The sequence below is a fragment of the Euleptes europaea genome, chromosome 7 (assembly GCF_029931775.1).
Source record: "Euleptes europaea isolate rEulEur1 chromosome 7, rEulEur1.hap1, whole genome shotgun sequence".
NCBI classification, from domain to species: domain Eukaryota; kingdom Metazoa; phylum Chordata; class Lepidosauria; order Squamata; family Sphaerodactylidae; genus Euleptes; species Euleptes europaea.
Window position 1 is genome coordinate 34244282 of NC_079318.1, and position 72089 is coordinate 34316370.

Sequence of the window (72089 nt, forward strand, 5' to 3'; positions counted from 1 at the left end):
GGGGGGGAAGGCCCTTAATCCCAGGAAACACCCCCAACCCATGGCCCTCTTTTCATGGGTCTCATAGATGGGGGAGATGATTGCAACACAAAACCAGGCTAAATGGCTGCCTAAGGGCATATTTGTACGAAAAGGGGTTGGGCACGGCTGGCTCCATAAGGCCAACACAGCACAAAGCAGATTGTCTCAGATTCCTGAGGGCTAGAGGTGCACTGAACGTGGGGTTATTTTGGATACCTACCTGAACACATTTAGAGGGGAAACACATGGCCCTGTTGAAAATGGTAGAATTGGCATTGTGCAAACTGTCCACACAATGTTCCAAGATATTTGCTATAGCAAGGCTGCCATTCACAAGCTGATTATATCAAATTCAGCGAATCAGCGCTGACTCATAAACTACCCGTTATTCCTTAATTCAAAGGTGAGAATAAATAGCCAAAGACACAACCCGCTGAAATGATCTCCTACTCAAGACTCTCTGTGTACTGAGTTTAGAAATGTCCTAGCATTTACTGAAGGGGAAAAAAGAATATAATCCAGGGAAGGAGGGGGACTGAGCTGAGACCCTTTGCAGGTCTTGAAGTGCTTGTTTAAAAAGCTTGTGTTTGTAACAAATATAACGACGGGCACAAAGTACATTTTACAGCAGAATAGTAATCTAATAGTACAGACTATAGATAAAAAGAGCTTTTATGAACTGAATCAACTTCCTCTTTCTGATCTTATAAAACTCTTCCCCCTGGTCTGCACGAAATGTTGCCCGAGGTCTATTTTTATGGTTGAAAGTATATAAACATGTGAGCAAAAGGTTTCAAAAGGAACGTCTGACACTTGCGGATTGTGAGCGCAGCTCCCTTCCACAGGCATGCAAAGTGGAAATAGGCCGTGTCCCGACTGTCAAGTGTTCCTAAGGGCCTTCCAGACACTATAAAAACAACTAGGTCAGCAAACTTGGCTGGGTGTTTCTGTCAGAAGGGGAGGTGGGACCTTGCTGCCTTTCGTTTTCTTCGCAAAGTTATACGGGTAATATTGCACATTAGTAATGCAACAGGAAAGCATACATAAATAAACATTTCCTCCAAAACCTCAAAAGAACGTTTTTCAAAATGACACAGCAACAGGCTGAAGTGTATCACACCTGGGGCACAACCCTGCCAGTACCTGTGACACACAGTCACATTCACACAGTAGCTACCATCATAGTAGACATGATAATGTTCCCAATGACAAAACATTGCAGTCTGGTGGGGTGGGTTGGGGTTGAAGAAATACCCACTGAAAAATGATATTATAAACAGTAACTCAGTGTTGGTTCCTGAAAACAACCACAATTACCTTTAGGCTGTATAATGCACCAAATAAATGCCTGTGTCGGTTTCAGCATGACACCAGCGTGGTGTAGTGGTTAAGAGCGGTGGTTTGGATCGGTGGAGTCTGATCTGGAGAACTGGGTTTGATTCCCCAGTCCGCCACATGGATGGCGGAGGCTAATCTGGTGAACCGGGTTGGTTTCCATGCTCCTACCCATGAAGCCAGCTGGGTGACCTTGGGCTAGTCACAGCTCTCTCAGCCCTACCTACCTCATAGGGTGTCTGTTGAGGGGAGGGGAAGGGAAGGTGATTGTAAGCCAGTCTGAGTCTCCCTTAATTGGTAGAGAAAGTCAGCATATAAAAACCAGCTCTTCTTCTTACTCTTCTTCTTCTAATTCAGCATTACAACAGAGCATATCAACGAAATTAAAAAAAAAAAAACAACCAAAGAGACCCGTACAGTTGAATAATATAACCACTTCTCTGGCATGTTCAGATTGGGTCTGAGTAATAGGTAGGGTTGCCAACGGGCCTGGAACGAAATGTCCTGTCCCTTTAATGAAAGTTTAATGTGATATTATTTATGTGTTGGGATTACTGAAAGGCCACTGTGCAATTTCACTTTAATGCTTGTTAGGACTTGGGGCCTATTTCCTGTGCTTCCCGAGTTCAGCAGTTATTACTGCGAGTCCAGACTTCTGGCAGCTTTCTTAAATAATGGTAGTGATCTCCTTGTACAACAAATATAATGAAACCAGAGATCAGGGATCTCTAGCACAGTCATTTCTACAGTGTCCACCACACTGGATGAGATTGCGCAGTTTGCTACATAGAGCTGGAAGGAATCTTGGGAGGTCATGAATTCCAACCCAAGCGGCTTCAGGTTTCACTTCACAGGGAAGGGAGCCAGCGTGGTGTAGTGGTTAAGAATGGTGGTTTGGAGCTGTGGAGTCTGATCTGGAGAACCGGGTTTGATTCCCCACTCCTCCACATGAGTGGTGGAGGCTAACCTGGTGAACTGGGTTGGTTTCCCCGCTCCTCCACATGAAGCCAGCTGGGTGACCTTGGGCCAGTCACAGCTCTCTTAGAGCTCTCTCAGCCCAACCTTCCTCACAGGGTGTCCGTTTTGGGGAGGGGAAGGGAAGGTGATTGTAAGCTAGTCTGATTCTTCTTTAAGTGGTAGAGAAAGTCGGCATATAAAAACCAACTCTTCTTCTTCTGCCACTAAGATCTTTGGGCAGTTAAATGTTTATCTACTATTTAAAGTGACTCTATGTTGCCTTTCTGCCCGATAGCAGACCTCCAAGCTTGCTCACAATAAGAGAATGTTGAGTTACAGACAAATATAATAAGATTCCTGTTAAGGCAGCGGTGACTGTTATGAAGGCAGGGAGGGCAGGAGGGGCAAGGAAATAATATGTCCTCTTCCCAGTCCTCTTGCTCCACCTGCTGCTCTTTAAAGATGCTGTGATGGCCATGAGGGAAACAGTCCCTGGTCCACACACACACACACATTAGAAGACATTTCTTCTGGGAGGGGAGGGACTTTTGATGAAGAGTGTGTAGCTCCTGGCTTTTCCCAGCAGCAGTGATGAATGATGAAGGAACTGGGGGGGACAAGGACATGAACTGTCCACTCCTCAGTCCTTAGGCATTAAATTCACTCACCAACTCCCAGCCTCAGTGGTGAGATATCCTTCCAGAACACAAATGGAGGAAGCTTGAGACCAGTACCCATTGACAAAAGAGATTAAAGCCTACTGTTTCCGATACAGGGCTTGGTCTGGCCTTTTCCTAACCACACTTGCGATCTGACCATTTTTAATTGTGAAAATGTCAGATACATTGAACGGCGATATAGTAAATAGTGATTTCGGATATATTAAATGGTGATTTCGGGTGCTAATAAATCTGCAGTGTTGTTGCATTTCCGCATGTTTGGCTCATCCTTTCACATGTTCAATACAGTAATACATAGGTCAGAAAAAACGGCTTGATTTATTATGCTGGCAATTTCAGAATGGACCTGCGTCCCAAAATTATTTGACCATTGACGCCTCCTCCCCAATCAAATACTTTGTTTGTTTATTTAAAATACTTATACCCTGCTTCCCCACATGACAATAAAACCAAACAATAAAATGCCAATAAAAACTAATCATCAGCATCAAACATCCACACAACACAGATCTAAAGTAGAGACAGAATGCTCTGCCAGATGCTAGACTACTCTCTCTCTCTCTCTCTCTCTCTCTGGGGGTGCTTTTACACATGCCAATCAGTGCACTTTCAGTCCACTTTCAATGAACTTTGCAGCTGGATTTTACTGTGCGAAATGGCAAAATCCACTTACAAACCATTGTTAAAAGTGCATTGAAGTATGTGTGAAAGCACCCTGTATCTTAAAACTGGGAGTGATATGATAAAGATAATTCACCCCAGCCAATAAATGGGCAGCTGTTTGAAAGAGGCAGCAAATGCTTCCCCACCCCCCGCTCCCATTCACGGTCTGAACTGATCATATTTGGGACTGTGGAAGAACTTTTGCCCGGTTAAATTGATTATGGACTTCGTAGAAGACAGGGGGTCCCCAGTTGAGCATGCCCTGGGCACTTTTGGATTTGTGAAAAAGAGTAGTGGATGCCACTGCAAAAATGGCTGCGGTTAGGGATGGGGGCAACTGGGGATGGCTACTTTACCCTCCACCACCACCACCATACACACACACACACACACACACACACACACACACACAATCCAGTCTTCAAAGCCTTTCAGAGCATTCAAGTTTGTTCACGTAGCAGAATTATGAGGCGTTAAGGTGCTCTGGAGACACAAATGGCACAAAGACGTGCCTTGATTTCTGCAGTGCAGATTCATCTGTGGATGCATGAAGGGATGAATACCCAAAGCACGGGAACATACACATTTGCAGTGTTGGTTCTTCTGGATACTGTAGTTCCCTATGATGCCTTTATCCCCAGGACAGTGTCAGGATAGTAATGATCAAATAGATCCATTTTGGGGCTCGAGAGAGAAAACGTTGGGCAGCCAACGAAACCTTTCGCCTGCCAGCCTCTCGGTTCGGTTCCATCCCCCAGCCTTTCCTCTTTGGATCTTGCGGGGCGCACGTGCGTGAGCATCTGAAACGCGGCGAAGGGAAGGCGAGGGGAGGAGATGGCCAGAGGGTTTTCCAAGCAGGAGAGCACGCAATGCAAACTCTGCACGCAACAGGGAGGAGGTGACTTGCAGGGGGCTAGGGAACTTTTCCCAGCCTCCAGGGATAGAGGAAGCCGGCTTTCCCTTACCTCGAGCAGAGAGCAGGCAGCTGGGTTGCTGGGCGCTCAACTTTGTAGCGGGATAAGAAGCACCGTTTGGGATTCCGTTGATCCGCAGGCAGGCAAAAGAGAGAGAGCGATCCCTCGAGAGGAGGAGGCAGAGGATCCGGAGATGCAGCCCAAAGGGGGTACCAAAAGGAGCTGGGTCCAACGAACACCAACCGGGCATGGACTGAACAGCCTCCCCGAGGCGGTTTCCTTCGCTCGCTGAAGCGCTGCTCCGGATCTCTGGCGAGCACTGCAGGGACCGAAGAGGATGATCTAGCCGAGATTGCAGCACTGCGCTGGGGATCGGGGGCTGCAGCTGGCATCCGCTCACCCAGGTCCTGCCAAGAGACGGGTCACAAGAACTGGGGTCTTATCCACGGCTCTCCTCCTCCAATTCAGGGGTCACAACTGAAAGGCTGAGGAAGGGAGCTTGGACTCTGGAAAGCTTAGACCCCAAAACACTTGTTGGTCTCTAGGGCGCTACTGGACTGGAATCTAACTGAAAGGCTACAGTGCGTGGAGCTGGATATTTGGTTGGAGGCATCATGAGCCAGAGAATTGGGGGAGAAGCTTGGGCTACCAGGTCAGTCAGAAGTTTTCTTAGTAGTGTTTGTTTCATTCTTTTCTGTCTAGAATCCGTGTGTAAGTGGGTGGGTGAGTGCCCGATTATAGTGCTCTTGCGGATCTCCAGATCTCCTTGGCTAGCCAAGGTGCAGTTGGCTGGAGCAGTTAATCATCCAAGGCAACCACTGTGCTGCTACTCACACATCCCTTTCTCAAATTGTCTATTCCTGAAGAATTTACCAAAAGTAATTTTTGATACTCATCCTAATCCTAAAGGAACTGGTTGGAAATATATTTATTTTACATAGAACTTTCTTCTAGGAGAACATGTTTGGGATCGGAGCCAGATATTAAATGAACAAACAAAACTTTAATTTACCATGCATTCACACTGCTAGATGAACCAGATAAGGAATTTTCCAAGCCTCCTAAAATGCTACAGGAGGAATAGAATCACTAAAGGTTTGTTGTTTCTTAAACATGTTTTTGTTTACAGTGCTACAGAGAACATTTTTCACTCAATTCAGATTGTTTTCAGTGTGCAAAATGACAATTAGAAGCTAAGTTTTTGGATTAATTTCTTGTAGTTGCTGAATTCTTAAATCAGCTGGTGCGCACCCTCAAGACTATAATATCCCATATTTCCAACCTCAAGGAGTTTGTTCCATTTTCACACAATGACCCCAATACTGCCACAATTAATTGTGACTCTCACTGAAAACAATGTGACTTCCTGCACTGGCTTAAAAGCAAGAATCCTAGGACAAGCTTACTTTCAAACAAAAATACCTAGGCTTGGGATGTGCATCACAATTAACTTTAGCTGGATCAGACCAATGCACTTAGCCTCAGGATGCGAGACTGACTTTTCAAGTACAGTTACATGAAAGCAAATTCTGTTGGAAGCATTGGATTCACCCTTGCGAAAGAGTGCAGACCTATGTACACAAGGAAGCAAGTGCTGTTGAAGTATGTGATACTTCTGACTGTACCTGAGAAGCACTGAGCTGCACACATGGTTTTTATGGGGGGTGTTGTTGTTGAGAAGAACTGCAACATCTTTTCTTATTTGGGCAAGCATGTAATGGCTAGCAACAAAAAGGAGGCCCTTTTGATACAACTGGGTTCAAGGAAATCAATATTATTTTGTGATCCATTTCTGACAACCAGCAATCTTTCTGAGATGATGTCATGAATGTATGTTATTTGGGAACCATGTTTTTATTTACACTGCTCTGTGCCCAAAATGCCACATTCCCACCTCATGTAGTTCATGGAACTGATGTCTGTATGTGACAAATTCCCACATAATGGGGGGGATACACCCATCCGCCAAGAAGCCTTCTTCCAGGCTAAGGAGCCAACTTCCACAGAGAGTGGTCTAGAGCCCTTGGAAAGTGAAAGAAAGCTTCATGCTTTGTTCAGTAGTGCATTAGGACAAAGGCAGGATTTACCCCAACATTTTGCAGTTCAAATTTTTGTGCCAAATGGACACATCTCCCCCACTGAATTCCTGAGCCTTTAAACAGCTATATAACGGGCAGAAATTCTATAGGTCCAGCACCGTGTGGCACAAACACACAGTAAAGGTTCTACTCTTAATTTCTGCTGTGAAGCAAATGTCTATGGCAGCAGAGTGCTGCCAGAAAAAAGGGGGCAATCAAAATGATATCTTTTAAGAAACTAGAGTCAAAGGTAACTTCAGAAATGTCTGGAGAAAGATTGAGGAGTGTCATTTTTAAACTGTCAATTATATTGTCACTTTAAAAAACTTGGTTTAAAATGAATTCTGAATTTAATACATAAATTACTTTCTATTTCATATAAAGCTAATGTTCTACCCAGTAATTACTACCCTTGCTTCTGAAAAGTCCTGGATAAAGCCGGGTATGCTAGCTCTGGGTTAATTTTATGCTGGATTGTAGCAGTTGGTTTCTATTAAGTGATCTCGCTAATCTATCTTTGATTGTGAATAAAAAGACAAACAGAAACCTGCTAATTTTACAGGTCCTCCTCTGGCCGCTTGTACACATTATTAGAATATTCGAATGGTTTAGTGCGAAAGGAATGTGGATTTTGAATTACGCTCCTAGATAGCATAAAGGATTTATTTCACGCCAAGCCAGTACTTGAATAGTTCTAGCCACCAATCTGTTCAGGAAATGGGAAGTTTGAAGGACGACTAAGGTTGAATTTATTTAAAGTAATCCAACCTCGGTGCAAAGTGTTGCTCTGGTCACGCCTTAAGGCCAGTTAATACAGCCAACCAACAAAGTCTGTATAGGATACCAAAAAAGGAACGGTGAATGTCTTATATTCGACAATATTTTCATATATAACACTAACACTGTAACAATAATACAATAATAGCCAAGTAGTCCTAAGTACACAACTAGCAGACAGTGTCCAAAGATGATAAAACAAACACAATCAACTAAATAATAACAAGCTCCACCCTAGGAAGAATTTGGGGCAGATTCAGTTGATTGTGTTATCATCATTGGACACTGCCTGCTAGTTGTGTACTTAGTACTTGGCTATTATTGTATTTCTGTTACAGTGTTAAGTGTTATATATGAAAATATTGTCTAAATAGAAGACATTCACAGTTCTTTTTTGGCGTCCTATACTGACTTTGTTGGTTGGCTGTATTAACTGGCCTTAAGGCGTGACCAGAGCAACACTTTGAACCAAAGTTGGATTACTTTAAATAAATCCAACCTTAGTCGCCCTTCAGACTTCCCATATCCTGAACAGATTGGAGGCTAGAACTATTCAAGTACTGGCTTGGCATGAAACAAATCCTTTATGCTATGTAGGACAGCAATTCACAGATATTCACAGTTCCTTTTCTGGCGTCCTATACCAACTTTGTTGGTTTTATATTTAGTGTAGAGGTGTTCCTTCAGAATCAAGCGGTATAGCCTTTCCTGGGCTGTCCCACTCCAGCTCAGAAGTTTATGTTTGAATTCTTCCCCACAAGATTAAAAAGGGCCCCCCACATCCCTCACACCTAGGAAGGGACATGAAGGCACAACAGTATCCAATAGGGTTGCCAACCTCCAGGTACTTGCTGGCGATTCAAGCATGCCGGCACAACCAGGCAGTCAATCAATCGACCTTTATTGGCATATACTCAGAAACATGACGTAAGCAGTACGCAAAATTCACTGTCCATACATTTTCGATTTAAATATGGTTTAGACTTTAGTCCTTATGGTAGCCATTTATGCATGGGAGGTTTTGCCTTGGATTTGCTGCACTCTGGGGGCGGAAACACATGGTCGCTTTAGCCTCCTTTATTCCCTGTTTCGGCCAGGATTTAGCCAGGATCGAATGCATGTTCGGCGAAACACATGCGTTCGATCCTGGCTGAATCAGGGAGTAAAGGAGGCTAAAGCGACCATTCGTTTTTGCCCTAGAAACACATTTTCCCCATCCGAATTCTCACAACTCTGCATGGGGGCCGATTTGAGTTTTGAGAATTGGGATGGGGGAAACGTGCATCTAGAGAGCGGCAAAGCCAAAGCAAACCCTCCCGTGCACAAACGGTGATTGACAACTCCCATCCAACGTTCTGCCACCCTTAAAGTGACTTCAGGAACGGTAGTAGAAAAGGGCAAGAGTCCAGTAGCACCTTAAAGACTAACAAGGATATTTTCTGGCAGGGTAGGAGCTTTCGTGAGCCACAGCTCACTTCTTCAGATACAGCTAGAATGTGAATCCATCGGTCTTTTAAGTAGAGTGAATTCAGACAAGCATTAGTATGTAAATGTTAACGTGAATAGCAGGCGTGATGGGATGAGGTGTGGTATGCAGAAGAGTCAATGGGCGAAAACGCACGGTCGCTTTATCCTCCTTTAATCTCTGTTTCAGCCAGGATCGAACTCACATTAGGCGAAACGCGCGCGCTCGATCCAGGCTGAAACAGGGATTAAAGGGGGATAAAGCGACCGTGCATTTCCGCCCTGAGATGTCCAGGGGAGAGACGGGTGTGGAGCAACCAGCCTTGGTCATGAGCCATGAACGCCAGGTCTTGATTCAGCCCCGGTAAATGCACTGACTTTCGTTTCGAGCATCGACTGTCCTTCGGCCGTTTCTCAGGGCCGGTGCCCTCCAGCCGCCACCGGCCCTGCAGCGGATGCTCGGCTCCAGAAGGCCGCCCTCCTAACGCGCTCCTCCTTTCGCCCGCAGCCTGCTCCCCCGGGGGCTGGAGGAAGCGCTCCCCGCCGGCCTGCGCCCCGTGCCAGGCGCGCTGCTGCTGCTGCTCTGCCTGCTGGCCGCCGTCCACGCGGCGAAGCTCCTGGCGCGGGAAGGGCGCCGCCGCGGCGGGAGGCCGGAGCCGCCGGGCCCTTTCGCGTGGCCCCTGCTGGGCAACGCGGCGCAGCTGGGGCGCGCCCCGCACCTGGCCTTCGCCCGCCTGGCGGCCACGTACGGCGAGGTGTTCCGGCTGCGGCTGGGCCGCTGGCCGGCGGTGGTGCTGAGCGGCGAGCGCGCCATCCGGCAGGCCCTGGTGCGGCAGGGCGCCGCCTTCGCGGGCCGGCCGGCCTTCCCGTCCTTCGCGCTGGTGTCCGGCGGGCGCAGCCTGGCCTTCGGCGGCTACTCGGAGGCGTGGCGGCTGCGGCGGCGCGCGGCGCGCGGGGCGGTGCGGGGCTTCGCGGCGCGGCGCCGGCTGGAGCGGCCGCTGGTGGCCGAGGCGCGCGCGGCGGTGCGGGTGCTGGCGCGCGCCTCGGCGGGCGGCGCCTTCGTGGACCCGGCGCGCGCCCTGCTGGTGGCCGTGGCCAGCCTCATGAGCGCCCTGTGCTTCGGGCGCCGCTACAGCCACGCCGACCCCGAGTTCCGCCGCCTGGTGGGGCGCAACGAGCAGTTCGGGCGCGCGGTGGGCGCGGGCAGCCTGGTGGACGCGCTGCCCTGGCTGCGGCGCTTCCCCAACCCCGTGCGCTCCGCCTTCCGCGCCTTCCGCGCCCTCAACCACGACTTCCACGGCTTCGTGCGCCGCCAGTTCGCCGAGCACCAGCGCCGCCTGCGGCCGGGCGAGGCCCCCCGCGACCTCATGGACGCCTTCCTCCGCCTCCAGCAGGCCCAGCCCCGCCTGCAGCTGGAGCACGTGCCGGCCACCCTCACCGACCTCTTCGGCGCCAGCCAGGACACCCTCTCCACCGCCCTGCAGTGGCTCCTCCTCTTCCTCGTCAGGTGAGGGGAGGGGCGGGAGGCTGGTGGTACCTGGAAGGCGCGAAGCTGCTTGCTGCTGCCTTGGCCCATCCAAGTCAGTACTGGGGCAGCGGCTCTCCGGGGTCTCAGGCAGGGGTCTCTCACATCACCGACCTGCCTGGCCCCTTTAACCGGAGATGCCGGCACCTGGCACCTTCGGCATGCCAAGCAGAGGCTCTACCACTGAGCCACAATATATTAGTTGCACGGGTGTGTCAAGGAGCTCGGCCTAGGTAATCTGTCGCATGAACACATGGAGCTGCCCTATACTGAATCAGAGCCTTGGTCCATCAAAGTCAGTATTGTCTACTCAGACTGGCAGTGGCTCTCCAGGGTCTCAGGCAGGGAACTCTCACATCACCTACCTGCCTAGTGGCGCAGAGTGTTAAGCTGCAGTACTGCAGTCCAGGCTCTGCTCACCACCTGAGTTTGATCCCAACGGAAGTCGGTTTCACATAGCCGGCTCAAGGTTGACTCAGCCATCCTTCCGAGGTCGGTAAAATGCGTACCCAGCTTGCTGGGGGTAAAGAGAAGATGACTAGGGAAGGCACTGGCAAACCACCCCGTAAAAACAAAGTCTGCCTAGTAAACGTCAGGATGTGATGTCACCCCATGGGACAGTAATGACCCGGTGCTTGCCCAGGGGACCTTTACCTTTTACCTTACCTGCCTAGTCCCTTTAACTGGAGATGCCAGGGATTGAACCTGGGACCTTCTACATGCCAAGCAGATGCTCTACCACTGAGCTACAACCCCTCCCCCAATATATTAGCTGCATGGGTGTGTCAAGGAGCTCGGCCTACGTCAGGGGTCTCAAAACTGCGGCTCCAGAGCCGCATTCGGCTCTTTGGCATGTTGAGTGCGGCTCTCCGAACTTGGTTCGGAGCCCCTGCTCTTGCTCGCGCCGGCAGCCGGGCTGCGGAGCCAGCGTGCCTGAGAGCTGGCGTGCTGTCTCTCCCCCCCCCCCGCCGTGGAGAATGGCCGGGTACCCCTTTCCCTTGCCCTCAATGGTTGGGAGGCTAAAGCCTCCCCTCCCCTCTAGCCGCACAATTGCTGGGCGGGCGGCTTGACGGTTCCTCCCCCCCGCCTATTAGCTGTTGGGCGGGGCGGGCTTCCTTTGGTAGACCTGGCCTCCGGCTGAGTCCCATTGGGAGGCCATGTCTACCCACTGGCTTTCTTGGCGGTAGACCTGGACTCCGAGGAGGGGAAAAAGTCCCCCTTCAGAGTCCAGGTCTACCAATTGGCTTCTATGGGCCTCCGGAGGCCAGGTCTACTGCCAAGAAAGCCAATGGGTAGACCTGGCCTCCCAATGGGACTCAGCCGGAGGCCAGGTCTACCAATAGGCTTTTATGGCGGTAGACCAGGCCTCCAGACGAGGACTCCGGACGGGGAAATGGCAGGGACTTACAATTTAATTTTTATCAATAAATAAGATCACTATTAAGTATGATATCAAGTTTTATTCAGTGTACCTATAGTTTAATTAAGACTTAAAACTTTAATTAAAGTTTAAGTTAATAAACAGTGTACCTACCTATATAGTTTAAGTTTAAGAAATTTGGCTCTCAAAAGAAATCTCAATCGTTGTACTGTTGATATTTGGCTCTTTTGACTAATGAGTTTGCCGACGCCTGCCCTAGGTAATCCCACCGCACCACAGGGAGTAATACTGCCCACTTTGGGAACCATTGCAACCTATTCAGATGGTGTAATTATATTATAATACCATACATTGTGAAGCTGACTTGGTGACTATGTCAGTCATAGCCTAACCTACCTTCCTGGGTTTTTGTGAGGGTAAAATGTAATAGGTGAGAACTATGCATGCCACCTTGAACTCCTTAGAGAAAAGATGAAGTTTAAAAAACTGTAATAGATATAGCTTGCTTATTTATATCTCTTATTTATTTTCCCCCCGCAAGGTATCCTGAGGTGCAGGCTAAACTGCAAGAAGAAATAGACAAAGTGGTTGGCAGGGGCCGTTTGCCATGTGCTGAGGACCAGCCTCATTTGCCTTACGTCATGGCATTCCTTTATGAATCCATGCGTTTCAGCAGCTTTGTGCCAGTTACTATTCCACACGCCACCACAGTTGACACCACCTTGATGGGCTATCACATCCCCAAAAACACAGTGATCTTTGTCAATCAGTGGTCAGTGAACCATGACCCGGTGAAATGGCCTGCCCCAGAAGATTTCCATCCAGCAAGGTTCCTGGACGAGAACGGATTCCTCAACAAAGACCTCACCAGCAGCGTGATGATTTTTTCTGTGGGCAAACGTCGGTGCATCGGAGAAGAGTTGTCCAAGGTGCAGCTCTTTCTTTTCATTGCCATATTGGTGCACCAGTGCCATTTCACTGCTAATCCAAAGGAAGACTCTCACATGGATTTCACCTATGGCTTGACTATTAAACCGAAGCCATTTACTGTCAATGTTGTGCTTCGGGAAACTATGGATTTGCTGGATAGCGCTGTACAGTGACTGCAGGCAGAAAAAGACTGTGAAAACAGCCTGCCAAATATTAAGCTCTGAAGTTTGAACTCAATCTTTATATTTGAGTAAGGATTTTGTTCCATCCCTTCTCTTTATATTTAAGTAAAATGCATTGGAATAAAATGTATTCTAGCATGATATGAAGTAAAACGATACATTTTTTTTAAATCTAGATTTAGTTAGTCAGTTTATATATTCATTAATGTTAACAAGACGGAAACATCAAATACACTCAAGTAAAGGAAATATTTACATCTTTGCCTTTGTGGGTTCTACTTCTCATAGTAAGAAATGTGATGCTTTAACGTCACCTACCTGCAGAGGACAAAAGTTCTGTTTTGGGACTGTGACTATGAATGACAATTGTATTCCGGTGCCTTTAGTCATCAAAACTATCCCCATTCGAATTACAGATCATTGTTTTGAAGAGATTTTTGTAAATGTCTCTACAATGTAATTCCATTTTCTTTATATAAGCAAGCATTACGCATTACATGTTTGTTGTGTATCTTGATTCATTTAAATGTGTATATATGTTGTCTGCTTTGGTTATCAAATACCAGAGAGAGCATAATATTTTAATTGGATTATCAATAGAAAACACTCTGTAATTGACTGAACTAGTTACTGTTAGTTGAGAGCTTTGTCGGTGTCACCCATTGATATATGTGCAGATATAGAGGTGTCATTAGTTTAAAGAAATATATATATTTAATGCAGATTAAGTTGGTTCTTTATTAATTGGTCAGTTATGGTTGATTGTTATACTAAAAAAATTGAAAGTATTTATAAATACTGATGGAGCCAGCTGGAGAGTGGAGGTGGCCCAGTGCCACTCTGTATGTAGGTTATAGCCACATCTCACTACTCTAAATGGAGAATACTGTCCTCCACGCTTTTCAAAGGCAGTAGAGTTCTGTAGAGTTTATCATGGCAACCTAGCAAGTAACTGGGAACTCCTTCTATTACAGGATTATTATTTTGTTTTTGGCTGTAGTATTTCTCTTGAACACACATGAACACATGAAGCTGCCTTATGATGAATCAGACCCTTGGTCCAGCAAAGTCAGTATTGTCTACTCAGACCGGCAGCGGCTCTTCAGGGTCTCAGGTAGAGGTATTTCACATCACCTACTTGCCTAGTCCCTTTAACTGGAGATGCCGGGGATTGAACCTGGGACCTTCTGCATGCCAAGCAGATGCTGTACCACTGAGCCACAGCCCCTCCCCAACTTCTCACCAACACCTTAGTCCCTGCTGTTTACATACTTATTGTGTTTTTAGATGCCCCATTAGACCTCCCCCATCTTGTAGTACAGATTGTATTTTTCAAATATTAAATAAAATTAGTGGTGTACTACATCTGCTCTGTTTGTACCTGCTGAGAATTATACCTTCTTGAGTTTGTCTAGTGCTTTAACAAAGGACTTTTTTGTGATCATACTAGTACTGAGTACCGGTACCTTTTTCAGGGCTTTCCCAAGTCCTGAGGAGGGAACTGGTAAAAATCAGTGCAGCCTGATATGTGAGTACTGGCACCGTTTTTGGTTGTTGTTGAAACAAAAAAAGCAATTGAAACAATTGCCTTTAGGCCCATCATTCAGGAGACCACAAGGACCAAATTATGCCCAACCTTTAGCTAAGGTTTTTTGTTGTTGCTTTCTGTCTTTAAAAGTGAGCAGGAAAGTAGTAAAAATGTAATGTGTGAATGTTCTGCATCAGGTATCCCTGTATTTTTAGCATGTGCTGAAAAAAACTGTGAAGGAGGAGGCAGAAGCATAACAACAGGGGAGAGCGGAGAGATAAATCTGCCTTCTGTCAGTCTGTTTAAAACTGATCACTGCTTAATGTTCCACTTTTTCTCAAGCTGGTTGGCCAGCTTTACCCAATTTAACCCAGGTGGGAGCCTTAACATTGAGGGGAGAGTTTTAACAAGATCTGATGTATAGTTTCTGTACGTAAAATGCTGTGCTCTCCCTATTGTGAGCTGGTTTCAGTGTCCCTGGGAGATAAACAATGTGAAGTATCACAGAGACTGTAAAATGTTCAAGGTTTCTTTTGTTCAAGGTAATTTCAGTAACCTGATTTCCTTCCCAGGCTCTTTCTCTATGCTAGCATAAGCATGAGCAGATTTCCTTGACTCTGTTACTTTATTCTGTAAATTTACTTTGCACTGCATTTTGTTCTTCCAGTTTTACTATAATTTCTAAAATTAATTCTGGATTTGAACCACTATACATTGCCACAGTTATCAATTCCTTCATTCCATTTGTACCTCTCATCCCCATGATCTTACTAATATTCATGGAGGAACTAATGAAACACTGCAAAAAAGCAATTGATGAGGTTGCATGCATAATTGCATCACAATTCTTTTTATATGGTGTTACACCAATGCACACATACACTGCTAGGCATCAGTAAAAAAAAAACCCATGCAGAACAATTTTGATACAAATGCATATACAATCAAATTGTTATTGCTCTTTTGTAGTGTTTTACCACAATCTGCACATGTGTATTAGTAATGCAGAAGAGTAAAAATACACATGAACTTTAGGAGTTACTTTAATGATACTGTTCATATGGCCAATTTGGCCCTGAACAATGTCACACTGAGATCAAAATAAAGAGGGGGAGGGAAAGGAACTCTGAACTTTAGGAGAAGAGCAGCGAACTGCACGTGCACCATGCAAAAACTGAAAATATAAAGAACAATGGAGGTTCTACTTTAGAAACCAGACCAGAAATTTCAAAATCTGGAGAGAAATGCAGAGAAGAATAATTTTGGAAGCCTTCACACCTAGCTATTATGGCTGCCAAGTGATTGGGGGGACAATCAGCTTGGCCTGCTCTTTTACCTTTTAACAGCAAGCTGATCTGCAGACATGGAAGGAAACACACTGAGGGCCAAAATATACATTATTCTTTATATGGGACACGGGTGCCCAACCCAATGTCAAAGGACAAATGTTAGAGCGGGGGAAAGAGGGACTTCAGGCTTCCTTCCCATGAAATTTTTGCCAGTGGAAACGGCTGCGTGGGAGTGCTTGTTCTCCCCCTTTTCTGGGAATGCACATGCGGAACTACAGGAAGGGGCAAACAGAGGGGGTTACCGCACTTGTATTCCCAGCGATGTATTAAGAGTTTGAAAACGTTATAAAAAATACTGTTCATACTTTGTTTGGCCCCTTTAGCTGTGAAGACGTCTTCCAACCATTTATAAGCCGTGTTATCCAAAAACCCTTTTAAAGCGATATTTTTTATAACATTTTCAAACTCTTAATACATCGCTGGGAATACAAAGTGCAGTGACCCCCAGATTCCCCACCATGGTGGTTTCCCCTGGCAAAAACAGTGCAGGAATGAAGCAGGAAGCCTCTCTTTCTCCCACACGGGTTGAGAGGTTTGGGGCGAGGAAGACATTTTTAAAGGTTAGACCCCACAGGAACATTTCACTGTCAGTTGGGTGAGACACCCATGTCTTTAAAAGTGTCAAATGTAATGTGTATTTCAGCCCTGAGTGAAGTGTGTTGCAGCCAATGAAATATGATTGCAAGTATACTCGTGCGCAGATCTTTCTTGCTGTGAGACTTGGGGCGGGCTGCAGTGAAGAGGGGGAAACTGGTGAAATCTCCCCATTTTCCTCTTCCCCCAGCAGTGCTTCTCATGGCCCAAGAGGCTGCACATACCTCACAAGGGTGTCTGTTGTGGGGAGGGGAAGGGAAGGTGATTGTAAGCTGGTTTGATTCTTCCTTAAGTGGTAGAGAAAGTCGGCATATAAAAACCAACTCTTCTTCTAATGTCTGCAGATCAGCCATCTATTAAAGGCACTGCCATTTGCATTGTTTCAAAAGCTGAAAGCACTACCAGCTACATGGCTGTGAGCTGTAGCTCTGGTTTTTTTTAACGAAAATCCTCAAGTCAATGTGTTCTTGGTCAAAAATGCTATCTTTAAAAAGAATCTTTCCTGGTTTCTATTCTCTGGTCTTGCATAAAATAGCTTTACTTTTTAATACAAGTTCCTTTCTTAGTTGTTGCCTTTGGAATGACTGTCTCTGGCTGGCGATGACTGACTGGTTCAGTTGAAGCAAAACAGTATAACTGAAGATTAAATCTTTTTTTCTCTAGATAACCCCTGGAGTGAAAAGGAAGCTTTGAGGGATTTCTTTACAAGTATAGCAAGAATCTGCTTCCTTCCTCTTGCTGAGGTTCAGTTAAGTTGAATGGCTTAAGTGGGAAACCTGTGTCATGTTTCAGCTTGTTGCAAGACATGACTGCTGTTGGGCCTCTTCTGATTTTGGCAAAAGTGAGGAGGCAGAGGCTCATCTGCAGTCCAGGACAATATGTCCTGCGGGTAAACTCTGCCAGTGATGCAAGAAGAGGAGAGAAGTATTTTCCCCCGCTAGGTTCTTTCTGCGTAAAACGGTCTTTCGCTTGGGTGTCTCTTACTAACATCCTGTACATTGTTACCAAATGGTATCTTCTCTAAGTGCGTGACCAGTCAGTTTGGAACACTGAGCCAATTACAAATCATTTAATCCAGTTGGACAGGAGGGGAAAAGAACCCTCCAACAGAAAATAAGTCCTAGTAGAACTAAACAAGATGAAAAATGGAAAGAACCAACTGCAAAGACACTTTCTCTGTGTTTGATGGTGGTAAAGGGGGAAAGGAACGGCTTTTCTAGCCTACACTAAACATAAATGACAATCCTAATCTACATTCACTGGGAGGGCAGCCAACAATCCCATTGAACCATATTTAAGATAATGCAACACATCTCAGTGGTTTACTAGGGACAAATCAATGGCTTCTAGAAGTGCTTAACACGGCCAAGCTTGTGTCCTTAGCTTTTACAGTTTGTGCTGAAAAAGTACTTACCCAGGTTGCACTATTTTTGCAGATTCCTTATGCTACACAATTCTGGGTGTGTGTGTGTGTGTGTGTGTTAGTCCTGCTGCAGGGAGTCCTCTGTTAAAAACTGGTGTGTGTGTGTTTTAAAATAACATTGTTCCAGCATTATACAAGGGAAACATCCTGGAACTGAATTTAGAATAGGAAGAAGAAAGTACATGAATGGCAGGGCAGGAGGTGGTCTTGCCAGTGTTTTCTTCAATATAAAAAGAACCTGTAAGTGCTGGTGCAGAAATTATACAGAGTGATCTGAGTATACAAAAGTTTGTGTTTGCTTTTGTTTGCCTCGTTTGGGCAAGCCTTTCAGTTTCTGAAGGATGCCTTTTTTTCTCTAATAGCTTCCTTCACCTTACCTGTTAGCCATAGTGGTGACCTCTTGCACTTACCACCACCTTTCCTGACCTGCAGTATACAATGTAGCTGAGCCTGTAGTGTTATGGACTTGAGTAACCCCCAAGCCTTTTCCAGATTTAACCCTCCTAACTGTTCTTTTCAACTTCCCTTTTACCAGGTTTCTCATTTTAGAGAAGTTCCCTCTTTTAAAGTCAAATGTAATTGTGTGAGATTTCCCAGGCACTTTCCCACATACACATGCATTAAATTTGATGCCATTGTGTGGTCACTGTTGCCAGTTGGCTCAACCACATCCACATCCCTCGCTAAGTCACTGGCAGCAGCATAGAGTTTTAAGTCCAGGATCGCCTCCCCTCTTGTTAGTTTACTGATGATGGTATTGTATTGACATGGCTGATTGTGAGCTGCTCTGAACCCCGTTTTGGTGAGGGGATGGAGGGATAGGAATATAAATAAACAAACAGTACTTCAGCTTCACATAGGCATGGTGTACCCTTGCAGTAGAGACCAGGTGAATAGAAAGTGTTAAAATGGATCTTAGTAGACTTCAGAAGCCTATTAGTAGTTACAGTGTATTTCTTCCCCTGTAGTTGTCCCCTCTCTTTGATTTTCTCCTTGCTGCAGTTGTTTTAACCAGGAAGCCCACCTGCTCAAATCTTACCTCACCTCTGAACTTACAAAGAAGCATTATGCAAAGTGCTGCCTCCCGCCAGCAGTGGGATAATACTGACATACTTTACTGGGCTGTTATAAAGAGGTTGATACATGAAGGGTCTGGGAAACTTGAAATTTCTGTGTGATCGCTGAGCCTTATTATTGCTCTGATGTTAGGGAGGTGGGGAGAGATATGGTACAGTGTGGCCAGGGCATCCTTTTCCATCTTGAATGGTTTTAGACAGCTTTCAGGTGGTTTCGTACACATTTGATTCCTTTGCAATGTGTAATAGAGGGGACTGGCCAGCCTCAGCTGATCAATCAGGCTTCCCTTAGGCTGAAATGAGCCGGGCAAGTTGTTCATGACAAGCCCAGATGTTTCTGCTTTTCTGCAGTAATGAGAACCTCCTGTCCTGCTGGCCCATTTCTCCCTAGGATAACAGTGCCTGGGCAATCAACGGAGAAACATTAACCGCTTCACACAGGGAGCCAAACGCAGGCTTGACCCAGGAGCAGAGTTGCCAGGGAACAGCTACATCCCAATGTTCATCTGCGCCACAAGTACTGAAATCTTTCATACGTGAAAATAATTCCACAAGAAGAACTACTTTTTATGGTGCTTGGAACACGTCCACTTGGGAGCATTTAGTGCTTCCGTTATACTGCATTAGCAGAACAGTTTATCCTGAAAGCAATACCCCAGGGTGCTATTATTGCACAAATTTTTTAGAACCCTTTCTCACCTTTCCTATAGTGATGCTGTGGCAAGTCCATATGTCAATTTAGGGACAACTGGGGTATCAATGGGGAATAATATATGGGTGATAGGCTTGGGATTCAGTCAGAGCCGTTCCCCCACCTGGAGGAGCAATATGAGCAAAGTATTTCTTTTGAGCAACAACAAACAGGGCTGCTGAGAGGACTTTCTGGACTCCACACAGGGACAGCTACATGTTTTAGGAAGCTCTTGAGCAAGAGTGCCCCTCCCTGCCTGGGTGCACCTCACCACCGCCTAATTTACCCCCTCCAGCTGGGACAAATCTCCAATGCCACCCAGAGGGTAACCAGTGATAGCTGCACCAGGGGACGGCTCATCCAACAGCCAGGGTCTGGCATCAGCTGGGAAGAGGCTGGTTGCTAGGGACTGGCACTGTAGAGTCCGAGGAAGGAGTGCCTCTAGGCTGGTTGCTAGAGGCTGGTTGCTAGAGGCTGGCACTGTGGAGTCCAAGGAGGGAGTGCCTCTAGGCTGGTTGCTAGAGGCTGGTTGCTAGGGACTGGCGTTGCGGAGTCCAAGGAAGGAGTGCCTCTAGGTTGGAGGAGCTGACAAGCATGCAGAAGGTGGGGACTCTGGACTGACGGCTGTGGGTCCTAAGCTGGGGGAAGACTTAAGGGTGAACCCAGAGAGGAGTTGGGTGGCAACCCAGGGCACGAGCAACACACGAGAGACCAGGACGTGAAGGCGGGATGAGTGGCGCGAATAAGGCAGGGCTGAATAGGTGGCTGGGAAAGGGAGTAGTGTAACTACCCTGAAGTCCTTGGTTGGAAAGTACTTGAGCAAAAGAGTTAATGAAGTGCAACTGGCTTGGCATGCATACTTGTCCATGGGAGGTATGGGCAACTGACCTCGCTCCAGTCTGCTAAGGCCACTCATGGCAGGGTTACAGGTAACCCCTATAGGCACGGAATACAACCCCGAAGATGTATTCTGAAAATCCACTCCAATAAGGCATCTAGGGATCTGGATGGAAGAAGAAAATGTTTTAAGGAAGTGGAAAAAGACAGAGATGAGCCATCTGAACACATAAAGTTTGCTTAGATTATCAGTCAAGGTCCATGTGCAGGTCTTGAGTCTCAGGAAGAGGTCTTTGGAAGCAACTTGATGGTACTTGACGGGGAGGGGCCGTGGCTCAGTGGTAGAGCATCTGATTGGCATGCAGAAGGTCCCAGCTTCAATCCCCAGCATCTCCAGTTAAAGGGACGTAGGTGATGTGAAAGACCCCGGCCTGAGACCCCGGAGAGCCGCTGCCGGTCTGAGTAGACAATACTGACTTGAATGGACCGAGGGTCTGATTCAGTATAGGGCAGCTTCATGTGTTCATGTGTTTGACTAACATTGATCAAATACTTCAGTGTTTTTCTTTTTATTCCAATTTTATTCTTTTTTATTTCCAATGGGAAATGAAAAAGCGATTCAAAGCTAATATAAGGATGTTGAACGCTGCACATTTATACAGTGCAAGACATTCATGCAAAGGGATCCTATAGAAATTATATTCATTGGTATTTGAGAATTACCGTTTTCACAGACATTTTTCTTTCTCCCCATGGGGGTCCTTTCTCTCATGTGAAATTACTGACAGCAGTCACAGCTGAGTGGTCTCCCAGCCTTCCTGGCACAAATAATAATTACTAATCGCTAAAAACTTAGCTGGAAGGCTCCTTAGTTTAGGATTTCAGTCTGGCTTTCTCTTCTGCTTGGATACAAATACCATTTGGTTTGGCAAGAAAGCTGGACGAGATTCAATATACTTGAGTTGGTGGGTGGCTCAGTGGATAAAATCTCCAGATTATGTGCTCTTGAGGGAAGGAGTGGGGTGTAGATTGTATATGAAATGTGAACTAGTGAAATGGCAGAGGCTCGGTTTCTTCTTTAGATGTTTTTGTGGCAAAACCCCATCATGGCAAAGAAGCAAGAAGATCACTCGGAAGAGACAAAATGGATGCCAGAGGACTCCAGTATCAAAAAAGATTTTGTCTTGCAGTATGCTTCATGTTTTTCTATCCATTTTGGATAGCTTAAAGCAGGAGTTTCCCAACCTTTTTCAGCCCGTGGGCACCTTTGGAATCCTGACACAAGGCAGTGGACCCAATCCCAAAATGGCTGCCACAGGAGCTGGAGCCAATCACAAAATGTCAAGGAGTGAAGTTAAATATAACTCTAATACTAACTCTTTAACATTTCAGGCAAAAGCTCTGTTTAACATGACGCTTTTTTAATCTGGACAGCCAATCAGAAGCCTCACTAGCCCCATCAACTTTCTAAAAGCACTTGGTGGCTTTCTGTCCCTGGGGCTGGGTGCCTTTCCATTGCCGTGCATCCGAGACTGAAAAGGACTATTTGGAAGATCCAGCCAACGTTATCTGCCCCTATGACTTTTTTCAACCAAGGCCTGAAGATTCTCTCTCAAATGTTGAGACTCTCCCATTTTCTACATTCTGTATATGTTGAAATAATTGGATCTCCCCTTGTTATTTTAGCTGTTGATTTTTGCATTTTGTATTTCCTGTTTTATTTTGTGTACCATCATTTATTTCCTAGGTTGTTGTGACTAGATTTCTGTAGCTTATTGTTGTATTAGTTCTTGTTTTGCTTTGTAGTTAGATATTGCCGTTAGTTCTTTTTCGACAGTCGGGTGTAATTGGATAGCTTATTCCTTGCTGTATTTATCAATATATAGTCCCCTTTACTTACATTATGCATTTACTTGCCCTAAACAGTTTCCCAATTAACCATTTGTATTCCCTTTTTTGGTTTAATAAATAATTATTTTTTAAAAAATAAATAAAAGCACTTGGTGGATACCGGGAAAGGTGTCAGGCCCCATGTTGGGGATCCCTGGCTTAAAGGAATTGGGGTACAAATGGTCAACTATCAGTAAGCCTGTAGAGTTTTTTTTTTTTTTAAATTATTTTTATTATTTTCTACAATTCAACTAAAATAAACATATCTCAACAATATATTCAGTTGTAACTGCTTGTAACAAAAAAAGTTCATTGCTATTACTGAGAATATGTTATCTATAATATTCTATGCTATCTACTATATGTGACTTCCCCGCATCTTCTTCAGTCACTAATTCTACTGGTTAACACTTTTGCATTTCAAATTAATTTCTAATCCTTATTTTCTCTCATACAGACTTGCTTTAAGCTATCTATACTACTTCTATAAGCAATTTCAAGTCCTACCTAGTTATAATATTATCATCATTGTCTCTACATAACATTCTATTATTCTAAATTAAAGGGATTAGATCAATACATAAACAAATTTTCCCATTAAAAATTCATCAAAGTAAATCCACCGTGGCTCCCTTACACCCCAAAAATAAGCATCATTTTAGCCATTATCTTGTTTTGGGAGGGGATCTGCCAGTCCTTCTTTATTTCCCAATCCCCACCCCCCGTTTTTCAATATAGTAGCTGCAATTCTGGCCTCTGAAGATGTAAAAGAAGATCCCGGTGATTGTATCCATTGGCTTCTTGTTAAAATTTCCAGCATCTTCTTGGTAAAATCCTTCATCATGTCTCCCTCCATCGCTGGCTGCCAGGAAGTGTTTTCTTGGGATAATAATGCTCCTCCTGTCAGCAGTGACTCAGACAAGTAAATTGTAGAGGTATTGAGTTCTTTCATGTTGCTCTCTCTCCTTGCCAGCTGGTCACTTGCAGCTACCTCTTTAAAATCTTGGGTCTTCATATTGTGGATCTCCTCAATAATTGTGTCCAGTTTTCCATTAATTGATTTAAATAGGATATTCATCACCTCAGCTAGTTGAAATGCTTGATGTGAGAGCGCTTGTTGTTTTTCGAAGACTAAATCTTGTTGCACTGCAAACATGTCCATTTGTTTGAGTAACATCTCTTCCAACCTCTTGTTTGACATATCTGCTTGTATTCTTATATAGAAGCAGGCTTTGTAATTTTCAAGATATCCTCAATTATGCTTCAAAGCAGCACAGATAAAGAAAAGAAAGTAGACAGGAAACTGCAGTATCATAGACCCTGCGTCGTCTCCTCTCGGTGGTTAAGTAGTAGGAACGATTTGATGGTTACACCGGGGAGATTCACTTCAAGTCTTCCAATCTGCCCTGTCTTTTCGATGGTAACAAAGCCCTTCTTGTTATCTTCCGGTCTTAAGAGGCGACGTGGCTGGACATTGAATCAAAGAAGCCGGAAGTGGGGGGGGAAGGTTCTCGTCTCCCTCCCTCCCCTCAAAGCATTTAATTGGTAGTTGTAAAGTCATTCAGAAGTCCCTTTTATTGCGTCTACTCACTGATCAAGTTGATAAGGTCTTAGTCAGTTCATTTAATGGCATTTGTTTATTTTAAAAGTCTCGTTACGCTGGGCAGGGAGTCGCCGGTTTTCGTAGGTGTTTTTATCGTCATTCAGGTCTTCTCAATCAAGATAAAGGCAAAAAGTGTCTTTTTACTCACTCTGACTTCCAAAGGTGAGGCTTCTTGTTCTTTTCATAGATTATTTGATGTTAATGTATAGAGGAGGTCAAAGCCTATAATCCAAAGAGTCGTCCGTGGCAATGGTAGCCCCTATGCCGGCGGGGACAACTTCCAACTCAACGGGAGGCTTAAAAAAGCTCTCTCGGAGAATATGGGAGTCCAAACCGCTCTTGAAGGCTGCAGGGGAATTTCCTGCTTCCCGATCCACTATTTAGGACCGAGTTGGAGTGCTTTTTGCACTCCAAATCTAAACGACTCTTGGTGTTTCCTGGGAGCCCCCAGGAAACAATGGCGCTCGGACCAAACGCTCTACCAGTAAGCCTGTAGAGTTTTAAGTGAGAAGAGGAAGAATATGAGAAGCAGCTGATGGTTACCATTGTTTGCTTCAGTTCCCAAGCAGAATCCACTGAAAGAATAGATCTGACGATAACCGATGAATGAAGGGTAAACAAGGGGAAATAATGGGCTGGATCCCAAGGAACGTGCAAGAACTGCTGTACAAGCAGAAACACTATAAAAACATTTTAGCCCTAGAAGACGAACCACACAGTATATATTTCAGCATACACGCACCCTGGCAATGACCTTCTTAGATCATATCATATTGCACTTCCAAACAATCAGTACATGAGAGGGGTGTTTTTGTACACTGATGTGAAACGACACATCGGTGCTTGATCTTACAGTAGCTTGTGCAGTATCTTTTGCAAACAGGTGACCAGCCTTGCAACTAGGGGGGAAAAAAAAGAAAGTAACATCTAGGCAGGATAAAATCCCTGCAATCAATAGAAATCTGGCCGGGAAGAAGCACAGAGGTCCGAAGACACAAGCACACTGAGCCCCAGCATCAGCGAATGTTAAAATTGTTGATCCTACACTACTTTATTGAATTAGGAAACCCTTAGTTAATCTCACTTAACATGTAAGGAGCAATCCTAAGAAGGTCTACTCAAAAAAGTAAGTTTCATATTATCCAACAGGTCTCGCTCCAAGGAAAGTACCCTTAGGATTGCAACTGAAAACACACAGATGGTCCAGTGAGGATCAGAGAGCTGTCATGCAGGAGGAAAGGGACATTTATCTTTCCTGAAACATATATAACTCAGTAAAATATCTGCCTAAGAGCCCCGAGGTGCAGAGTGGCAAGCTGCAATACTGCAGTCCAAGCTCTGCTCACGACCTGAGTTCGATCCCGACGGAAGTTGGTTTCAGGTAGCCGGCTCAAGGTTGACTCAGCCTTCCATCCTTCCGAGGTCAGTAAAATGGGTACCCAGCTTGCTAGAGGTAAAGGGGAAGATGACTGGGGAAGGCACTGGCAAACCACCCCGTAAAACAAAGGCCTGCCTAGAAAGCGTCGCGATGTGGCATCACCCCATGAGTCAGGAATGACCAGGTGCTTGCACATGGGACCTTTACCGTTTAAAAATATCTGCCTACTGAACACCACGTTCTATGCTGGAAAATCTCAAATAAGTCTGTATTGTAGGATGAGAATGCAACAAATTCTCTGCTGTTCAAGTAAACAGAAAATCAGGAAAGGCAGAGGGGAAATACTTGCAGACAACAGAGGTTTTTCAGTCACTCATTGAAGTTTTCCAGATTGTTACATTGGCTGTGTCCTGGCTCTCTGTTTCCCCACAACATTTAAATTGGAACAGCTCTTCTCCAAAAGCAAGAGACTTATGAAAGTCATTTTGCCTCCCCCACACACTTGCAAAGATACCATCACAGCACACCATTTCATTAATCCCATTTAATGTTTTTTTGCTTTCAGATATTTCAAACAGAAGATATCATTCAAATGCCTCATTTATAAAATCTTCATATTCCTATTTAAAATCTGGAGATTAAAATACGAATAACCATTGCCAAGAATAATTTCCCTTTAATATATACTTTTGAAAAAGCAAAAGAGCAGACAGAGATAACGTACTTTCTTCCACGTCTGTGCAAATAGAAATATATTGCTACATACAGTTCTGTACAGGCATTAGAGATTAGCTTGCTAATCATTCCCAGAGCAAAAGCCTGTCACTCTTAGCAGCTACCAAGCCATCCATTGCCAGCAGTGGATTTCCGGCCAGGAGGTTCCCAGTGCAAATCTTAACATTTTACATTAGTAAAATAGTCATTATGAACCTAAAAAAGTATGGAATGGATGATGCCCATGTGCTAAGTTCCATGGCATTGCTTGTCTACAGGCCTTCATTCGTACCTTCTTTTATTCCAGACTAGTTCATTTAATGGAAAGGAACGTCCTGTCAGTGGGTGTCTTCTCCTTCTAAGACACTATGAGCAGACTCTGGCAAGGAGGGAAGTGACATTTCATCTAACTCCAGAGTTTGCTACGTTTTCTTGAGACCAAATCAAGGAGCAGATGAGTCAAATTTATTTGTGCAGTTGCCTCCAGTTCCCGACAAGACTTTCCTTTAAACTAGCACCCAGGAGAGAACTGGATTGCTTGCATGTCTCCACAAATCTATCTAAGCGGGGTTAGTAGTAGTATACAGAACAGACTTGTTCCTCTTATAGCACCCACTGCACCTGAACAAGTGTCAGGCACCAATTACTGGCTTGGAAATAAACTTGCCTGAGGGTTGTAAGCTTGCGTATCTCACCCCCCACATTTTTTTCATTGGAATAGCTTCAAGATTAATGATTGCTTAGGGATTGATTATGCCTAACATGGCTATAAATACCACTGAACTCAACAAGATTCACACGGACACTTTAGGAACTGAGACCAGGGTCTGCCCAGCTCCTCCGCGGTATCATTCAAGTACAGTAACTGAATGTGCACGGTTTATTTTCACAGCTTCAGAGAAAGAAGTAAAGCTTCTAAATCCTTCTCAGCCTCTTTGTCCTAAAACAGGAGAAATGAAAAAGACAATTTGTTTAATTACATATGGAAAGCTACCAAAGCCACTATACTTCATGCCAATTTCTGCATCAAAAACAACAGAATATTTTCAGTATTAACAGTCCAGGAAAAGATAACTTTCATTCTTCCCTTTAATCATTACATACAAGACAAGGGTATATGGCAGGACTAAAAATAAAATCCAACTCCAACCAACAATTTCCCCATTTTCTCCTGAAATTGTTCCTTGAAGATTTTATTACTCAAAATTCTAATGGATAGCATTCTCCAGCTACCTTTGAAGGAGTACCAATGAATTCACAGATCACTGTAGTCTGCAATTTACATTTTTGTCCATTTTCAGACCATGAAACACAGTTATTCGGAGGTAAGTGAAGTCCATTCCAGTAGCTGGAGCTGTTTGTATCTTGACCGATAACCCAAGCAAATCACTCTCCTTGAATGTCAAATGTATACCCAACTCCCTTGGTGTCCACTCAAAATGGAAACCTTGGGTGCCATGCATGTATGTCAAGATGACATGTGTGCAACCCACTGTGCTTGTTTAGTTGAACATGCTGGAGTTATGGGAGGAGACTGCTCCATGCAAGAAGCTTCTCTTTTAGAGCTGGGCCCAAGTGGTTGGATTTTAAGCAACTTCCCTCAAATCCAGATATGAACTTTATGACGTCCATTTCCCAAGTTCCAGGCCAACATGATCTGGCAGTTGGCTGGAAGTTGTAGGAAAGCACCAGATTAAGCTAAAGACATCCCTGCCCCCCGCCCCCGAAAAGCCTTAGAATCAGATTGACATTGAAACAGCACTTACTGAGGTTCGTTTCCTTGTGATTTTTAGATAAGTTTGTCGTATTCTATATTGATTTTAAAATGTAATTGAGCACGTTTTAACTTGTGATCTGCCTGGGGGAACCTTTAATGAAAAAAATAGTCTAAAAATGCTAAATAAACTAAACTGATTAGGTGGTGTTAAGCCAAGACACTGTTCTCTCACCCTCAGCCCCCGCCCCCATCTGTAAGGTGGGGGAAATGATACCATTCTAATTTATGAGGCAGGTGTATGGATTACTGCCAACATACATGAGATGTGCTTGAACACCGGAAGGATACAATATAAATGCAGAGTGTCATAGTCTTGGATGGTGAATATACACATGCTCCCTATACTCTTTGCTGAGCATTTTTAGAAAAGTGAATGGATCAAGGAGCCGTGGCTGTATACGTTACCTTGTTCTCAGTACACAGTATTATTGCTTATGTAATACCATTTACTGCTGAACATGTCACGTGTAATACTTATGCTTTGTTCAGATTTCTGCATTGAGATTACTGGAGTCCTAGTCCTGTTACACTGCTTATTAGATGTCTCATCCTATTGACTGCATCATGTAATGGTGAGAAAGGCAGACTATAAATAACATAAATAATAATAAATATACCTAATTTTCAACATGCCCCCACCTGTGAATACTTAAATCCAGAGACTGGGGCCACAGGCAGAGAAGAGAGATATTTTTACAAACCTGAGGAAAGCCCAGGTTTTTTCTTTGGGGGTGGGGGGACAAAAAGCTGAAATCTTAACCGATAAATATATGTGGGTTAATCCCCCCCAAATGGTAACATGAGTGCCTTAGTTTTAAGAAATTGATGCCCTCGGTGGCCACTACCAACCTTCAAGTCGTGGCTTCTGTCAGGAAGAGGCAGGGGGACTGGCTAGGGAACTTTCCAAGGCAGTTTTGACCTTTGAGGGAGGATTAATTGGGGCCAGTCGTGGCTGCAACCACCAGGTGACTTACTCCCGTGGGACTTGCAAAACTCACACAGGCTTGGCCACTTGCTACTATTCAACAGCAGGCACCTCACGAAAGCCAGTGTAGTGTAGAGGTTAAAAGTTTCAGAGCAGGATCTGTAAGACCAGAGTTTGAATCCCCACTCTACAGTGGAGGCTCACTGGGTGAATTTGGGCCAGTCAAACACCATCAGCCTAACCTACCTCACAAAACTGCTGCGAGGCTAAAACAAGCAAGAGAAAAATGATGTCACCTGCTCTGGGTCCCCAATGTGGAGAAAGGCGGGGTATAAATGAAGCAAATAAATAAATAAAGTGGAAGACGGAGGGGAAGATAAAAGGTAAGTTGGTTAGTGGGTGGAAAAGAGAGGAAAAGGGAGGGAAAGATGAGGGTGTGGGGGCTTGTCAGGAAACTGGAAAGAAAAGGAAGAGGAGGGAGAAGAGATGCCCCCCAAATTCTTTGCAGGTCCCCCACATGTAATAATAATAATTTAATGTCTCATACAAGGGGTCTAGTTTATGCCAATGTTTATTCTACACATTATCTTATTCTTACTTCATTGTTTTCTAATTTCCGTAGTCCGAATTTTCAGTTTCTTACATGCTATGTCTTATACTGTCTTGCTGAATACTCTTCTACATTTGTAATCCAATCTTATTATGCTGTTTACTTTATGTCCTGTACTGTTCCTATTGCATCGTTTTACATTTTGTAATCCTCCTTGAGTCTCAGCAAGAAAAGCAGGCCACAAAAAAAGTAGGTAAATAAATAAGCTGGGAAAACATTCCACAGTAAAGGAAAAGGGAAACCCATACGTGAGTACCCTGTAGTCCCATTGGGGTCCCTGGACAGTTTTGCATTGTGCCCCATGGGATCAAGTTGTAGAAAAATAGATTTAGGTTAAATATTAAAAAGGTAAAGGTCCCCAGGTCATTCCTGACCCATGGGGTGGTGTCACATCCTGATGTTTACTAGGCAGACTTTATTTATGGGGTGGTTTGCCAGTGCCTTCCCCAGTCATCTTCCCTTTACCCCCAGCAAGCTGGGTACTCATTTTACCGACCTTTGAAGGATGGAAGGCTGAGTCAACCTTGAGCCGGCTACCTGAAACCAACTTCTGTTGGGATCGAACTCAGATCCTGGGCAGAGCTTGGACTGCAGTACTGCAGCTTACCACACTGCACCACAGGTTAAATATTAGGAAAGGTTAAATATTAGGAAATGCTTTATAAAAGAGACTAGTTCCACAGCAGAATGAACTGTTTATGAAGGTTCTGAAAATTGTGTGTCTTCAAGGAAAAGCGACGCGGACAGCTGTCAAGCATCACCTTGGAGTGCTGGATTGGACTGGATGACAAGAGAAACCCATTCAGCTCTATAATTAACATGCCTGTTGAAAACTTTCACTCGATGGGTCTTACAGCAGTAATAAGCAGTTGTTAACTAACCAAGTAATCATCATGTATCCGTGCCTCAAAAGGCATTTATTGTACTTGTTGCGCATCTGTGCCAGAATACTGTCAGTAATGAGAAGAGATGTCAGATTAACTTCCTCTGCTTGGAAATGAAACTTCTTGCAGAGCGGCTCCCAAAGCTTCAACTAGATAATTGCCTATTTCAAAATGCTAGCAGAAGAAGATCTTCAGAAAGATAATTTTTTCAATCAAGCCTCTCCCCGCCCCCAAACTGTCTCTCAGTGTCGAGTGCATTTGTAGCCTGGGTACTATGGTGGGTCCCTGACCTTAGGCTTTGTAGCCCTAGACGCTATTGCAGGCCAAGTAATTATGAACTGCCCACGGTGATTTTAAAACACACAATTCCAGGGTAGACAGCAACCATTCTTGTGATCGGAATGACTAATTATATTGCACAATGTCCATACCTCATTTCTATATAAAAACGCAAAGGCGTTTTACTGTAAAATAAGAATCATCATCATGACAGTTGTCTTTTAAAACAATGTCCTAACCGTAGTTTTTAGTCTTTTTGCAATAACATATTGAAACACGTAATTAGCTGCCTTCTATTCTGACATGTGATTGCCCCCATTTCACAAAGCTGAGGATGTGGGACTTCCCTTTGAATTCTCTCTCCTCCTCTAGTTTTACGTTGTTCATGCATGGCTGTTTCCTTCACGGTCACCCCTTCAACGACTTCGGGACTTTGTTAATTAATTACTCTTTCTACCCCACAGACAGTACCCCTTGCTTTTGTAAGGAGAGTTTCTCTTTCCTTCCCCCCAGTAGAAACAGAAAGGCTTAGAGGCTGAATTTAAAAGTTGAATAAAAAGATGTTTGTTATTTACAGAAAAGGTTTTTATATTGTTGGTTATTCTTTCAGAGAGGCACAAAGCTTAGCTGGTTAAGGCGGCTAAGGGGAGACATGATAGAGGCCTATAAAATTATGCATGGTTTGGAGAGAGTGGACAGGGAGAAGTTTTTCTCCCTCTCCCATAATAATAGAAAGCGAGGTCATCTGTTGAAGCTGGAGGGTGACAGATTCAAAAGAGATAAAAGGAAGTATTTTTTCACACAACGCATAGTTAAATTGTGGAACTTCCTGCCCCAGGATGTGATGATGGCTGCCAACTTGGAAGGATTTAAGAGGGGAGTGGAAATATTCATGGAGGAAAGGGGTATTCACGGCTATTAGTTAAAATGGATACTAGTCATGCTGCATACCTATTCTCTCTAGTATCAGAGGAGCATGCCTATTATTTTGGGTGTGGTGGAACACAGGCAGGATGGTGCTGCTGCAGTCGTCTTGTTTGTGGCTTCCTAGAGGCACCTGGTTGGCCACTTTGTGAACAGACTGCTGGACTTGATGGGCCTTGATCTGATCCAGCAGGGCCTTTCTTATGTTCTTATGGTTACAGGCTGTTCAAAATCTTAGATGGTTTCAGGCACAGTTCTTAGTTCAAAGTTCAGTTTCTTCAAGATACTCAGTATACCTAGATGTTGTTCAGAATATTCTTAAGACTCAAATTATTTGGTGTGGACTCAAACTAACCTAGCACACAAAAATACCAGTGAGTGGAGATTCATCCACAGCCTTTCCCATTCCTTAGATTTGCCCACCTCCTGTGGAAACAAATTTCTCTTCCTCAAAACACTGATTCAGAAGTCTCCTTGTTTCAGAAGCTACCTCCCACCAAGTGACTGAAGAAAGGGCTATCACACACTGCCACATTCTTCCCCTTGTCACTACTCAGGTTTGGTTTTAAAACAAGCTAGGTAGTATCTGGGGGACGGAAGGCAGCATGGTATAGCCTAATCTCGTCAGATCTTGGAAGCTAAGCAGGGTCAGCCCTGGTTAGTATTTGGATGGGGGACCACCAAGGAATACCAGGGCTGATATGCAGAGGAAGGCACTGACAAACCACCTCTGTTAGTCTCTTGCCTTGAAAACCCCATAAGGGGTCGCCATAAGTCGGCTGCGACTTGAAGGCACTTTACACACACAAGTAGTATCTGAACAAGTCTTCACAGAGTCTCTCCACACCACCACACAGTTCAGGAGCTCAGAGCTAAAGAAGCCTATCAGCTTTCCAGACTCTGCCCACTGCTTGCTGGCATTGGCTGACAGTTACCAAGTTACACAGTTTAACCCTGTATCCGTCACAGCCCGCGTTTTCAAATTCGAGATAAAAACAGGCTCCTGAAAATACCAGCAAAACGCAGGGGGAGAGCGAGGCAACCGGAAATGGCATGCATAATCAAAACAAAGACCTGAAGTCCTCAGAAGGGTGATGGCAAAGGAAACAGCCATGCATAAAAAGCCATCGTCTTAATTCACCAGGAAGTTTTCTTGTTAATTTCAGTATTTGCCAGCACAAGAGCCATAAAACAGTAAAACTACGCAGCCACCCTAGATTGGTGCTACTAACATTAATGTGGGAAGCCTCTTAATGATCTGGGCCACCCACATGATCACAAAATCCATACATGATGGCTGGCTCCTAGGCCTCACTGGTAAAGGAGAAGATCTGAGGCAGCAGCCACTTTACAAAGGTAGCATGCAAGCAAGGCCTCCAACTCACCTCTTTGGTGGCAGACAGAACCGACAGGGCAGAATCACAGCACTTCAAGGCATCAGTCCTCTGGCCAAGTTCTTTGTAGCACTGAAGGTTGAAATTAAAAAAAAAAAGTCAGTACAATCAAACTGGGCATTCAGTTGAACAGGAATGTTTTAAAAAAGACTTTCCGTTACCTTTGCCAAATAGACATAATTGTATTTAGAATATCCAGGATGTATTTCTTCTGCCTGAACAAAAGACCAAATAATGATAAGCAGTGGCACGATGAGATGAATACAGTCAACAAAACATAGGGGAGAGGCTGCGGTTGAAGGGAAGCGCCTCTGCTTTGCATGCTTTCAATCCCTGGCATCGCCAGTTAAAAGGACCGAACAATAGGTGTTATAAACACTTCTGCCTGAGCCCCTGGAGAGCTGCTGCCAGTCTGAGCAGACAATACTGACTTTGATGGACCAATGCTCTGATTCACTATAAGGAAGCAGCATGTGTGCAACATTTCCACTGAAGCACACAGTGACTCCAAAAGGGAGAGATTCTGAAGTGACAAGAGAAGCAGCGTAACTAAGGACACTCTTGCAATTCCCTTCATGACAATTGTGACACTGCACAGTCACAGGGTAGAGTTTTCAATCAGTCAGAACTACGGTTTGGCAAAGACCATAAGCGGTCCAATTTTCACACGGTACAGTTTTCAAACAAGCAACTCTCTCCGTGAAACTCAAGACCCCATACATTTGAGTTAGCGCTAATTCTTACAAACACTGACATAGCAGGCAACTGAAACTGAGTTTATGCGGACAAGCGTAGTCTCTCTAACAAAGAAATCATTAAGGAACGTCTTTTGCTTTTAGAGGAGCTTTGCCTTTACAGCAGCTGAGTACAACTTGTTGAGCAAATCTCTTGATCGCCAGCCACTTGGTAGGTGGGCCATGAAAAAGAATTGTCAGGAAAAAACAGTCTACCTTAAGAAAATTCTGCAAAGCTTCATGTATTGTTGAAGTTGGCGGAGTCCCAAAAAGAGCAGTCGCAACTTTCTTCTCAATCCAAGACAACTGCGCTACCTTTGGAAACCCCAAAAAGAGAGAAAGCTATACTTTTCTGATATGAAATAAGTCTTGCAAGCTGTCACAATAATGTATCTTCCAACAAAACACTTTTAAAACACACACACACACACAAAGGGGCTGGTGTTTAATAGACTCTTACTGAATACATTTATCTTATTTAAACAGTCATACCCAGGATAACCCACCTATCTATTCTTCCTCCCAATAGAATCTCTTACACAATACAGAGTAAGTAATAACTCAAAACTCATAGTACTCCATTACTATTCTAAACGTCGTCAATCATCTTCTTATCTATGAGATTATATTGCTTAATCTTTAACTAATACCTATATTAATATTTCCATTTTGTAAAACTTGACCAACTAAAAATATAATGATCAAATAGGTTTGCTATAACTCTACTACTACTCATTTTTACCTCTAATAACATAACACTGACATATTTTATCAAGCAAATCTATCAAAAAAACAACTGCCATCTCTGCTTGTAGTCATCAATCTGATTTCTTCGAAGCAGATTTGTTAATCTCGACATGGTTGCATACTCGTGCATTTCTGTAATCCATTCTGATAGCTCTGATACTTTCTTAGCTTTCCAGTACGTCACAAACAAAATTCTCCTATTCTGCATTTTTGAAAACCACCTGGCAGCCTGGCCCTTAGAGCACTTAGCTAGCTTGGGGCCCTAAAGAAGTAACTGGGAATGTATGGCTATTTAGGAATTGGGATGTGAATGGAATGCTCCACCATGGCTTAGAAGAAACGTTAAGCATTCTTTTTGGCAGTTCAAACCACTTCTGGGTAGGCATCTTGCTCGCTTGAAACTGCAGGCGCATCTCTACATTAGCGCTGATCTCAGCTGACGCAGACGGGGAACATACAGATTGATAGAAGGGTAAAAAAATAGCTTACATAATATCCTTGTCGACCACCCAAAGTTTTAATGTATGCTCACACGCTGATACCACACAAGGTTTGACTATGATGTAATGGCACAGTGGCTTCCAGTTTTTCCACTGAAGAGTTTATAATTAGCTTCTCAAAATATGTGGCTTATACTTTGTCAAACATGAGATCTGTCTGGCATGATACATGTTTTGTTACTAGATTTAATAAGAACGGATGTAGTAAGGTTCCATTATGTGTTTTAGGTGGCTAAGGGTTTGGTTTGGACTGCTTCCCAAAACAGGAACCGTTTTACTTGGCCTTCATACTACTTAAGTTTTTTTAATCCACCAACCTAAAGTAGCACAAAGAATATTTATCGTGTTAGTTGTATATATGGCAGTAGCTACGGGATAGGTCTAGCAGACTATGAGCAGAATTCCATTTGCAAAAGAGGGCTGGTCAAACTCCCCCAGTCCTGCTGCATACCTTCAAAGGTTACAGAGACCCTTGGAAATGGTCTGGGATATGACTCAGAAGGACCAGCTGGGTAGGACGAGATGAGGGAAACGGGAGAAATGGCATACCCTTCCCTTGCAGAAGCAGAACAGCCTTCCACATTATAACTATTCAAGCTGACACTAACAACTTTCTTTTCATTGAAACAGTAAGCTGGAGGGATTTTTAAGAATAATTCTGCCCTGCCTCTTTAAATCACTGGAACAAAAAGAACACATATTGTGTACAGCTCAGATTATTGTATTTATTTGTCACATTTACTAGCCGCCTCTCCTCCAAGAAGGTCGTAGGGCAGCATGTGTGGCATTAACCCATTTTATCCCACAAGAATCCTGTGGGGCTGGTTTGGCTGAGGCTGAGTGGGCAAATTTCACCCTGTGAGCTTCAAGGGCATGCCTGTGAAACCTGCTGAATAATACAGAATAATAATTTTTCTATTCTTTTGAGGCAGATAGGTCAAGGGAAGAGATAATGGATCCCAACAGAGTTCTGCTTGTAGATCAGATTCTACCCATCTTCTGCAGTCTCCCATGCAACCAAAAAACATGCCCCTGAGGGCTGGGGGCACTCAGGAACAGTGTGGGTTGTAGCTTGGGTTGCCAACTGCCTGGAGAGAGACTGTCCTGTCCCATTAATAGAGGCTTAATGGGATGTTATTTACCAACTGATGTAATTTACCTCAGTGCCATGAAAAGATTCACCTACCCCTTTCCCCTCCTTAAGCTACTGCTAAAGAAATAGGACATTTTTCTCCAGGCATGTTGGCAACCCTAGTTGCAGTGCAGAGGCTCAGCTGGAAAAGGCATAATTTTCTGGATACTCCTTGGATCCAACCCCATACATTTCCCAAAGATAACAAAGGTGGCTGATTTTGAGCTTGGTCTCCAGGTATCCAACAGTGCCAATCTAAGCAGAGTTGACTTCAATGGACTTAGAAGGGTCTTCTGTGGTAAAGCCCATTTTATTGGTTACATTAAAATCCTGCTTTTCTTCCCATTTGCCTCAGTTAAGCGCAACCACCACCCTGTGAGACTGATGGATAGGGATTTTCCCAAAGATTTCCCCTGAATTTTAACAGTTCAGCAAGCATTTACACCTAGGGTTTGCTCACACCAAAACCATCTTTGTACCATAGCAGTTGAACAAAGGCACCCTACTTGCTACTGCTGCATCATACTATTTTCCCTCATGCAATTAACCTAACAGAATATAGCATTCTCCTTCCCTGAATTTTAACAGATCCTTGATTTTGTCCATTGCCTTGCTTTAGTGAGAACTTTCCCTCTCAAAATAATGTTGTATAGATTACTGATAAGACCAAGAATATGATCCTCTTTGTCCTTTGTACCTGTGATAAATAAGTCGCTTATTAGGCATATAGGAATTTAATACTGTTGCATTTGTAGCACTTGGTGGTATCTTAGATAAACTTTGAAAAACTTGAAACAAAGACACCACTAATAAGTATGGTCTTTAGTGTGAGAAGAAAAGTTTGACATTTTTTGTTTTGATTGCTAATGGTTTTCAGGCACAAAGGCATATTCAGTAGATTTTACTTCAAGTGACATCTCTTATGTCTAAATTACTTATTTTCCCAAAAGATAAGCAACAATTCAAGGGAAAAATTATGGATATCACATGAAATCCTATAGTTTACAGATTTACTAGAATCTAAGCTAGAGTATTAACATGGCTCCTGCTGTATTTAAAACAAAACAAAGGGGGTTACTGCACTTGTATTCCCAGCAATGTATTAAGAGTTTGAAAACATTATAAAAATACTGTTCACACTTTGTTTGGCCCCTTTAGCTGTGAAGACGTCTTCCAACCATTTATAAGCCGTGGCATCCAAAAACCCTTTTAAAGTGATGTTTTTAATAACATTTTCAAACTCTTGATACATTATATTGTCGAAGGCTTTCATTGCTGGGAATACATTGCTGGGAATACAAAGTGCGGTAACCCCCAAAATGTGAGATATAGCTTCTCATTTAAATAGAAGTACATTTTTTGTAACAGACGTGGATTTCAAGCAGTTTTCTTATTTAAGAGAAGCTATATGGGGGACTGTCTACACTACTTAGTTTCTACTTCTAGATTAACTAAGTTTGAGATGTTAATGGAGTAAAGTGATCTGTAAGCCACACACTGCTATTCAGATATCACAAGAAGTTGTCGCGTGTGCCCGCACCCCTCACTGTTCTCCCCCCCTTCCCCCATGGAGCTTGATGCACAACTTCCTGGTTTAGTCAAGCTCCAGCTGATGAGATGTTCAAATGCAGGGCTGTCGGGAATCGTTTCCTCTGCACAAAACTGTGGTTTTAAAACCTGATTTTAATCCCAACTTAGAATCCTGGCTTGGGTTGAAGTAAAGAAAACAGAGTTTCACTTACCTGTAACTGTTGTTCATCTGGTGGATCTTCTATGCAGTAACACATTGGGACTGAGCAGCGCAGGCCAGCCACGGATAAGATTTGTCAGCTTCTAGCAAAATCGAAAATGAGAGTGCTCCCCTTCCCCTCGGGGCATGCAGCCTTCCCGCCCAGCGGTCACATGACCCAGGGGGAGGGAGCACTCTCCCCTCCAGTTCTCCAACCTGCCGCCATGGAACCAACAACCACATGATTGCGGAGAGATCCCACAGCGGGGAAGGAGGGAGGGATGTGTTACTGAACAACAGTTACAGGTAAGTGAAACTCTGTTTTCATCTGCGTGGCTTCTATGCAGTCCCACATTGGGAGAGTAGCGAGCTCGGTTACCCGGATGGGGTGTGTGGGACAGACACCGAAACAATGACTGCAAGACGGCACGTCCCACTGCTGCCTCTCTAGATGAGTCCACGTCGACCGCATAGTGCTTAATGAAAGTAGAAGGGGTTGACGACGACGACGCTGAGCAGATGTCTCAGAGATCAATTTTAGACGAAAAGACGATGGAGGCAGCGTAAGCTCTTGTGGACTGCGCCTGGATCATGTCCTGGCCATCCACGCATGCTCTCTCATAAAACAGATTAATGGTTGAGGTAATCCACCTGGACAGGGTCTACTGGGAGGCTCGGCGACCCTTACAGTGGTCGTTACAGCAATAACATATTAATGTTTTCCCTGCAAACAAGGTTCTTTGGGTAGGCAATAACACGGCTAAAACGATACCTTGAGTAGAAGAAAGCTCGGGTTTCAACACCACTCATCAGAGTGAAACTTAGTAAACGGTGAGGAACGACAAAGAGCCGCTAAATCTGACATGACTGGCCGAGGTGATTGTGACCAGACAGACAGTCTCATAGGTATAGCAAGAGAGGCCCCCGATGGCCAAAGGTTCAAACGGTGTTTCATGAGTTGGGACAACATGAAGGGAAAGCTCCACTGAGGAACAGGTGGAGATACCCTGGGATAGAGGTTGATATGTCCCCGTAAAAAAAAAAACTTCTGTGAGTCCAATTCAGCGTGAAGGGCTGAATTGTAGTCGAGGTAGCCAAAATTGATGACAGGAAAGAAGCAGCTCTGGACAAACCATTGTCAGCAGCCCACAGGGATAAATGTCTCTGCTTGGCCTCGATAAAAACGTCTCGTGGATGACTTAATGGGGTGCAGCAGCACCTTAGTCACCCTATCTGACTATAGATTACATAGAATTCTCCATGCTGCCAGCTTGATTCTGGAAGGAATGTGAGAAATATCTTGGAGAGGAACAATACTCCCTGAGTCAGGGGCATTAGAATCGTGTACTGGATCTCCTGGGCCAGACGGTGCTACCAGGACGCCACTTGTCCTTTCCAACCAGATCTTGACCAGAACCTTGGTCAGCAAGAGGAAGGGGGGAGGCGACCAAGTATTTGGAAAGCGTTCCCATGGAGCGTAGGCTCACCCCCGCTCTGGAGCACCATGAGGAAACACTAAATTGTGCTGAGTCACAAGAGATACATTTGAGGGGTGCCCCAGATTAGAACGAGATAATGAAGACAACGTGAGTCTATAGTGAGCTTGTGATAATCGTCAGGGTGATAACTTACGAAGTCTACGAGAATGTAACTCATGCCTGTGAATGGCAGTGACAGTGGAGCCATGTGTTATGGCCAGGCCCAGACTGCAATGGCTTCTGTGCACAGCAAATGGACCTTGTGCCGCCCTGTTTGTGCTGGGCGGTGCTGTCCATTGTGACCTGAACACATCGATCCTCGAGGACCCTTGTAAGGGAACAGAGAGCAAGCCTAATAGAATAAGGCTCAAGAAAGTTAATGTGCAGGGTAGACTCTTGAGCAGGCCATACACCATGGGCCTTAAGAGCCGTACAATGAGCTCTCCATCCTGATAAGGAGGCGTCAGGAACAATGAGCTTGTGGAGCAGGTGTTTGAAAGGCAACACCAGCCAAGAGGACCACCAGTCCAAGAAGGCAAAAATCGATGTAGAGATAGACAGCTTTTAGTATTGAGGGTCAATGTTCAACTGGAATGCTGTCAGAAAAACGAGTGTGCAGTGGGAGCATCCGCAGACGAGCAAGGGCAACAACTGCAGTGGAGAAAGCCATGAGCCTCAAGTAATGAATTTTTAGTGGTAGTTTGGAACCTTTCCTAGAACAGGTTAACTAACTGTCAAATGGAGCGTATTTCCTGTATTGGGAGGTAAGCTCTAGCTGTGGCCAAGTGCAGGTGGAAACCATGAATCTATGACCTTAGAAGAGGTCAATGGAGACTTTTATAGTTGACCAGGAGACCAGGTCGGTTAGGACGGAAAATAAGAACCTCTGCCTGACTAGCAAAGGCAGGCTCTGAGTAACCAACTATCGACCCATCGTCTAGGTATGGAAAATGACACATCCCTGCAGGGCCATGTGTGTAATTCCCACAGATAAGCACGTCATGAAGGTGCGAAGTGCCGTAGCACGACCAAGGGCAAACTGCATATCCATAGTTCTTGCCCTTGCAGAGAAAACGCGACAGAGTCCGCAGTCTTTGAGGATTGCAATGTGCAATATGCATCACGCAAGCCCAACGGCAAACCCCATGCACTCATTTGGGAGTGGCAGGACCTTGGGTATTTAACATATAAGCAACATATGAATTTGTGGAACTTGACCGCGTCATCAAGTCTCCAGGTCTAGAGAGGGGCGCTCCCCCTCTCTTTGTTAACTAGGTAGAAACGGGAATAGTACCCGTAGACCCAATCCTCAGAGGGGAACTTCCGGATGGCCCTTTTCCGTAGAAGTTCCCGTGGGCGGGAGCCGGCGACGTAGTGCAAGCCGGAAAGAAGTAGGGAAGCAGCGTCTCGAGCTCAATAAAGCATCTGTGCTTTATCATTTTGAGAATCCAATTATCATTCGTAATGGACATCATATACTGTAACAATCAGACAACCGGTCTGTAAAACGCACTTGAGTGTGCAGCCACTTCTGCTTGGGCTTGAGAGATGGGCTAGGACCCTTGCTGGGTCTAGGAGTGCCCAAAAAAACTCCCTATCCTGCTGGGCAGATATGAGATTGGGGGTGGAAGGTACCCTGGTACCTGTATAGGCGAGATGTTTGAGACTAGCTGCCAAAGTGTGTCAGCTGTAAGCTGGCACAGTGGGGCGATGCCCCAGGACTTAGCGGTTATCCTTCTTGAGACGATCAAGAAAGGCATCGTTTAATTGCTGAAAAGCGAGGTGCCCTCAAAGGGTGGGATCCCCACACGCGACGGAGGTGCCCTCAAAGGCGAGGTGCTAGATACACAATTGAGTGTCATATGGAAGGGTGGATTGGTTAAGTCATGCCTGCCTCTGAAGGACTATGGACGAGGCCATGACCTTGCTGGAAGGGTCCGCAACGTGACGCTCCTCAACAAACAGCTAACTGTCGAGGGTCATGTTTATGCTCTGAGCAGTTTAGTCTGATGGGCGTTGATCCTCCGGTAGGATACTAATTTGGGATGAATCCAATCCCAGAGGGCATATTAGTATCTGGCCATGATTGCCATGAAATAGAAATGTGGAAACCAGTATAAACGTTCCTGTGTAAAGCATCCAGCCTGCGTCCCCCCCCCCCCCAGTTAGGGGCAAGGAATGTGAACATGATCCATATTTGCCCGACAGGGCTTTGACCACCATAGAATTCAGGACAGGCTACTGGTACGGAAAATAACCATCCTCATGGCGGATGTAAAGGATGTCAACTCTTCTGGCGAAGAGGGAGCCAAAAATTTGCTTGGTCCGATTAGAACAACGACCACCAAATGCTTGTAACCATTGGAAGGGCCACCAGACTTGTCTGTGAGGAATGCAATGTACCCATAATGGTCGTTGTCCGAGACGCCAGGGAGGGAATACATATTAGAACCTTAGCTAGACGGATCAATTCTACATATAATCTCACACCCCCCGAAGGGGATGAGATTTAGTATTTCCTGCAATGTCCACAGGTGAGGGTTGCGAGGTGCGGAACTTCGGGTCAGAGACCTGAGTAGCCGTTGCATCGGATGCAGAATGGACCATATCCTTTAATGTAGAAGGAGAACTTGGTTGGAAGAGTCTCCAGGGGGAGTCTTTGCCTCAGCAACATATGGTTCCGAGAAGGCTCTCGGCGCCGAGGGTCATCGCGCTGTCGTTGACTATACTGAAGCCAAGGGTGATGGCGAGAGTCATCACAGTGCCTATGTCAGAGGCAGCAAGGTGGCCGACTATGACGATTGTGGGACCGTGTAGAGGACAAGCTGCTACGACGGATCCCTCTACGCCACCTGGACCCAGAGTAAGAGGTCGACAAGTGACGAACTGGATTGGTGAGAATGTCGATGCTAAGAACGTAGGCTCCGAGAATGTAGGCTCCGAGAGCGTAGGCGCAGAAAGGCCGAGGGCGGCGAGAGGCCGTAGGCGCCGAAAAGGTCATTGAGAGGCAGTGGGCGGCGAGAGGCTGTGGGTGCCGAGAAGGTCGCCGAGCGGCCATGGGTGTCGAGAAGGACGCCGAGAGGCCGTGGGCGGCGAGAGGCCGTGGGCGGCGAGAGGCCGTGGGCTCTGGGAACGTAGGCGCCGAGACCATAGGCAGCGAGACCGTAGGCGGCGCGTAGGCACCGAGCGCGTAGGCGCCGAGATGACTTGGACGTCTGAATCCGCGCCGACATCTCCGCCTGCAGGCTGGGAGGATTTGGCGTAATGGTGCCGACAGCGACCTTCGGGCTCGGTGACGGTAAAGGCGTATCGCCGTACAGTTGCATCAGGAACTGCGTGGGGAAACACCGGTCATCCTGGGATCCACCCTGAATTATAACAGGGGGCTATACCAGGGAATCACGAGGAGGCGAGTCCTCATAAACAATCGTTGGAGTCAGTTGACTCAAGGAGAGTTGACTCAAGGAGATGTCGACGACCACCGACGAACGGCGCCGAGGTGATGATGACCCCGATTGGCACCAAGGAGACTTCAAGGAAGACCGACGCCGAGGTGTTCTGCACCGAGAGAAGTTCGAAGTCCAAAGGCATCGAGGCTCTGACTGATGGAGTTAGATGGCGCTCTGCACCAAGGGAAGTTCAACGCCCGAAGGCATCGAGGCCCTCTCTGCTAAGGAGGTGGAAGGCGCTCCGTGCCGAGGGGAGTTCGACGTCCGAAGGCATCGAGGCCCTCACTGCCGAGAAGGTCGAAGCCGCTCTGCGCCGAGGGAAGTTCAACGCCCAAAGGCATCGAGGCCCTCACTGCCAAGGGGGTCAAAGGCACGCTGCGCTGAGGGAAGTTCGGCGTCTGATGGCGCTGAGGCGACTTCGACGGAGGTTGGATGACGGTCTGAAGGAGCCGGGGCAAGGGACTTGGCTGGTAAAATGATCGACTTGGGCGTCTTGATGACCGAAGGGAGGATTTAGCACGCTTAGACGTACCTCCAGCCGAGAGGCTTCAGACGATCAGTACGAGCCTTCAGTGCTCTGAGGGTGGAGCGAAAGTGCCGTTCCCTCAGGCAAAGGAGGCAAACCTTGTGGCAATAAGTCTTCGCATTTTGGTGCGACAAGAACGACGTTGATTGAAAAGCGGAGCCTTCTAGACTCCAATCAGTAATAGCAGTAAAAGAGAAGCTAACGACACGTTCTCTCTCCGTGGCGGCAGAAAGAGAACTGGATTTTGCTAGAAGCTGACAAATCTTATCCGTGGCTGGCCTGCACCTACGCAGTCCCAATGTGGGACTGCATAGAAGCCACGCAGATAAAACTCCAGTTCACAAAGGCTCCTGCTTTCAGACATCATAATGAACCAAAATTTGGCCATACTGGGAAGTTTTGCACCAAGCTCCCTGCACAAAAGGGGGAAAAGGAAACGGAAGGGCAAGGGGCACCGTCAGAGGTCGCCTCGCTCCCCCCGTGCGTTTTGCCTGTGTTTTCCAGCAAAACGCACAGGGAGAGCGAGGTGACCTCTGACTGATGGAAAAGGAATGCATAATCAAAAGGAAACCCCGAAGCAGTCGGTGGGGGTGACCGCGAGGAAACATCCCTGCATAAAAGGCCCATGACTAATGAAGAATTTGCCTCAGTTTCACTTTGAAGTCCATTACAGCAGGACCCACAGCTTTAGTGGCCAAACAGAAGGGCACAATCCTCAGCGTGTTATTTCAAGGAATTCCAGTAGCTTGAGCTAGGCCAGTTCTCTGCCTGAGGTCCTGGAGAACCACGGCCGACAGAATACTGGCCCAGATAGACCTTACGTTTGTGTGTGATCCGTTTCCAAGAAAAGGGAGTAAAATTGCTGACGATGCAATATTTTTAAACAGAGCTAGCAGGACTGATGCTGAGGGAATGACTAGAGGCTCACAAGCACTTACTTCATAACACCATCTTCCAGTGAGATAATATAAAAATGGATCACGAGGCTTAAGATGAATTGCTCTATCTAGATGCTCCTGTAAGAAAGAAGATCACCATGAAAAGTTCTCGCTCTTTGGTTTCAGTTGTTCGGATAAACTCATGAAGAATGCAATGTGGATGTCCCTTGTTAAGTCTGCCAACTCAGTAAATATTATAACTGGCAAAAACATATTTATGTAAAAAAGCTGGGGGCCTGAAAAGAATTGTGGCGTGTAATAATTTGGAAAGTCTGCCTCAAAATCTTCACTCCCAGAATTCTCTGACCTCCCAGAGGTTTTAGCAGGGTGTTTACCCCTCCCTCCCCCCATTTTCCTTCAGCTAACCTCACAATTCCACCCCCCCAAAAAAAATGTCTGTACTCATCAGGCTAACATTTCAAAGACTCTCCCCCCTGTTTTTTGGTCAACTTATAAAGTCAGACTTCTCTGCATATCTGGAAGTATCCTGAGTACGTAAAAATGTTCTCTGTGTGTGGACTGATTGTGCAATTTTACTCATTTACACAGGGGCCACTTACTACTGGATACAGTAACAGTGATGATAAATTATCAATCATAAAGATCCACGTGTATGTTAAGACGTCTGAAAAAGTCACATTAAATGGCAAGAGCTGATCAGCTCTGCATTTTTTAAAAAGTTGATACAGAAGCACAGTGACCTCTCTGTATTATACTATCAGGCTCAAGGCAAACCAAAATATTCAATTAAAGTGCATACATTTCATAGCTGTTATAATATATATGTAGGCCTGTTGGCCAGAGGGGCTGTTATCTCCAGGGATATTGAAGACTCCTTTGAACTTTCCCCTTTCATGAGACAATCATCCCCCTCAGAACAATCATGCAGGCTGTATTCTCAGACAGAAGGATTCCTGGTCTGGCCTCCAAGGCCCTTTCCAACACCTTCAAGGCAGCAGGAAAACTGGCGACCACTTAGGCACATGACCGAGTTTTTTTAAAGTACATGTTGACACGATTCTACTGAAATTCCTTAACCAAATCAGTAACAACTTTAAACATGTCTAAATAGTCTAATAAGGGTAAATAGCTTTAAAATTAATACAGAAGTCCTGCAGCACCTTAAAGTCTAACAATATTATTTTAGTATGTTGTCAGTCTTGATGTTCCTCTGGAATTCTGTGTCATTTTGCCACTTTAAATAGTTTTTACCCTTTCTCTGTGACTTACAGTGGCTTCAAATTGTGTTGTTTGACCTCCCTCTAAAAGTCTGCTGGCTTGATGCTGCCTTTCAGCAGATCAACATCCATTCAGGTTAGGGCTGCCAACCTAGGTGGTAGCTGGAAATCTCCTGCTATTAAAACTATTCCCCAAACAATAGAGATCAGTTCACCTGGAGAAAATGGCCGCTTTGGAAGGTGGACTTTATGGCATTATACCCCATTGAAGTCCCTCCCCTCCCTGAACCCCACCCTCCTCAGGCTCCACCCCCCAAATCTCCAGGTATTTTCCAACCCGGCGCTGGCAACCCTAATTCAAGTACGTGGAATCAGAACACCTTTCTGAGACAAAAATACTAAATGTAAGAACAGCTTTTGACTGTCTCTCTTTGAACAGGAGTGTTGTAAATTCTGTTTACTTGCTGTAAGCACAGCACCAAGAGAAACAAGAACACATGGCTAGAGTGTTTAATAAAAAACAGAAGTAAATGAAGAATTATATAATGCACATGCACGTATACATCAGAACATCCTTACACCACTTTTTTGACTTTTTCAATCAGGAACAGTAGTATAAAACCCCCACAGTTGCTTCATAAAGCCATGCTCTAACTGTTTTCTGTTTCAAAGCAAATCTGTAGGCACGAAGAAAAATTATCTCTTTTTCTCAGCATAACACTGGCATTCAACCGTGCCTCCCAGGCAGAGTTAGTTTTACTCCTAAACATTGACTTCAAAACTGCCAGAAGGAAGCGATTCAATAACAACAGTTTCAAGAAGGTACCAAAGCATACCTTGAAGAGATAGCCGTTCTTGATTTTGTTCTGTATACTTTCAAACTGAGACAGATAGCCACACATCACTGCAAACCTGGAAAGGAAACAGGATGAGGGAGCAAGAAAGATCCACAGTAATTTTCATCACGAATGATGCTAGCCTGACTAAGATGCTCAGCAGACAGAGAAAGATCTATGAAACTAGCAATACAACCAAAGTAACAAGGCATGCAAAACAGATTCAAAACTCACCAAACACTTTAATCAGGGTTGTAACATTTGGTCCATTAGCTGATTAAAGCATTCTGGTGTATTAAAATGTGTTTATAAGACAAGGACATCTAAGAGAGGGCCTCCCATAAATTTCAGAAGAGGCACTTCTTTTCACTTCCATAGAAGAGAAAGAAATGCCAGAGACAAGTTCCTGGAGATCTTTATACGAGAAAGAAATATATTTGTCTCAATGCACCTCTTGCATTTCTGTATTTTCTTCCTTGGTGATGCTGCCCTTATAGCATGCCTACTAAGAAGCTGTCTGCTAAAAACAGATGCATGCATCATCTAAAAGCTAAGAAAGCAGGCTTTTTTTGTTCAGAACTATTCACATGCAGGTTTAACCCACTAATTGACTAAAACTCATACAATGAATTAACTAAGATCCCTTTAATGGGCAAGAGACTGGCTTTTAACATAAAAAGTTATATAGCAGTATATATTTCTGTCATTTTAGGTACCCCCAATAAATTTTGAACCAAATTCTTATGAACAGCCTTAGAGGATTCAATTTATTTTTTCAGTCTTGATTCAGAAGCATAATATACTTTTAAAAAATTGGGTTGGTTTGTTTCGATTCCAATTCATTTTATACTATTTACACCCCCTCCCAATACTGCAAGTGGCTTATACCAGTGGAAAGGAGGTATATTTAATCAAACGTCACAGATGAAGATCTCCCTCTTTATGACTAGAGCAACATGTGCTTTTAAGACATTAACTAATTAGATTTCCTTTACAATACATATCCAGGATATTCCCAGACCCAAAGGTATGGCTCTCAGTTTAATACACAAAAGAAGGTCTTTCAGGTCTGCTTTGACCACCACCACCCCAAAATCAGCATGGTTGGCAACCCTAAGCAGAGGCAAAGGACAAGGAATGTCAAGAATTTGGAAGGGAAAGGGGGACTAAAAACTTAATTTCCCACAAATTGCAGAAATGCAGGCAACATTTCCCTTCCTAACTCCCTCGGCTCATTAGGCACTAATCAGATAAACTCAGCATACCATAGCTAAACGGATTGCAGCGAGAAAAACAAACAATGAAAAGCAAACAAGCTAATCTGGGGTCTTGCAATATCTCCAGGTCTGTGCGTGACACGAAAAGGAAGGTGCTGGCTTAACTAAGTGAAGGGCAATACTTTTTCATATAAAGGCCTTTCCAGGCAAATTAAAAGCTGCTTATATTTGCCTAGTATATTAGTCACACTAGCTCCAATCCGATGTTCATGGTACCATATTTCTCCCCCTGTAATAGTTGTGGGCGTCTGCCATGTGTGCAGAGGGTAAAATTTGGGGTAAGAGAGATGCATGCATGCTCTGATTTTTAAGAAATGACATTCAGAGATCTGTACTGTAGAAAAGAGGATGAATGTACATGGGGAAATTAATTCTAAAAGTAAATCAGCAACAGACTAGGTTTTTTAAAATTTGAAACAGTTACTATATTTGTATTTAATTTTTTTAAAGCAGAAGTTAGGCAATTCACAGTACAGTCCTGAGAAGAGTTACACCTGTTGACTTCAATGCACTGTCATCTACATTTCAACTGGGAAAAGAAACCTTTTGCAGTGGGAAAGTGAGTGGGGTAAGGGGAAGGACCAAGAGATGTTTAGCAGAGCAGTAGGCAAAGGACTATGATAACAAGCAGAGACCTTGCTGTAGGAGCGGGTGATAGCCTAGCTGGAAACTCACAAATGGGAGCAGACGAAGACTGTAATTAGGTAAAACAACCCAAACACCCCACACACACACAAAGGTGCAGAGGGGACACATACTTTTGGTATGAATCATAGTGATGTTAAACACTAGCACACAGGCTTCCTGACTGTACCACAATCAAAAGGGGACTCAAGAACTAGTCCTGTCTTTCTAACGAGGATCATTTTAATCTCCACTATCTGGACTGCAGCCTTTCCTATCTGGACATAACAATGAAGCATTAATGAAGCCCAAAACATCCATCATCAATTACAACTTTATTGCCTAAGCAAACTTTTAAAATCTGATCTAATTAAGACAGTACAACGGGCACATACTTGGGCAAAATGTGGCTTCCTGTTAATACACATTAGACAAAACATACAAAAGCTAATGAAACTGTGTTGTTAGATAAGAACTAAGCACACGGGACAGGAGAAACTAATTTAATGCACAGGAGTTCTGGTATGGTTATTTGGCATTTTAGCAAATGCTCTTAGCAGCTCCCTAATAGTTTGTGGTTTCTGGAGTATTGTGCGCTCATTCACACACATAACCTACCTGCAATCACAAGTTATCCTATCTACAATGTGTATTGTGAGAGATAAGTAAAACTCAGCTGCTGTAGAGACCCGGAGGTACTGTGGTTCATCAGGCATCAGCCCCAAGGCCTCTTCCTGCTCCTAGCACCAATGCAACTGCCAGCTGCAGCAATCCAGTGAAATCAAAGAATGTTAGGCGCTGATGTTGTATGTTTCATATTATACAGTGAACTCCACGGAGGAGCTACTCAGAAGCAATGGCCACTGAAGAGAATGGAATCAGCCTAAAGACACAGGAGTTTCGGGATGAGAGGAAGCCAGAAAATAAATCCCCCTGAAAGCAGCACAAAATTTAACTATTGGCCCTCAATAAACATGATCAAGAGAAGGTATGAAATAAAAATAAAAAAGAGAATACGTAAGTGTAGGGAATTCACTGGAGCATAGTGAGGAGAAAGATCAACACAGCAAAAAAAAAAAAAGGATGCAGGACTATTGTGTAGGTCAAAGTGCTGGGCAGTAGAGGAAAAGAATACAAATAAGTAACAGATAAAAATGGAAAGGTAACGTCTTTTTAAAAGATTGGGAAAAAGACTAGATTATAGTAACGTGGAAATATAGTGAAACAGAAAATAGGTGTAGCTGCAGAAGAAATACAAAGGCCAACAGGAGAAGACAGAAGACCAAAGGGGTGACCAATCTTCTGATCTGTGGAGATCTTAATGATTGAGATTTGGGCTTCAAATGTGCATCCAATGGAGCTTATTAATCCTGAATAAATAAATGGGGGTTAAGATGTCTGTGTGCGAGCAGGAATGCAGCCTTTGCGAACTATGAAATAAGAATTCAGCACCTTAGAAAGATGTACAATAGAGAAAACACATTTAGTCATGATGGGGGGGGGTGGGTGAGATAACAAAGAAGAGCCACATGCCCCACCTAGCGGCTCACCTAGGAATTTGCAACAGATGTGGACGCTTTGCTCAAAATTTTCATGAGCTAGCCTAACCTTGGCCCTAACCTGGATGGCCCAGGCTAGCCTGATCTTGTCAGATCTCAGAAGCTAAGCAGGGTCAGCCCTGGTTAGTATTGGGATGGGAGACCACCTAGGAATACCAGGGTTGCTGTGCAGAGGAAGGCACTGGCAAACCACCTCTGTTAGTCTCTTGCCATGAAAACACCAAAAGAGGTCGCCATAAGTCGGCTGCGACTTGACGGCACTTTACACACACACAGCCTTGCCTTGAGAGCTTCTAGATTCAAGTCCAGTAGCACATTAGAGTCCAATAAGATTTTCCAGGTGTGAGCTTTCGAGAGTCAAAGCAAATCTTCATCCAATATGAATTGGAATGGAGATCTCTGAGTCCTTATATCCTGGTCAGAAGGTGGGAGGGTCCTGCAAAGAAGGAACTTGAGATGCAGAGGTATAATGCGCACTGTAGCTCCGCATCCCAAATTCCTTCTTTGCAACACTCATCCCTCCTTCTGACCGGGATATAAAGACTCAATTCTGACTCACATCTGAAGAAGGGGGTGTTGACTCTTGAAAGCTCATACCCTCAAAATCTTGTTAGACTGGAAGAAGTTGCTGGACTCAAATCCAGCTGTACTGCAGACCAACCCAGCTCAATAGGGAAGAAGGGAAAACAGACTGATGTAGCACTGTTGAAAAAAAGAATGTTACCCAATCATACTACCACTCTAGAAATGTTTCTTTTCAAAACTCTTTACTTTGACATAGAAAGTAAAAGACGTAAAGTTTAACACAATCTCAGTGAAAAGACTGAACTGAAATATTTTTCCTACTTTAGTCTACGCAAAATAATGCCAAACACAGGTAAGCTGTAAACCACTAACCACCATTTTATAATACTGATTACATTGTGGTATACATTTTATTACCTAAACTCTGTGAAGTATTAGACCGTAGTTCTGGAAGCACAAACCACACCTCTCTACCAGCAGTGGGTGATAGGCTCCTAACATCCATCCATCCAAGTCCTCCAGCCCAACTACTCCCTATTAATATAAGAGGCCAGAGGAAGGAGAATGTAATCTATTCATCTGTTTCCTGGGACAGATACATTTGTGAGCAACTCTTCATTTTATGTTTCCTAAATTCCTTTGCATTTTTAATTAGGTACCATAAGTCGGCTGCGACTTGATGGCACTTTACACACACACACATATTGGATTAAGTGCCAGTTTTGGAAAGGTCCAAGCAGTTTCTTGTGTAGACCAGGGGTCTCGAACCTTTTTGAGCCTGTGGGCCCATATGGAATTCTGACATGGCATGGTGGACATAGCAACAAAATGGATGCCACGGGAGATGGATTGCCACAGCTTAGCTTCAGTAACACATTGCAGATCTTTGTGCTGTGGTGGCAGCTGCTGCCAAGCAACATTTTTAAAAATCTGCATAGCCAATCAAATCTCCAATAGTCAATCAGAAGCCTTGCTAGGCAAAAGCCCTACCTGGCCCCACCCATTTCCTAAAAAACGCTTGGTGGGAGCCAGAAAAGGTATTGTGGGCACCATGGCACCCATGGACCACTGGTTTAGACTTATGGCTAACTCAAAACACAAGGAATTCCCTGCATATGGAGAACTTCAATTCCACAAAAGGAAAACACATGCAATAATCATACGCTTCTCTTTCTTCCAATGCACACACACTGGAAGATGCAATTGGCTCTGACTTCCTAGCATGTAAATACAGTCTGTATGCTTTAGGATTCAGATACAAGTTGATTGCATATGAGATCATCCAATATGGATTCTTCCTATTCCATTCAAGACTTACCATTGATGACTCTCGGCACTTGATGAATCGAGATGAATAGCATTTTCAGCCCTACATTTTCCTGAAAAAGACATGCTGTAGGGTTAGTCTATTTATTTTAAAGTATTGATACCCTGCCTCCTAATGCATCATTCTTGGGGTGGCTTCCAACAATGATTAAAATAGCAAATCCAGGAGAACAACAACAATTAACTGAAGCCCTTCATAGGATAAATCAAACCAGCTGTAAAATGTAAGGACCCACAACAAAATTATGTAGTCTACCAATACACCAGATTACATTTGTTCAAGAACATACCATAAAGTAATCACCTTACTGGTCGTTCGACATGGCTTCACCCACAGTCCCACACGAGGTCTCTCTCTCTCTTACACACACAGAGAAGGGACAGCTCTTTTCAGGACTCCCCCATGTGTGTCAAGAAAGATGTGTGTCAAGCCAATCTGGACTTGAAGTTCTGGAAGAGGGAGGGGCCGTAGCTCAGTGACAGAGCATCTGCTTGGCATGCAGAAGGTCCCAGGTTCAATCCCTGGCATCTCCAGTTAAAGGGAGTAGGCAAGTGGGTGATGTGAAAGACCTCTGCCTGAGACCTTGGAGAGCCACTACCGGTCGGAGTAGACAATACTGACTTTGATGGACCAAGAGTCTGATTCATTTTAAAGCAGCTTCATGTGTTCATGTGAACTCAAAAGCCCAGCTTGGCCAATAGAGAGGTGGTAACATATCAGAGATGGCTTGTTTTCACTCCTGGCTGTAAAGTCAAACTTTATCCAGTTTGACGAGGCTTTCCCCAGCCTTGATCTCTCCTCCAAGATGGTCAATCTCCATATTTGTCAGCCCCCCACCTCTGGCCATCTGCCCATCATTTACCACAATGCATAAACAAGAGCAAAAAAAAGAAGAAGTGGAACTCATGCTATGGTTCACATCTTTTACAAGTCTGTTTAACCTTCACTCTGTCTTGAATTAACTGATATAATTTGAGTCAAAGAGTTTATAGCACAGCCTACCTTCAGAAGCATAGTTCTTTTTTTCTTCGACATCTGTAGTTAGCTCAAACATATCCCCGTAAGCTCGGGCAAGTCTCCAAAGAAAGCCAGCATAGTGCTTGTACTGCACAGAAACAGAATCAGACACTTTGTTTCCTTCACTGTAATTGTTAATTTCATATATAATTTCCTTTGACATGCTTTCAAAAAAATAGGTGTTCACATATGATTCCTTGCATACCAGGTTCAGGCTGCAGACAGGAAACTGATTCCATTTTATTGTATTCTTATCATTTTATTACTTTTGTATTTTTCTTTGGATATATCCGTTGCAAAGAAAAGTGTAAATCTTGGCAGCAAAATAATTTTTCCTTCTTTTTTTGCACAATAAATTCACAGCTGTAACTCATTTGTTGTGCAGGATCCAGACATCTTCCCTTAAGGTAAATCTCGGTTGTGGGTATATCAGGCTTTCCTAGTACTAAAGCCACAATATTCCAAGAAACCTCACTTCTTTCATTGTTACTTAGATTGCCAAATGGAAAAGAGTTGGAAAAGAGTTGCAGGTATGGTAACAATCAGCAATACAACTCAGCACTACAGTGTCATGTCTACTTAACAATGTGATCTGTTTTTCTAGTTAAAAAAAAAGCTTCTGTAGGCTTTGTTTATTCTTGTGAAACAATTCCAACACAGAAGCTAGAACTGTTTAAAACCATGCAGAGTACATTGTAAGCAGCAGGGATACTTTTCCATCCTGAGATGATTTCATTCGGTTATCTTTTCTACATATTCATTTCAATGTTGTGCATTCCTTGCCTCTATTCAGACACACAAACCACAATTCATTCACACTGCGAACAAGCCACAAGTTCTCAGGCTCTCATATTTCTTCCTTTCTCCCCTTGCGCTTAGAGGTACATTTGAAGATTTCCCAGCTTTAAAAGTCTTTGTCTTAACTACAGTCTATTGTGATGTCCAAATCTCTTTTTTTCCCTTTTCGACTAACAGGTTTCTAATCCAAGATTAAGCTGTACCTTGAGATCCCAGAAACTGGGGGGTGGGGGTGGAACAAACCCCAATTGGCTATGGCATCCAAATTTAAATGTCAAAACAACGCGCAGTTGGAAACAAAGACCAGAAAGCCTAAGCAGGAATGTCTTCCATCATGGCTCTGTGGGGCTGGCTCTATAGTGAGGTGTTGTGGTGTCCTCCGGCAGTAGATTTTGGAAAGCAGCAGCCTCTACCTGGTCTTTGGCTACCATCTTGCCCTTGCCTTTGTCTGTCCCTCAACTCCACCGCCCCCAAGCGAATGTTTCTTCCCTCCTTGTTTCCCAGCATCCTGGGAAAGTGTGGGACTCTGCCTCCCACTCTACATTTTAAGTGTATGAAAAGGCAATGGAACTCCCCCTGCCCCCATTATGACCCACATACAGCTTTGATGCCCCCTCCTTACACTGTTTTTGAGGGGAGGGGCCATGGCTCAGTTTGTAGAGCACCTGCTTGGCATGCAGAAGGTCCCAGGTTCAATCCCTGGCATCTCCAGTTAAAGGGACTAGGCAAGCAGGTGATGTGAAAGACCCCAGCCGGAGACCCTGGTGAGCCACTACAGGTCCGAAAATACTGACTTCAATGGACCCTCAAGGGTCTGGTTCAGTATAAGGCAGCTTCATGTGTTCACAAGGCCACAACAACATAGACCCTTCCTACATCACAAAAGGCCATGTAGGTGGAGCCAACAACGCAGCTCCTCCCAATGCCAGCATTGCCCCACCTTCTGGCATGGGCATGACTGGCACTGGTAAGTGCTGTGGCATGGCTTCTGCCTTTTGACATGGGGCTTCTCAGGTTATCGTCATTGAGCAGGATGAAGCTGAACTTCATCAGCTCCCGTGCTGCAAAGATAACATGGGACGAGGACCCACATTAGCGAGCCAGCTTCTGCGTGCAGTAAATTTCACTTTTACCTCCAGCTCTGTCTCCACGACGTCTACTAGAAGACTAACTGAGTAACAACAAACACTCTCTGTCACTTGGATCAGGAATGACCATTTTCAGCATCAAAGTATTGGCAAAGGTATGATCAATGCTTAAAGAAGTGTCAAAATCCTTCAGGGGCTAGTACCAAAATTTCAGGTGGTTCCATCAAGCGTCAGACCATTTTCCAGCCCTGCTTAAAGCCATCTTTCACTATTAAATTCTAACATTACAAAACAAAAACTGAACATGCCATACAGGGTTTTGAAGCTATGTGCTGAAAAGAACATTAGTGTGGCACGTGCCCTTTTTACCTTTTCCTCATTTTCAAGCAACAGTCTGAAGCTCTCTCTTCTCTCATTGTCTGAACCACAATGCAACGTGTCTACCTGCTGTAGAAGATTAAACAATTCTATTTTATCTTCCGGCGTCACAGCAGATGCAGATGAACTGATCCATCCTTTCTCTTCCTCGGATTCTCCTTCAGTGTCCGTGTGAGCGGTAACATAGCTAAAATACACAACAAACACTCAACTGAAAGCCAGCACTCAGGCAGCAAGGACGGTCCTGATGCAACCTGTTTTTACCAGTTACTCAAACTTAAGAATACTGTTCAGTTCACATCAGGCTCACTGTCATTTTTCAAGTAGTCACAGCTATTGCTTGTTAGGCAAAAGTCTTCCTGGATTTTGCTTAACAAGTTGTCGCAGAACTCTTCATTTTACACAGAAAAGAAGAAAAGCAGATTATGAACTGGTATTTTGAGAACTCTGGCTTTGGAGTTGCTCATGGGGTCCTGGTAAAACCTGCGCTTCTGTCTTTCTGTCTGTGAAGTCAATGGAAAGCAAACTGCTGAAGGACTGGCAAAATAAATTTCAGCATAGAATCATAGAGTTGGAAGTTACTGAATTCAGTTACTGAATTGAATGGGACTAAAATGGGCTCATGTTCAGCTTGGGCATGCGTCCGTCTGTGTCTGTGTCTGTCTGTCTGTCTGTCTGTCTCTCTCTCTCTCTCTCTCTCTCACACACACACACACACACACACACACAACTTGAATGGCCAGGACCCAAAGCTATGCACAACCAATTCCATGAGGACTTTGAGCTTGCAGCCCTGACTCTGTATCAAATGGCAATGTTTTTGAAACTGAGAAGACTTTGAAAAGCAGATTGTGATATCGCACAGGGCAAGTCAACAGATTAAAGAAAAAATTTCTACTGAGCACGTCCAACTCACTAAATGCCCATATAATAACTCTTTGGGATGTTGTCTTTGATATAAGCAAGTCCAAATTCTATGGAATTTAAACTCTTTTTCCCAATATATATCACCACTATATGTTTCTAGAATATTTATGTTTGAAGTTAAAAACTTAGAGAAAGAGAACATGATTGTTTAAACTTACCAACAGAGATTGCTTGAAGATGCTGAATACTAGCAAAGATTTTAAAATCTAAAAAACTAAATTACAAGTTCTTGCGTGATATCATGAGCTTTGGAGTTAGCAGCTTTTCAGCAGTACATGAAATATGTTTTGACGAAGGTATTTTGATCCATCATGAGAATTAACGTCATTCACTAAACCACCAAGACCTTGACATGAGAGATATCTCTTCCAGGCCAACAAAAACTCCTTCCTTTAAAAAAAGTCAGCGAAGGCCTTGATCACCACCGACTAAAAAGGCTCTAATGCGTTTGACAAGATTTCCAGTGCAAGTAAAAATTATCAAAAGATAATGGGTTCGATCCCGTGATCCAGGGATCTTTGCATAAGTTTCATAATGGGTTGGATCCAGCACAAGTTTCACGTATCTTCTCCATCTATCTTCCACATAAAAAAAAAAAAAAGGCATTTCCATGCCTGGGAAAGGCGATTCCTGGGGTCTTGGGACCCGCATGGAATGATACCACACAGGTTGCTAGGATGAAGACAGGAGGGGAAAGGAGGTGAAATCAATCCCTCTTGCCTCTTTTGTCTGTGGAGCTCTGCTGATGGAAGAGGTATGATGGGGAATTTTGTCCTCCCTTTCCCTCCTTACCGCAACCCAGCAACCCGCAAGGTCACAGGTCCTGTGATCCTGGGAAATGGGAATCAACCTTCCCAGGACAGAAATGGCTCATGGGGTACTTCAGATACTTTGGACCCAAGGCATTTGGAGGTTTTAAAAGTTGAAACCAGCACCTTGAATTAGACCGGCAAACGACCTGGAAGACAGCGCCGTTGGAAAAGCATTGGCTTTAAGCATTCATTGTGCAAGTCGCAATTAGGACTCTTCAGCTGATACAATATGCAGCTGGCTTGTTTCTGGACCATCTTCAATAATTCAGCATTCAAGTAATGAGCCATGACAGATGAGAAGAGTTAAGTAATGCTTGGTAAAATCTGGCAATATTTATTCGGGGCACCTTACTTTGGAACAGAAGTTCTCACTTCCGCAGCCAGTTTCAAAGACTTAAATTAATCATCACAATTTGACTTAGTAACTAGGCATAACATTACAACTAAGAAATAGATTTATAACATATGCCAGCTTCTACTTCCACTTACAGACTACCTAAAAACAACTATCCAAAGGCCATGCTTTGAGCCAGGCAACTTGGCTCTGAACAGATCTCTCTCAGGCAAAGGTGAGGCATCCCCTTCCCATCTGCCTCCTCAAGATACTCTGAAGAAAAAGAGTTGGTTTTTATACCCTGCTTTTTCTCTACCTTTAAGGAGTCTCAAAGCAGCTTACAATCGCCTTCCCTTCCCCACAACCAGACACCTTGTGAGGTAGGTGGGGCTGAGAGAGTTCAGAGAGAACTGTGACTGGCCCAAGGTCACCCAGAAGGCTTCATGGGGAGGAGTATTTAACAACAAACATTTTTTTAAAATCTCTTAAAGGTTGGACTATGTTAAAAATCCCTACCCGCCTTCACTTTCCGCCTCCTCAGAACTGTTGGTGTCTGACACACCTTGAGCTGCCTCCGCTTTCCGCTTCCTTGTTGCTCTGTGTAAAGGGCTGGTCCTACGAGTATCTGTTCTCCCTTGGAGCTCATCTCGAACAAGTTCTTCCAACTTTGGGACAGCTTCTTTCAGAAATGCCACCTCCTTTTTAAGCTCCTCCACACTTACCAGTAGGCCATTCAGTCTCTCCAGTATCTGAAACTGTCTTCCTTGCAACAGCTTTACAGTTCCTTGTTCATTATGCGTTTCGTATGGAAAATCTACCAAATCAAATCTGCTCTCTGAATTCAGAAGCGTGGACAAACATAGGGGTTTCCTTTGTTTCTGAGTCTTGCGATACCAAAACATGACTAAACTTATTCCAGCAGCTCCTACCATTAGGCCAAATATTAGCCTTCTGTTTTCAGACTGGACCATCCTTTTCTCCTTCTGAAATTATAAACAAAGTGGAACAGAAATTGGCTTTTAATACTCATAAAGGGGATTGAAGGGATAGGGGCAGTTCCCTTAACAAACCAGTTAAACAGGAGCCAGGAAGTTTAGACAGCAATATGCAACACCTTTGCATGTTAAGAAATTTCAAGCAAATGCAATTATAATTTTATTTATTTCATTTATACCTTATATTTTTTCCCAATGGGGACCAAAAGTGCCTTACATAATTCTCCTCTCCTCCTTATGGATTCAATTCTCCTCTCCTCCTTATCCACACAATAACCCTATGAGGTAGATTAGGCTAAAAGTGTGTGACTGATGCAATGTTACCCAGCAAGCTTCCGTGGCTGAGTGGGGATTCAAATCTGGACCTCCCAGATCCTAACCCAGTGCTCTAACCACTACGCCATGCTGCTAAAAGAATGAGATGAATTCACCCGGTAACTGCCCAAAGGGCTGTTTTTGTTTTAGGTCTCCCTGGGAGACCTAAATCTCACCAGTGTGAGATTTGGAAAATTAATCACTTAAACCCTAAAAGGCTCCCTTATTAATACAGTGGAAATCTATGAAGTAGTGTTGACGAAGGTCTTCCAAATTTGTTCTGCGTGATGTACAAAGACTTCACATTACCATGACCCCCATCTCCCATCGGCCTGCTCCCTGCGCAACTGGTTATCTTCAAATATCTTTCAAGGCTGGCCTGCTATTTGGCTTACAAGGCTCAAGGCTAGACTGGAAGGAAAGTGGGGGCTTTCCAGAAGCATAATCAGAGGCCACAATCTAATACAAAGCTGAGGGAACTGGATCGTGGCCAGGGTTTCATTTCAATGGGCTTTTAATACCTTCATTATCTGCTTTGAGCCTTTGGAATGTGGCAGGCCACAAATCAAAAACGTAAGATATAAAACCAAAGTTTTCTCAGTATTATAGAATACGTGTGTTTAAGTTGCAGGTGAACACTGAACAGCCTCTTCTCTACAGATTTTCCCCCTTAATACATTGCAATCTAGGTGTATTTAGTGACTGGAGAGTTTGGCTAGGAAATCTAAAATGTATGGATTCAATTAAGTCTATATGAAAAAGTTTATTTTTCCACCTATTTCCTTAGGCATTTTTATTTTTGATTTAGGCATGGTCACAATTCATACTTCCTCCTGTGCCACCAGAAGGGCTTCCCAGGCATTTTTAAAACTGGCAATTGCTACATTGCTATACTATTATAACCATCTATTGGCATGATCTGCTAGTTCCTCTGTATTTCCACCTTTCAGGGTGTTTTTTTTTTTATTCCAACAAATCAAATGGTAAGAAAACCATAACTGCTCAATTCTACTTTCAAAGAACTCATTTAGATGCTTAGGATTACTTCTTGCTGAGCATTACTGATTCTGTTATTACTCTAATATTTCAATCAATCAAGTTTTATTTTGATACAATATCAGCTCTGAATAAAAAACCAAAGTTAGGTTAAAATAATAAAATAAAATAATAAAAGTTGATGATTCTAGGAGGGATGATTTGCAGAAGAGGAGGAAAGAACTTCTATGGGGAAAGATTTTCAATCAGCCATTTACGAATCCCACTAGACCAGAGGCAAAATTTGGCTACTTGAGTGGTTATCTCTCGAGAGGAGTCTGGTAAGAGAAGGGAAACTTTAGCTTCTGCTGATCTCCCAGGAAAGGATGACAATATGGGGAGAATGCACTGCGATCTTATGTCATTGTAGAATAAATGGTTGCCACTGATATAAAAAGTGCTTCTGTTTTTAAGACTCCCCAAATGTACATAGTTTCTTTTCTTTCTTTTTTAAGTCTCTAGCCCTTTTAATTGCGGGGATACACCATTCCCTTCACATCTCCACACAGAAACTGAAAGCTGGCGTTCAGAGGAATTAATAGATCATAACAACAGATCAGCTGACAGAGCAAAGTGCACACAAAACCCCCAGGTGGATGCTCTGCCTCCCATTCAAATGCCTCGGAAATCACAGCAGTGATGACCGGGAAACAGATTCTTTGCAATGTGGATGCAGCCTTGGTTAATAATACAGATACAACACGATATTGCACAACTCAACTTTAAAAAAAATTCTCAACACAACAGAACACAATGAAAAGAAGTGCTTTGCATTGGAAAGTTTACCAGAGAACTCTTCTAATTTGATGTGGGTTCCAGAGAGCTGGAGATACAGCTAGGCTCTCATCCTTTCTCGTTCTGATAGAACCTGATAAGAAAGGAAGAACTGCCAGGAATCTTTCTTGGCACAATCTCATTTAGGAGATGAGTTCCTGTGGAAAGAAGTGGTTCTTGTACTCTCTCTGCTACGATCAGTGGCAGACCTACATTTTGGGGACCCTGAAGCTCGAACTGTTATGGGGGCCTCTTTGCAACCAGCAACAAGGTCTGGGTAACCGGTATTATCTTCTTCAATGGGGTTGTTCTATGGCAGATTCTCTAACACAGAGGTACAAGGTTATCAGACGTGATAAAGAGGTAAAAATCTAATTTCAGTGCAGGCCTGAATTGAGAATTCAGATGTCTTTTAATGGTTCTGATTGGCTCTAGCCTAAGGGCTGAGCTATAGAACTATTAAGCCGTGCACCAACGAAGGATTCGAGGATCCAGGTGCCAAAATGTAGGCCATAAATAGATTCTGGCGAGGTCAGCGAGTCCATACAGCTGGGGTTCAGGTGCTGCAAGCCCCCAAGAAATTTCTGAAATCTGACCAATTACAGAGTCACTGAGGCCATATAAAATGGGCATTAGCGCATATTTTAAGGTCAATATTAAGTACTTCAACCCATTGGCTTATGATTCTATTACTAAAATAACCTTATTTTAATAACAAACATGTAAAAAAAAACCTCCGTCGATTTTGTTGAAAAATTCACTCATTAAAAAAAAGTTGCTTCAGGGCCCCTCTGGGATTAGGGGCCCTGAAGCTTAAGCTTCATTAGTTTCATAGTAGATCCGCCCCTGGCTACGATTCCCCTTTGGTAAATATTGAACAGCAACGCCTGCCTCTTGGGCAGACACTCTAGACTGGAGTGTAAGGTTGTAATCTCGTATGCAGTATGTAATCTCGCACAGTAAGGTTGTAATCTCGTATGCAGATTTACCTGGGAGCCTGCCCCATTAAATACAGTGAGCCTTACTACTGACCACACATGAGTAAGCTCAGGCTGTAGCTTGGAACACAATGGGATTTGCATCATGAACAAACACGCAGAAGATCGGGACATAAGAAGAGCTCTGCTGGATCAGACCTGCAGTGCATCTTCTCCAGCATCCTGTATCATACAGGGACCAATCACTTACACTGTAGGGGCAACAACTGGGCACAGAGGTAGAGGCTTTCCCCTGATGTTGTCTCCTGGCATTGGTATTTAGAGGTTTACTGCCTCTGATTGCGGAGGTTCCCTTCAGTCGTGATGGCTAGTAGTTGTAAATCAGGCATTAAGGCTGCATTTATAAACATATCTACTTGGAACTCTTTGTTTAGTTCAAAGAGGCATAACCACTGGTTCTCGTAGGTTATCCGGGCTGTGTAACCGTGGTCTTGGTATTTTCTTTCCTGACGTTTCGCCAGCAGCTGTGGCAAGCATCTTCAGAGGAGTAACACTGAAGGACAGTGTCTCTCAGTGTCAAGTGTTTTCCTACACACTTGACACTGAGAGACACTGTCCTTCAGTGTTACTCCTCTGAAGTTGCCGGCCACAGCTGCTGGCAAAACGTCAGGAAAGAAAATACCAAGACCACGGTTACACAGCCCGGGTAACCTACGAGAACCAATGAACTCTGACCGTGAAAGCCTCTGACAAGGCATAACCACGTTTCTTAATGTCAGGTAAGACAGGGCCACAAAACTGCTTGTTGCAGTCATAATAAACCCAGAGGAAATCAAGATCTGCTTCCAAGGAAGGATTTTCTGTTCCAGGGGAAGGGCCATAGCTCAGTCGTAGAGCATCCGCTCGGCCTGCCGGAGGTCCCAGGTTCAATCCCCGGCACCTCCAGTTAAAAGGACAAGGCAAGCAGGTGATGTGAAAGACCTCCTGCCCGAGACCCTGGAGAGCCGCTGCTGGTCTGAGTAGACCAGTGGTTCCCAACCTTTTTTTGACCAGGGACCACTAGGACTTTTTTGTGCGGTGCAGGGACCCCAAGGTTCAAAATAAAAATCCTGAGAATTTGAAAATAAACTTTAATCATAACTGTTCGTTAAACATTAAACTCAGAATAACATTTGAATCTATATTTTTATAATAGAGAACTTTTAATTGAAGATATTAATTCATTATGGGTTTATAACTTCGTTTCGCGGACCTTCATTTAGTTCTCGCGGACCCCTGGGGGTCCGCGGACCCCTGGTTGGGAACCAGTGGGGTAGACCGTGCTGCCTTTGATGGACCCAGGGTCTGATTCAGCACAAAGGCGGCTTCCTGTGTGCACCAAGAGTTAATTCTTTGAAAAGTGGACTCTGCCACTCAAGAGCAGCGCGGGTTGGTAGCAAACGCTGAAAGCAATGACGGGTGAACGACAGGTCAAACGATCACAGCCAATGAGAAAATCTCCTTACAGTGCCAATCGAGAGCCGTCACCCGCGACTGACCCGGACAGTGGCGAACCTCTGGGGCGAGCAGCAGGTCAATGGGCAGGGATGGGGCCAGCCGGACGGTGGGGCGCCCCACCTTTCTCCAGGGCTGCTGCTTTTGGCGCGGCGAGCGCGAGCGTTTCCTACCTGCCTACCCGGGACGCGCTGTGCGGGGAAGACGCCGCTGCAGCCTCACCTCTGCTCGAGCCCCTCAGCTGGCGGAGGGAAGGGTAGGCGGGGAACCTCAAGGGCCGCCCACGGTGGCCGAGGCCCGGATACTGATGGGCGGGCGGGCGGTGCGCGCCAGGCGGACCCGGGAGCGCGCGCCTTCGCTGGTGCGCCCTGGCGCCCGCGCCGGCCCCGGGGGAGTGCGCTCCGCAGGGGCGAGCCAGGGCGCGCGAGGAGGGCGAGCAGCCCGCTCTCCTGCCCCTGCTCTTGGCAAGAAAGACGCATGCAACACTTGGCCGAAAACGTTGTTGAAGGCTGTAACGTACAACGGAGAATGGAAAACGCTGCTCAGCCATGGTCGACAACTTCCACCCTTAAGTGGCTCTTCCTCTTGACAGCCGGAGGAAAGCTTTGAAATGCTGTCTTCCAAATATTTTATTGGTTTATAATATTACATAGGGATACAGGAAAAAAAAGAAAGGGGAGGGGGGAAACATCAGCAAGAAATTACATATTTCTACCCCCTTATAATATTCAAATGGTCGTTTAAATCCTCATTCAAATTTTCATTCTAATTATCATTGTTTGTTAACATAATGTATTTAATCATTAAAGCTTTCGTAGTATTTATAAAAAAATTTATTGTTGTTTTTTGGTTTTAATATATTCATAGAAGGCATGCCATTTATCTTTATTTGCTCTTTGAGTATTTGTTTGCAATAGTTCTGTTAGGTGTGCCATTGTTATAAATTCATACGCTTTATCAATCCAAGTTTCGATTTTTGGAATTTTATCTGTTTTCCATTGTGATGCTAACACTCTTCTTGCCGCGGTTATTAGGTATTTTAATACGATCTGTTGATCTTTGCTGCATTCATCTGGTATTTTACTCAGTAGGAAAAGTTTGGGATCATATGAGATGGGTTGACCAATTATAATTTCTATGTTCTATGAATTTTCTTCCAAAATCTTTGCACTGAGGTACACGTCCACCAGCAATGATAGAAAGTACCTCTAGCTTTGAAATACTGTCGAAGGCTTTCACGGTCAGAGTTCATTGGTTCTCGTAGGTTATCCGGGCTGTGTGACTTTTTGCCAGCAGCTGTGGCCGGCATCTTCAGAGGAGTAACACTGAAGGACAGTGTCTCTCAGTGTCAAGTGTGTAGGAAGAGTACTATATAGAAAGCTTTGAAATTGGTTGATGGAGTGGGAGGATAAATTTCAGATTCAGTGCATTACTGAAGGGCCGTGGCTCAGAGGTAGACCATCTGCTTGGCATGCAGAAGGTCCCAGGTTCAATCCCCGGCATCTCCAGTTAAGGGGGCCAGGCAAGTAGGTGATGGGAAAGACCTCTGCCTGAGACCCTGACGGCTGGGAGGTTACATTTCAACCTTTCTTTGGTTTACAGCAGTGTTCTATTGGATGTGCGTTTGTAGTCTGTCACCCACCATTTGTGTCCATAGAGGGGGGATGCATTTGGTAAAGCCATTAACGTTTCTTTTTTTATTATTATTATTATTATTTCTTTTTATGCAAGTTTCAAATATATATTTCTTTTTCTACATACATTGTTTGTATAACGTATTCTTATTCCCTTCCATCCCACCCATCCCCCTCCCTAACCCCACTCCTTCTTCTTATAATTTTTAGTCACTTAACCCCAGCCACGGGCACAAAGTCTGAATCTTCCACCGAATGTCTTTTCTTCCTTCCATTGATATCCACTCTAAATAGGTCTTCCATCTACTCGTGATTTCCCTGTTCTTATCTTCCCATGAAGTCTTCTGACGCATCATCTCGACGATATCCGACTGTATAAATTCAAACAGATTGTGCCAGATTTCTATAGTCGTGCCAGATTTCTTTAGTCAGATTTCTATAGTCAGTTGTGCCAGATTTCTATAGTCCATTTACTTTTATCCTTCCAACCCAGAGCTATTACTGCTTTGCTTGCTAATAACATAGCCTTGAATGTGGCCTGGTCCCTCTTGTTTACCCCCGAGTTCCCTGTTGTACTCATTAACATTAGCTTAAAATCTACGGTTAAGGATACTTTACATATTCTCCTTATAAGCCATTAACGTTTCAACCTCTCCTCTGTCTGCTAAAGAGTCTCTTTTAATCAATACCATATACCACCCAGGGCGACTGGGTGGAATGATATGAAAATCCATAAGCTATTAAATGTCTGGTGCGGACTTGATGTTCCAAGGATACTTGCAGAGAAATATCTAGGGCTGTTTTAGGATATCTGAGGACTTGGCTTACAGTGCAATCCTAAAAACACTTTCCTATGAGTAAGGCCCATTGAATAGCCCGTAGTAAGATAAGTGGTTTGGCATGGACCAGTTGAGTAAAAGACAGATTAAAAAAGGCAATAGCAAATTCAAGAAAAGAGCTTCCTCGTGAAGGATAAGTGAATGAATAAGCTTGAGCCAGCCCGGGGCTGTGTGTGTGTGTGAAGTGCCATCAAGTCGCAGCCAACGTGTGGCAACCCAGTAGGATTTTCAAGAACAAGAGACTAACAGAGCTGGTTTGTTATTGCCTTCCTCTGTACAGTGGCCCTGGTATTCCTGGGTGGTCTCCCATCCAAGTACTAACCAGGGCCGACCCTGCTTAGGTTCTGAGTTCCAATGAGGTCAGGCTAGCCTGAGCCATCCAGGTCAGGGCCAATGGGCTCACTAGACTTTTGTATTTTTAAAATCTGGTTTCCTTCTGGGGAATCATTTTAGTTAGTATCTTTACCACACACAGGGGGGGGGGGAATATAAGCACAGCAATTAAACTTTCTGTAAGTCACAGCTATAGAGAAGCCACCCTCTGAGCCACAGCCCTTAAAGTAATAGCTTAAAAAAACAGCCAGCACCACCTTCCCCTCATCACTTTAAACTAACCTTTTAATACATCAGTCATCCAGGATTAAATCCTGCATGACGGTGTTGTCCTGGCATGTATCACTGCGGCCTGGGTGGATGAGCTGGGTGTGCTTTAGTCTACTCTAATTACTTTCTGGTCTTGAACCATGTTTAAGTTTCAAGCAAACTGTGAAGTAAGATGCCACTCACTAACACCAAGAGCACAAATCACTCAGTATGCGAGACTAGTCTTGCTGTGGGGCAAAACCGAGGAAGAGGAGAACCAACTACGCCACCTTAAGCTCATTGGAAGAAGGATAAAAATGTGATACCCTATGAATGGATTAAAGAAACATAAATATTTCTTCAAAGAAAGAGCTGATGATGGGAAGAAGCCATGGCTCAATGGTAGAGCTCATGCTTTACGTGCAGAGGTCTCAGATTCAGTCACTGACGCGAAAGACCTTTCTCTGCCTGAGGCCCTGGGAGAGCCTCTACTAGAACAGACAATACCAGGTTAGCTGAGCCTATTGTCTGACTCTATATGGAAACTTCATCAGGTTTATGCTGTATACCAGTTGCCAGAAAATTTAACTCGGAAATCCCTTGCCTCTGATTAAGGTACATTTGTGGTCCTGACAGGCAGACAGAAGGGGTGCTGCAGGGAGGCCATTTTGTGTCCCTTCCAAGTCATTTAATTTTCAGCCTTTTATTTCACCACCTCCACATGAACATTTCTTAATAGATCTTTGCAAGAGTTACACGTTCTCAAAAATACAGTCAACAACAACACAGTTCTCTTGACTGGAGCAAAGGTTTCAGTGAGTTATTTCCTGACATCTTTCTGACATTATGTTGACCTCTATGAAGTGTTAATGAATAAATTACACTTTTGCATTATTTCATCTATCTATAATATGTGAATATTCCCTCAACCCCTCTGCACACATAAAAAAACCAAACCAAGAAGAACGTTTTTCAGCCTCACCTTTCCCCAGACATTTTAAAAAATACAGCGCACATAATTTTGACATGGGAAACACCAAACACACTTCACGCTCCTTTGCAGCCTGATAAAGTACAGGCCAGGGAAAGCTTTATCTGGTAGTTATGCTGCTAGAAGCTAAAATGACTAAACTGAAGCTATTGTACTTAGTCATCGGAAGAGACAATAATGCTAGGAAACATTGAAGACAGTAGGAAAAGAGGAAGACTTGCCGTGAGATGGATTGGCTCAGTAAAGGAAGCCACAGCCCTCAGTTTGTATGACTTGAGCAAGGCTGTTAATGAGACAATGTTTTGGAGGTCATTGATTAATAAGCCGGAAGTGATTTGATAGCACACAATGCACATGAACAGGCCCTCCATTCTGCCCACCCCCCTTTCTCAAGGTGTAAAATCAGGTGCTTTGGGAAAGGCCAAGCCTATCAGACCAGGGGGTGGGCCTACTTGTGGCCTTTGGCAAAGCCAAGCATAACATAGCTCTCGGTTTTAAAGTGGGGGTAGGGGGAAGAGAAGAGCCCATCTTCCCCTCCTCCCCATTCAAATCCAGGCTGCTCCAGGGCTTGCAGAGCACAAGGCAGGAGGGTGGGAAAGGGCGCACCAGGCATTCTAAACTGTTAATGGTCACCAGCCCCCCCCAAACTCCCCTGTGAGTAGTGTTGCCAGGTCCCTCTTCACAACCGGTGGGAGGTTTTGGGGGTGGAGCCTGAGGAGAGGGGGGAGGGACTTCAGTGCCCTAGATTCCAATGGCCAAAACAGCCATTTTCTCCAGGTGAACTGATGTCTATTGGCTGGAGATCAGCTGAAATAGCAGGAGATCTCCAGCTACTACTTGGAGGCTGGCAACCCTACCTGTGAGTGTTTAGAACATGTCCTAACCCCCCCCAAGAAGTCTCACATGCCCAAAGCCGACCACGGCCACTGTCAACACGCTGTCCTTGAAAGGGGGCATGGGAAGACAAGGAATTGGAAAGTCCTGCAGGTGGAAGAGCGGAGGGTGCCTCAGCCGGAGAGGAGGAGGGAGATTAGCCGAGGAAGGTTACGGGGGGTGGTCTATTGTCAGAACTTGACAATCTTTGAACATCTCCTCAGGAACCTTTAGCTCCCCCTCCTCTTCACTCGCCATAGTGACTAACAGCTGCAGCTTCTGCCTTACCAAGGGCTGCAACTTCCCTCTGAGGCCCGGGGTTTCCCTCTCCCTCCCCCCACCTCCTAGCAGCAGCCTAATTGGGGGAACGGGGTGCGCACTGCAGAACAAGCCATCTCTGCTGGGCAATTGAGCGTCCCCCATCTCCTAGCAGCAGCCTAATGGGGGAACAGGCCCCTGTGCACTGCAGATCTCTTCTGGGCAATTGAGCCCTTCCACCTCCTGCCTCTCTGCCTGCTGCCCGGGACACTTAGCCCCTCGTCCCCTAGATCCAGCCCTGCTTGTAAGTAAATTAAGAGGGGGTTCTCTCCTTATTTCTGTTGGAGATTGCAGGCATGCTCTTGAAAAGTCAACTTGCATTTATTTGCTGTATCTAAAATAGTTGTGTAACCTGGTCCTTCAACTTCATCTTGTCATAGACAATTTGAGCTGGCTATGTAGATCTATGAATAATATTAATTAAAACAATGCAATAACATTAAGGCACTTGTGTATCTTTTGAAGGAGCTTGTGGGGATTCCCCCCCCCTTTCCAGACACTGTTGCTGACCTTGCAACAGTGGCAATGATTTTTTTTTAAAAAAATACATTTTAAAAGTGAAATGCCAGTAGAATCATGAGGCCCATTTTGGGGAACTTGAGGGTACATTTTCTGGTTCTTTTACCAGATTATTATTGGCAATGCACAGTGAAAGATGAGCTCACATCAATTTCATTAAACAAGAAGGATGCATGCAACACATAGTTGAAAATATTGTTGAAGGCTGTAACATATAACTGAGAATGTAAAACTCTACTCAGCCATGTTCAACAACTTCCACCCTTAAGTGGCTCTTCCTCATACAGCTGGAGGAAAGCTTTGAACTTGGCTGATGGAGTGGGAGGATAAATTTCAGATTCAGTACATTACTGAAGGGGCCGTGGCTCAGAGGTAGAGCATCTGCTTGGCATCCAGAAGGTCCCAGCTTCAGTCCCCAGCATCTCCAGTTAAAGGGACTAGGCAAGTAGTTGATATGAAAGACCTCTACCTGAGACCCTGGAGAACCACTGCGGGTCTGAGTAGACAATACTGACTTTGATGGACCAAGGGTCTGATTCAGTATAAGGCAGCTTCATGTGTTCATTACGTTACGATTCTTGGAGCCCTTAAATTTAAAACAACATGGGGGTGAATAAGTGCATGTTACCCTCAGTATCAAATTACACAGTACTGTTCTTCTGCATTGGTCTGAAATCTGCCTTTCACCCTCCCCGTCCTATAGCAAGTGAAATTACACATCTTTCTCACCAAAGCATGCAATCCATCATTACAAAATGCTCTCTTATGAAACCTTACTAAAATAAACCATGCAAATGCTAAGTTCTTTGCAGTTTGGAACAAGATTACTTTTATTACATACTAAATAGCATAGGATGCTCTAGTATTTTTAGGTACAAACGTAAGCAAAACTTGTTTAATATTTAGAATCTGCAGAATATTGAAATATACTTGAAATATACCACTAGGGGGCATTAACGTTATTTCAGTTGTGGTGACAAGACTTCCAACACATAATAATTTAAGAAAATGTGAGTTTTCCATCTTTGTTTATAATATCGTTGCTTTCCTCTTTTTTTAAAGTGTTAATTGGAATAGAAAGTCATGTTTGTAGAAGTTTTGAATCAGCTTTAGCTAACGATCCTGTGAGTTTGGCTATGTCCACACAGAGGGGCACCATTGTTACAATCTTCAGCACATTGTTCCTAATGCCGGACTTAATATTTATATAGTGCATTGGCACATTCAAAGAACTTTGCATGCCCTATCTTGTTAACAATAATAATTCTGTAAAGCAGGTCATTATTATTTTTGCAGTGTAGATGGGAACTGAAGTTGAGAGTGAATGGTTTTCCTAACTTAAATATTTTTGCCTTCTTTTGCTCCCTTATAGCTCTCTTTTTCTAATGGATGCTACAGAACATACTGTTTTGAAACAGGCACTCTTTCTGTTGGGAAAGTGATACCTTTGTCACGAAGTGCAGCCATTTAGAAGCCATTTGTTCAGTCATGAAATGCTTCCCTCTAAATGGGGGAAAAATCCACTGTAGTGGTAAGCCATGAGTGACAGGGTAAAAACCCCTCATGCTGACCAAGCAGGTGAAGGAGAAGTAAGCACAGAACTGGATCATGTTAGATCTTGGGCTGGACGCAGGTGTGGTAAAGGTAGTGCCATGGGGTTTCCCACTGAGAATGGTCACAAAGTGAAAACTGACCCTGTGACTTTTTTTTTTTTGCAAATGCCTGTTGACAGTGGAAATTTAAATTCTCTTTTTGCAGCTTGAACACCGCCAATTTTTAGACTGTACATGTCAAATGCAGTGTGTTTATCATCAGTACTACACTACACTTGATCTTAGCCAAAAGGCCGAGAAGCGATGTGAGGGCGATCTGGCTGCGACATCTGTCATCCCATTGATCGCCAGGGTTGATTCGGCTGATCTGGCTGGCTAGGCGGGTGTCCCCTCCCTCACCACTCCGTGTGGGTCCCTCTCGAAGCTGTGCACTCGGTGGAAGAGGACAACCATCCCAGATAGAAGGAGTGTACCATTCTTCGGTCAAGGGTATTATCATCAGTAGCTTCTCTTGCATCTTGCAGTTCTGATCCTTCAGCTCATGCATTTTTACATGATCAGGCAGGACGCAGCTTTTTTATATACAACCCCGCCCTCTTCAGGCTCCACCCCCAAAACTTCCCGTTGGTTGCGAAGAGGGACCTGGCAACCCTACATATCACTTTTAAAAGATCAGGTAGGAGGTGATGCACAAGGCTTCTACCTGAGACTGGGAGAGCCACTGCAAGAGAGCAGTGGATTCATTATAAATAAGGCACCTTTGTGTGTTCATGAAATTATGGCCCTTCCAGACTAGGTTGGTACTGTGGAAACAACTCGTTTGCTGCTCTTTCCACTTGTTGTGCACTTGTTGGTTTTTCTTGTTATAATGTCTACTACCACAAGATGGCATTTGTGATTTAAATGTGTGTTCCTATTGTGGTGGTTCAGGTAGACCAATGTTGATTACATGTACAAGTTGATTATGAATACAATAGTGTGATTTTTTCCTCTGTAGATTATCTTTTTGACTGCTATGTGAACCACACTGGGGTTGTCAACCATTTCTTTAATGAGAGCTACTTCAGAGAAACGCCCTCCACTGGGATGTGTACCAAGCTCCTTTTGAAGGAGAATAAAAATGTTCTTCTTTTAATTTGCCTAATTCCTCTCCCTCCCCCAGCTTAATTCTTTGGAGATCTGCGTTTTTAACATCAACTGTCTGCATTTTTATTCTTAGTTTTATCATTGTAGCTGTCTACATTTGAAATATTTTTAAACTGTTGTATTGTCTTAATTATCATACACCAACTTCAAACTGCACAAGAAACTGCTTAGAAATATTCATTAATTGAAAAAAAAACTGCTCTGTGTGGCTGCCTGAATGAGGTTATGCACTGCCTGAATGAGGACTGATTTTAAGTCTTTGGTTTTGTACTCCAAAAGCCTTGCACTTTCCATTCAGAACAGCTAGAGGCCTTTCGAACTAAATCTTCAAGGAGGCAAGATGGGTGTAACTTAGGATGGGAGGCTGCTGTGCTTATTTAAGCCAATGAAATACCACTAATTGGCTCCAGAATGATTATATCACACCATTATTATTGGACACAGCACTTCATGCCAGTGTTCAGAGCCTTGTACCCATGCTGCCTAATTAAAGAGGAGGGAAGGGCAGGAATGAGCAATAAACTAACATGACAAAGCCCAGACTTCCTGTGGTACTTGGCTGGACAAAATGGAACAGGAGCTCACCATTGTTCTATTGAATGCTGGCAATAATACTTTTCATTCATTCCTCACTCTCTTTTCTTAGAGCCGTAATGCATATTTACTGTGTATGTGGAGGCATGTGCCACAACAGATTCAGTGATATCCTATGGCAAGCACAGCCTATATGTGCCATGCCTAAAAATAAACAAACACATTTTTACTACAGCCATTGGGTGAAAACACATGGTTGTTTTAGCCTCCTTTGTTCTCTGTTTCAGCCAGGATTCAGCCAGGATTGAACGCATGTTCGGCAAAACGCATGCTTTCGATCCTGGTTGAATCCTGGCTGAAACAGGGAATAAAAGAGGCTAAAGCGACCATGCGTTTTCGCCCATTGTTGGCATAGGCTTGAGGCATGACTCAAAAGACAGGGACGTGAAGGGAACCGCTACACTACTGACTTAAACTAACTTTATATCATTCCCTTTCCACTGAAAACCTTGGAAGTGCAGTTCTGTAAGAAGCAAGGGGGTGAAGGGAGAGCGCTCCAACCAAGGCACAGACACATTCCTTATCCCAATTAATACAGCAAGAACTTACAAATATTCCGCAGAGCTACTCCAGTTTGGAGCAGAAAATTCTTAGGACACTCACGAAACCATAGGAATCTATGCCAAAGACAAGCCAAAAACAGGATGGAGGGGAGCCATTATAGATGAAGTCATTATAACACCTTTACCCATTTGTAGCAATGCTGCGTGCTCTTAAAGCCTTTTGGATGAGACTCAGGTACGAGGCTGTAATATTCCCCTTTGTTTGCAGGCCAGGATTCGGAGAATTATGC

General features: G+C 44.3%; 2 protein-coding genes across 2 annotated transcripts; one reads left to right on the top strand and one right to left on the bottom strand.

The window, feature by feature from the left end:
- The first annotated feature begins 5184 nt into the window (after nt 1-5184).
- Nucleotides 5185-13053, top strand: LOC130480356 (cytochrome P450 1B1). Its single transcript, XM_056852844.1, has 3 exons — nt 5185-5222; nt 9398-10396; nt 12337-13053. The coding sequence occupies exons 1-3, from the start codon at nt 5185-5187 to the stop codon at nt 12896-12898; spliced, it is 1599 nt and encodes a 532-aa protein (XP_056708822.1). The 3' UTR covers nt 12899-13053.
- Nucleotides 13054-26853: 13800 nt separating this feature from the next.
- On the bottom strand, nt 26854-57667 carry RMDN2 (regulator of microtubule dynamics 2). The gene is made up of 10 exons (XM_056853151.1): nt 57213-57667; nt 54615-54810; nt 52345-52447; nt 51334-51394; nt 46031-46106; nt 44017-44094; nt 33734-33832; nt 32945-32998; nt 32775-32855; nt 26854-26930 (listed from the first exon to the last, which is right to left on the bottom strand). The coding sequence occupies exons 1-10, from the start codon at nt 57665-57667 to the stop codon at nt 26877-26879; spliced, it is 1257 nt and encodes a 418-aa protein (XP_056709129.1). The 3' UTR covers nt 26854-26876.
- Between the last annotated feature and the right edge of the window lie 14422 nt (nt 57668-72089).

Bases quoted from the DNA above. Each gene is read 5' to 3' on its own strand.
- LOC130480356 (XM_056852844.1), top strand. From the start codon at position 5,185: ATGAGCCAGAGAATTGGGGGAGAAGCTTGGGCTACCAG. The intron at 5,223-9,397 runs GTCAGTCAGAAG...TTTCGCCCGCAG, and splicing joins GGAGAAGCTTGGGCTACCAG to CCTGCTCCCCCGGGGGCTGG. The intron at 10,397-12,336 runs GTGAGGGGAGGG...TCCCCCCGCAAG, and splicing joins CTCCTCCTCTTCCTCGTCAG to GTATCCTGAGGTGCAGGCTA.
- RMDN2 (XM_056853151.1), bottom strand. From the start codon at position 57,667: ATGGTCCAGTCTGAAAACAGAAGGCTAATATTTGGCCTAATGGTAGGA. The intron at 52,448-54,614 runs GTAAAAAGGGCA...GTTTCTGTGCAG, and splicing joins TGCTTGAAAATGAGGAAAAG to TACAAGCACTATGCTGGCTT. The intron at 44,095-46,030 runs GTATGCTTTGGT...TCTTTCTTACAG, and splicing joins AGAACGGCTATCTCTTCAAG to GAGCATCTAGATAGAGCAAT.